Source organism: Chenopodium album, chromosome 7 (genome assembly GCF_948465745.1).
Source record: "Chenopodium album chromosome 7, dcCheAlbu1.1, whole genome shotgun sequence".
NCBI classification, from domain to species: domain Eukaryota; kingdom Viridiplantae; phylum Streptophyta; class Magnoliopsida; order Caryophyllales; family Amaranthaceae; genus Chenopodium; species Chenopodium album.
Window position 1 is genome coordinate 30423515 of NC_137840.1, and position 72089 is coordinate 30495603.

At 35.7% G+C, this 72089-nt stretch overlaps 2 protein-coding genes, 2 long non-coding RNA genes and 1 other non-coding gene across 6 annotated transcripts; 2 read left to right on the plus strand and 3 right to left on the minus strand.

Moving 5' to 3' along the window:
* Positions 1-8280: 8280 nt before the first annotated feature.
* On the minus strand, positions 8281-9657 carry LOC145640130 (uncharacterized). Its single transcript, XM_081691441.1, has one exon. It carries the CDS (start codon positions 9655-9657, stop codon positions 8281-8283), a length of 1377 nt encoding a protein of 458 aa, XP_081547567.1.
* Positions 9658-18441: 8784 nt separating this feature from the next.
* LOC145641017 (WUSCHEL-related homeobox 4-like) lies at positions 18442-21224 on the plus strand. 2 transcript variants are annotated; one of them, XM_081692219.1, is made up of 3 exons: positions 18442-18814; positions 19547-19849; positions 20623-21224. In XM_081692219.1, exons 1-3 carry the CDS (start codon positions 18584-18586, stop codon positions 20773-20775), a joined length of 687 nt encoding a protein of 228 aa, XP_081548345.1. In that variant the 5' UTR covers positions 18442-18583; the 3' UTR covers positions 20776-21224. The 2 variants fall into 2 exon arrangements, with proteins under 2 accessions (XP_081548345.1, XP_081548344.1); XM_081692218.1 differs by having other exon boundaries at positions 18444-18814; positions 20620-21224.
* Positions 21225-29591: 8367 nt separating this feature from the next.
* Positions 29592-30999, minus strand: LOC145641018 (uncharacterized). Its single transcript, XR_014115098.1, has 2 exons — positions 30467-30999; positions 29592-29852 (listed from the first exon to the last, which is right to left on the minus strand). It is a non-coding gene; the product is annotated as an uncharacterized LOC145641018 (long non-coding RNA).
* Positions 31000-38997: 7998 nt separating this feature from the next.
* On the plus strand, positions 38998-48392 carry LOC145638980 (uncharacterized). The gene is made up of 2 exons (XR_014114765.1): positions 38998-40671; positions 41494-48392. It is a non-coding gene; the product is annotated as an uncharacterized LOC145638980 (long non-coding RNA).
* Positions 40938-41044, minus strand: LOC145641403 (small nucleolar RNA R71). Its single transcript, XR_014115432.1, has one exon. It is a non-coding gene; the product is annotated as a small nucleolar RNA R71 (small nucleolar RNA).
* Positions 48393-72089: the final 23697 nt, after the last annotated feature.

Here is a 72089-nt window from a genome sequence, read left to right on the forward strand (position 1 = left end):
AGTCATGCATCTTTGAAAAGTAGAGGGAGCATTGCATAATCCGAATGGCATTCTTCGGTATGCAAATGTCCCATATGGACATGTTAAAGTAGTTTTCTCTTGATCACTTGGATGGATAGGGATTTGGAAAAATCCGGAATACCCATCCAAGAAACAAAAGAAAGCATGGTTAGAAAGCCTTTCAAGCATTTGGTTCTCTATTTTAAACATCATCACTCAAAGTGGTTCTCCTAACATTTTCTATTTTAAACACAAGCACCATAGAATCTGCATAAAAGCATTTTGCCACAATATCTTCTCTTAGGCCACCATAACCCGCACAACATGGACATTGATTGAACAACTTCCTAACTGAGTTACACCAGCTACTAACAAGTTGGAAAAAAAAATATAAACACATGACAACAAGTACATTAAAAAAAACAAAAAACAAACACACTTGTTTAGAGAAACGACTTACTTAAAAGAATGAAAAGCCCAATCTATAACAGATTGTACAGCTTTGCAAATAGCTAAAAAAGACTACATTCATCAGTAACGACCTTCCTGTTAGAAATCCCATTCTACATTGCACAAGTGGAAGTGCAAAAACTATATTCATCTTTGTTTCTTCAAAAAAATAAAAATTATTCATCTTGGTAAAAGACACTTATTTTCAAGAAGATTATAATAAAAATTACTCTCTGTCTTAGACCTAGGTTATTTATGGAGGATAGGAAGTATAAATGAATAAAAGTCAGTGATAGTGGGATCCAAGGCTGACAATTATTAAAAAGTAAAAGCTAATTGATATGACTGGTTTAGATGGGGTGATTCGTGACTCAGTGAGTGAGGTTATAGCCGCTACTTGCTGGTGCATTAAGGGCTGCTATGAGGTGGATGTTGGGGAAGCTTTGGCAGCAAGGCATGGTCTCTCTATTGCAACCTAGGCTGGCCTTAACAGGATCACCTTGGAGACTGACTCGATGAAGCTGTACAAACATTTGAAGCACTGATTTCTGTATTGTGGTTTTTGAAAGATAATATGAAAATTATGTGAGTAAAGGGATATGGTTTGAAGCACTGATTTCTTGATGTAAAAAATATTGTAATTGTGTTTTAATTTGAAAAACAAAAACAAAGATATTACTCTTGTGATATTTCAGTATTTTTTTAGTGTTACTGAAAAGTGTCCTTGGATACACAAATACATACTGGATTAAAAATATTTCCTTCAAATTTCAACTGGAATTCTATTTGAGCACCATGCTTCAACATCTTCAACAACAATAAGAGCGCGAACAATTGACTTCTGCTTGACTTTATTTACTAGTCTAATACACATTGAAGCCAATAGATAAGATGTGATATGAAAAGACAAATACCAAGTCATGTCTAGCACTAGAAAGAACAATATTGATTGATATTTGCAGGCTATAGTTTGAACAGATATTTTTCTGCTTGACAACTTGAAGACTATGACAATAATATAAGAAAGATAATCAAAGGAAGTGGAAAAGATCTACTTAAAAAATTCCAATGAAGACAATTCAGGACCAGGAAAGGAAAAGGCACAAGTAGGGGTGTAAACAGAAACTTCAGATACACATAATGAAAGTGTTACTTACTTAGTCATACCCAGTAACTGAAAGCAACTATATTGATTAAAATTGATACTTACATGTTAAATTTGCTCTTAAGAGTGTTAACTAATGTTGCAGCAGGGGAGCAGGGCAGACAAGTAGCAGGGGAGTAGGGCAGATAAGCAGAGAAACATAGAGCAGTAACACACACAAGCTCTGACTTTCACACAGACACAAGCTATGACTTTCATACACACACACACACAAGATATTTGAATTTCAGTTCTAATTTCAAATCTGATTTTCAGTTCTGAACTTTAGATCTGAATTCAGTTTTGGATTTCAGTTCTGATTTCAGTTATAAAGAGAAATATGACTTTGTTTCTTGATGCTTAGCCTTTCCTAAGAATTCAGATGCTTCATTTAAAAGATCCGAAGATGCATTCCCTTGATGAACTGCACCTACAATCTGAGAAAGTTGACCAACAAGCGCTTTCAGAAGAAGACTGTTGTGCCCGACCCGGTCTTTCAGCTTTTCATTTTCTTGAGATAATGTATTATTTTTTTTTTTTTTTGTGCAAAGCATTCACTTCTTATTTAACACTATCCATCACAATATTCCTCTTTTGAACTTTTCCATACCCTTCCTTCCTTAACACAGCACGTACTTCGAAAATGTCCCCCTTTAAACCCTAATCTGTAACCCACAGGACGATCGGGAATCTCATTGCCATACATAGTTCACTGAAATACTTCATCTTTGAGCTCTTATTCAGACATCTTAGGGTTCATCATCCTCAGCTCTTCAACCTTAGCTTTAATATCATCCTATACCAAATTATACCACAAAATTTGCACAAAATTATACCACAAAATTTGCACAAAATCATACCAAAAATCTGTCACAAAACCAGACCACAAAATCTTTAGTGACTGTGTTAGGAAGAAAGCTTTCGTCTTTACACGTACGGGTTTTAATCCACAGCTCTAACAAGCTCATTTTCTGTCAATGTTCATCTTCCTATAAATAATAAAGCAACAAGAGCTTTAATATGAAAAGTCAACAATATCAATCGCATATAAAAAGACATGCTCTAAATACAATCCTAGGTAATTATAAAACGACATATATATTCAATACATACATAATAAGATTGTCGGTTTGCAAAACTTTTAGAGCCAGATGTATGAAACTGATTTTGGGAGGCTCGTGCTTTTTTACCGCATTCTGACATATCCTGCACTCACATTCAAAGAGTATGTATTTATTATATAATTATGAATAAGATATTAAATATTGCTTCATGCACAGTAAGCTAAGTATTCAACATACTTTCCCTTTATCTGAATCCCAATATTTCACCAACTTTACTGAATTACTACTAGTAATTCCATGTGGCACATTATCGAAAATCTGATCTAATGTCTTCTTTTTTAGCTTGTAATATTGCTATTTCAGAGAGTATTTGTATTGCCTCCAACATTTATAGGCACGCTTGAGAGCCTGGTTGTCATATTTCGCATAAGGAGGAATCACAAAGTGTTCCTTCAGTAAATAAAATTTCTTATAAACATAAATCAATAAGTAATCTATAAATAATAAGAGACCAACTGATTATGTATGTTTTGACAATAAAAAGGGATGGCTTAGGAAAAAATATACTTACTCTTATATCTGTAATTATCTTCCCTTTGAAATGCTTGACGATTGCATGCCAATCTTTTTCCCCTACTGGGAAACGGCTTTCCATCTTTGCAATCATACTAATGAATTTAACCAAAATATGTCCACCTTTCCTTATTGGCTGGCATAGATCATTGAATTCAACATAGTATTAGACGCCATTATTACTCTAAACGTCAATTGGCAGAATTATGCCACTTACTAATGTAGTATTACCATTGGCATCTGATTTAAATACAAAAAGTAAGGTATTCGAGTTTCTAAGCTATACCCCTAAGGTATTTGAGTTTCTAAGGTGTACCATGCTTTTTCAAGTTTCTAAGTTGTGCCCCACAACTCACTACCATTAATGAATGGTACCCTCCTTGGGACTTCCACGTCACCTAAAGTTAACTATAAATTTAATCAAAGATGATAAAAGGTAAGAAAATGGTAGGAGAAAGAAATCTTAGCCACCGCAACCCAAATAATGAAAACTGAAGCCACGAAATCACACTCTCAAATAACTTTTAAACAACTAATAAGGGTACATTTTAGTATTGATAAGAAGTTGAAGGGCACAGCTTAGAAACTTGAAAAAGCATGGGTACACCTTAGAAACTCGAATACCTTAGGGGTATAGCTTTGAAAAATCAGTTAAAAAATTAAAGTACTAATTTAAATGGGAAATATTTACCTATGGTTAGAACCTCCTCCTTGTCGTCAAAATCTATGTCTAGAGGCCAATCCGGAAGTGCTTTTGGTCTTAAAGACTTAGATTGTTTCGGGATCTTTTCTAATTCTTTTCCACTTTTTTATCGTTCTTGATTAGTTTGTGGAGTTGTTGCTGAAGTTTTAACAGCACCAGTCTCAAGGTTCTGAATTCCTCGTCTGACAGGTTGCTCATGAGGTTTATGAGAAGTAGAAAAGGATTTCAATGATGAGTCTGGTCTACTTGATTATGGAATATTAGGTTGGATATTAGGTGAGACTTTTGCTGGATATTTTTCTGATAACCTGATGTAGCAGTTTCTTTGACTGAACTCGATGTTGAACCAGGAGGGTTTTTCCAAATGGATTCTAAACTATTAGGTGGTTGCTGGTCAGATTTTGTAGTGGTAATGGGTGGAGAAAAAGGTGCCCATTTGTCATCCTTAAGTACCTCAGTCTGTGGTGACTTAGTAGCTTGTTTTTTGGTGGGTTGTGAAACAACTTCAGTAGCAGATGAAGTATGTGCATTAGTTGTAATTGGTGACTGTGCTGACAGTGGATCATGTGACTTAGCTATGGCAGCAAGTATTTCCCTTGCTTTCTTGCTTCGATAAGTCATCTTTTACCTGATAAATCCATAAGATAAGCTACATTAGTATGTCAACACTGATATAAAGACAAGACATAAACTGAAATACAAAATAAACTGATATAAAGATCTAAACTATATATCTAAATTGTACAGTTCTGAACTATAATAACAATATCACAATTACAGTGGGTTCATTACAAACAGCAACAACACTTAGTTCAACAACACACACACACAATATTTACAGCAAATGAAGTTGAAAAAGACCATTAAACAACTGATAGAGAACCTAGCATAAGAGCAATTAGTAACATCATTGAACCATAAAATTGAAAGCATCTACTATCAATAGCCTATGCCTTGTGCGCGTCTTTTGTTAGGCACTTCTAGACAGTTCTGAACTATAATTACAATATCACAATTATAGCAAATTCCTAATAAGTCTATTTTAATCTTTCATTATTGATTCAACAAATTTCATTATACAAAAATTGAATCATTAATCAACTAACACCCCCATTATGAAACTCCCTTCCCCCTTTAAATCACTGAATAATTAGCCGTAATTGAGCACCCCCATTCATATAGAATTGAACTATTTCCCTAAATTGTAGCCTCTAACCCAAAAATCGGGAGCCACTATGACAAGTTATTATGATCAAATCTTAATTCAGTTGTAAAAATCAGCTCTAAACTTCAGATCTGAATTTGTGTCACTTCCTTTTTCCCATTTTCTTTCAAACAAACAGTTAGAGCATCCTACAAATTTTTTCCAAGGTTATCACTTTGACAATGTTACATGCAATTTTACTTAGAGTTTAACAAACACATAACAAGTAGCAATGTTCTAGCAAAAGTAGCATAGTAACAGCAGGAGGCAAAGTAGAAGTAGCATTGCAACAGCAGGCGGCTAAGTACAGTAACATAGCAGTAGGAAACAATTAGGTCTGAATTCAGTTCAAGATTTAAACTCCTAAAAAATTAGGTCTGAATTCAGTTCAAGATTCAATTCTTAATTCAAACAGCAACAACACTTAGTTCAATTACAGTTCTGAACTTCAGATCTGCAACTCAGCTCAGAATTAATTTTGGGCTCATTACAAATATCAACAACACTTATTGTGAAATAGAAGAGTCTTAAGATCGGTTAAGATGCAAAAGACTTAACCTTGACCGGTAAAAAAGCAGAAAGGCAGCTATAATCACAATATCACTGAAAAGTAAAGATAATATATAAAGACAAAACTTATATGAAGACAAGACAATATATGTACAGCTAAACTAAACATCTAAGTTGAAATACAAAATAAGAACAACAAAAATCAAAGCATTTGAGTTGAAATAACAAGAAATAAATTTGACCAAAAAGACAAAATCAGATGTTCTGAGCTGCAATTCAGAATTGAATTCAGTTCTGGATTCAGTTTGGAATTCAGTTCTAGAGTTTAGTTCTGAATTCAGTTCTGAAATTCAGCACTGAATTCAGTTCTAGATTTCAATTCTGATTTCGACTCTGAATTTAGATCTGGTATTCAGATCTGAATTAAATTCTGTATTTCAGCTTTGATTTCATTTTTTATTCGACCAATAAGAAACCAAGACAATAATACTACTTAGTACCACAAAAACAGAAATTAAGTTAAAAAAATTCAAACTTTAATGAATTAGAATAACTAAATGAAATATAAAAATACACACCCATCCAAATTTATGAACTCAAATCTGTAATAAATTATAAAAGTTGTAAACAAATTATTCAGGTATATCAGACAAGTCCCTATGCTTAGTTTTCATAACATGACACCAGCCTTTTTGTATATCATCATCAATATTAAAAACTTTCTTTGCTTGAGATGAGAAAACAAATGGATCATCATGCAAAAATCAACCAGTGTGCATCAACTTTGAGAAATTGATACGAACACTTCCATTCGGATTTGTTTTGATACCCCTACGGATATCGACGCAATCACAACAAAACAATACAACCTTATAAGAACCATAATAATCTAATTCCAAAATTTCTTAAAGATTTCCATAATATTCGTGATCCACTTCTTCCACTATGTTTCTTGAATTCAGAGTTATTCGAAATCGCTCACAATAAACAATATCAAATTTGTAACCATTGATATTAACACTTTTCATCCTTTTCCTGCAGTTACTCAAGCCACTGGCTAAGGCTTTTCTTAACTTTCCTTCTATCGTGCTATCATCTAAATTATGGACCTATAATTCGAGAATAATAAAGTTAGAATTAGAAAGTTGTATAATATGAAATAAAAAGATCCTACATGTAAAAGCATATGACTTGGCTTTGCAACCAATCTGCAAATTCATCAATTATCCACTGATTTTCAATAGATTTATTAGCTTGACTTCCTCCAACGTCATTCTCTTGCCTCTTTAGTTTTAGGAACTCACTATCGAGATTGTAAATCTTATGTTAGTAACAAGTATATATTGGACGCTTTAACTAAACACACAATGCTATTTACTTGAGCACCGGGGTCAGTTCATCAGAATGAAGTAAAACATAGTGATGAGCTTGCTTTAAACTTCAATCATCCAAATAGACATTTTTTTTTCTTTCCAACAACACGACCACCAAAGTTATACAAATAGTTGTTAATGTTTGATACACCATCCTCATTCTTTCTAGGTCCATTGAACATAATCTCAACACTTTCTAAATATCTCGAACAAAATGCAATTGTCTCCCACAAAAGGTAACCTTCCGCTATAGATCCTTCTTGTTGCGCTTTATTGCTTACATGAGATTTTAAAAAGGCCAAGTACCTTGAATTATAGTAACAATTTGGTATGTGAATGTGAAATAATAAGGAAAATTATTATTTAAAAATTAAATAATACTAATAAAATATTACTAATAATAATAATAATAATAATAATAATAATAATAATAATAATAATAATAATAATAATAATAATAATAATAATAATAATAATAATAATAAGTACCTTTCAACAGGATACATCCATCTATAATGAACCGATCCGCCTAGTCTGACCTCTTCCAATAAATGAATTAGTAGATGAACCATGATTATAAAAAATGTTGGTAAAAATTCTTTTTCAAACTTGTAAAGATTCAACACGAGCTTTGATTGAATGGTATCTAATTCTCTTGTATCTATAGCAGTTGAACATATCTTTTTGAAAAAGTCAGACAACTCCTCAAGCAAATCAATAACTTTTGTGGCATTCGACGCCCTTAAAGCAACCGAGAGGATATCTTGCTTGAGAATATGATGGTCGTGACTTTTAATATTAATAAGTTTTCGTTGCTTTAGATTCACACATATTTGCAAATTACATCCATATCCATCAGGAACTTTCATTTTTTTCAAGGCTTTCAAAAATCGTTATTTCTCCTCGTTAGACATGGTTTATGCAGCCGGCGGGATGTAACCTTGAGGGTTGATCCATAGATGAGGTTTTATATTCAAATCCTTTAGGGCTTCTCTACCACTCTCATCATCCCTACTATTATCCATATCTAAAAGAGTTCCTAATAAAATATCGGACACATTATTTTCAATGTGCATAGCATCTAAATTAAGTCTAAGAGGATTATGCTCCCAATACTCTAATTCAAAAAATGTACTTTTCTTTTTCCGAAGAACATCATCACTATCGGGATTGCAATCATCATCAAGTTCATTGGCAGCTTTTTTCCCTCTTTTTTTAGGAACTTTTTTTGTATTCCCATATACATACTTTACCCCTTCTTATTGCTTCAAAACTTCGGTCCCACTGGTACGAATCGGAGCAATACCATATTCTTCTTTCCCATCAAACAAATTAGCTTGTGAATGATATGGGTGATCAATAGGCAACCATTTTTGATACCCAGGGTAAATAATTTTTCCACCAAATCTATCTGAATAAAATTTCAATTCATGGATTAGTGGTTGCAAGTACACATCAATATCCATACCGGGACCAAATTTACCGGGAATAATTATAGAAAGAATAAAGGATGATGGTTTCATGCAAAGCCATGGTGGTAAATTATAAGGAATGAAGACCACCGGCCATGTACTATAATTTGTGTTCATAAGACAATATGGATTAAAACCATCACTCGCTAGACCTAATCTAACACTGCGAGGATCAACAGCAAACTCTGTATATTTTTCATCAATTTTTTTCCAGGCCTCACCATCAGCAGGGTGTCGTAGAGTCTTATCATCCTTACGATTAAAGTGCCATCTCATGTCCTCTACAGTTTTAGATGACATGTATAGCCTCTTTAATCTTGGGATAAGGGGAAAGTATCGCATTACTTTAGCTGCCTTGCCTTTTTTACATGCTTCTTTTCCTTTTTCATTTACATCACCCTCCTTTCCTTTCACACTTTTCCAACTTGATGTATGGCATATATGACACTCACTTTTATTTGCAAATTCTCCCCAATATAACATGCAGTTATTTGGACATGCATGGATTTTCTCATATCCTAACCCTAAATCATTTATTATCTTCATGCCTTCATAATAGGACGATGGAAACTCCTTAATAATGGGAAATGCGTCAATTAGAAGTTCAAGTAATTTATTAAATGACTCTGCAGACCAATGGAACATACACTTTAGGTGAAACAAATGCAATAGAAATGAAAGTTTTGAAAAAGTAGTACACCCCTCGTACAAGCCTTTTTCAGAAGATTCCATGAGATTTTTATACTTTGTCTGTTCTTCATTTGAGAAAGTTGATTGATACTCATCATCTACCTTGCAATAAATGGTAAACCCCTCATCCATGTCATATGAATTGTCATCTTCAATACTTCGTTCATTAAATGATGAATCTTGTGTTTTGTCGGTTTGTTGTGTATTAACTCTAAAAGCTGCTCTTAGTAACCTGTCCATATCATCTCGATCTACTGCATTTACTTGATCATCACTTAGATCATAAGTCTTACTCCCTTCATCTTTACAATGAAATATCCAATTTCTATAGTTTTTATAAAAACCATAAAATAAAATATGCCCTCCAACTTCTTCTACAGAATTCGTTTTATTTAACTTGCACTTATTACATAGGCATTTAGTTTCCCATGTATTTGGTAAAAGAGTCTCTTTAGCAAGTTTCAAGAATTCCATGCAACCTTTAAAATAACCAGGATCACCTCATGGTAAATCAATCCAACTAGTATCCATGTCTACAAAGAAGTATATAGTTAATTGCCAAATAAAAATAATGACGTTAAAAAAAAAAAAAAAAAAAAAAAAACATGTTACAAAGATCCTTAAACCAATATATAATTGGGACATCACTTTCACTAAGTAAATAAACATCCATCAAACTTATAATATCAAGAAGTTTATCCACTAAAAAATAATGTAAGTAAGCTTTCAGGATAAAATTAAGACTTTCAGGATGGTGTACAATTGCATTTTCACTGTTAATTACTCAATCATAACAAAATCATACAAGATTATGAATATATCCATGTTTGATGCAATGAAAAACGTACCTTAATAAACTTTGGCTTGTCTAAAACCACATGCGAAATGTAATCTCAACTAGAAATCTACAGCTGCAACAACATCAAACATCTATTCAGGGGAAAACTTGTTTATAAAGAAAAAAATTTAGCCTCATGCTTCCCTCCAAACATCATAGAGTTGTTTAAACATTATGCAAATCATTTACGACAAGTTATTTAACAGTGTTGTTCCACCTTAGAAGTAAGCTTTTTGCACTAATATGAATTTTCTTGTTTTTGATATGAATATTATAGGCTTTGAATTTTCTGGTTTTTTATATGAATTTTCTGGTTTTAGTTGAAATTGATAATTGTTGATTAAATGTTATCCCTTGCACGAATATTATTCTGGTTTTTTATATGAAATTGATAATTTTTTATTTCTTACATTTTCGTTTAGTTTAGATCATTATATTATTCTAATTTTTAGAATGCCACTATGCTCTTCCTATATTGCTCATATGATATTCCTTTGATGACATTATGACTTTTGAGGTCAAAACATTGGCTTGTGGGCATCTAGTATATCTGTAAAATAATTATTTAAGCTAATGAATAGTATCACTATAAAAGGCTAGAACCCTATTTCAGATTATGACCACCTATCTTCCTGTGTATTACACAAACAAGGTGGGATTATGCTACTAGTAAGATTCCTAGTTGAATTTGCCTTGTGTGATTACACTGTCCTTGAAATAAGCTTAGCTGATAGGTGTTTCCTATCACTGTTTTAATTAGCAGCTCTTGGATGTGAAACAATGTGTATGTAGAGGTAGATCACCTGAAAGCAGAAAGGAGGTTTTTTGTTCTGAAGGGTAAAAGAAATTCAACCTAGTATAAATTTTCTAGTTGGTATAAACTATTAATTTTGTTGATAAAATAGTAATTATGTTACTTTATATGTTGTAAATTGTTTTAGCAGGGTAAAAATAATTTCAAATAGTAGACACGTTGACAGATTGACATAATTGTATGAAATTTACATAATTGACAAAAATTTTAAAACAAGAAAATTCAAACCAATAATATTCATATAAAAAACCCATAAAATTCTAAACTAAAACCCTAAAAAACGCTATAAAAATCATAACAAAAACCAAAAAACTACTTTAAAAAATAAAAAAAAAAAAAACGTGAAAACTTGGATTTGAAAACAGAATTCGGGAAAAAAAAAACAACATAAAAAGAAATAAAATTATCTAATTAAGGGGAAAATTTTACCTTGCAATAAGATCGAGATCGATTCTTGTTCTACTCCAACTCAAAATCGAAGACACGCAAAGAAATAATTCCCAATTTTAATGAAAATTTAGAGAATTGTGATATGTTAAGGGCAAATTTGTCAAAAAAAAACCTTTTAAATGGATCATTTTGCGAAAAAAAACCTTTAAAAAACTTTTTGGCAAAAGAAAGCCCGAATTTTAACATTTTAGCAAAAGGAAACCCGATTATTAAATTTTTTTGTTGAAGACAACTTAATGCCACTAATTCACTTAGTTAAGATCTAATTTCTTCTAATTTTCCTATAACTCTCACTTAACTATTTATTAATTAACTTAATTAATAAATAAATAAACCCAAAAACCACCACTCCCACCACCAGCCACTCCCTCCTTTTTACCCCTACCTTTGGCAGCAAGCAGCAGCCCCCACCCCCCAACTGTACCGCCCCCTTAAACCCCCAACTTTCGGCGATCCACCTCGACCACCAGCCAACCATCCTAATTATCCCTCTCCCTAAACCCTAACTTCGAGTAGGTTCCCTCACGCTTCTTCCCCCTCTTTCTTGTTCTCCTTGACTCACTTTCTCTCTTTCCCTCTTTCTCGCCCTTGCCGCCACATCGCCGACCTCTCTAAGGATCCTCCGCCACTTGATGTTGATGCTCTCATTGCTGTCTCAATTGATTCTCTAATTGAAGAAGAAATTGTTGGTGTTAGGGTGGATGGTTGGGGTTAGGGTTTAGGGAAGGGGGAGGGTTGCAGCGGGGGTATGGTGAGGGGAAAAGGGAAAGGAAGAGGTCGGACGACGGTTTAGGGCGGCTCAGTTGGGGGGGAGGGAGGCTGCCGCCATGGGAGGGAGAAAAGGAGAGGGTTCTAGCTGGTGGAGTAGTGGTAGGGATGGTGGGTTGAGTTTTTATTTTTGTTTATAAATTAATTTAATTATTAAATGGCTAAGAGAAAGTTAATGGGTAATTAGGAAAAGATTAGAGCTTAATTAAGTGAATTAGAGGCACAAGGTGTCTTCAACAAAAAAAAAAATATCTTCGGGTTTGCTTTTGCCAAAAAAACTTTTAAAAGGTTTTTTTCGCAAAATGGTCCATTTAAAAGGTTTTTTTGACAAATTTGCCTATATTAGGTACCAAAAACGATAGATATATACCTAGAAACAATATTGTATAGCAAATTGTAAGTTAATACCTCAAATTTATGAAAGTGACAAGCCAAAAACCCCCAAATTCCTTGAAGTTTACCAAGCAACACCCAGAAATTAACCAAAAAGGAATTTTTTTTTTTTTTTTTTTTTTTTTTTTGTCGCTGATGATGGAGTCAAGGTTTACAGGAGAGCAGAATAGCTTTTAGTATGGATGGGTGGTTTAATTGGGAATTTGGGGGAATTTCCTGATTCGAGGGAGGGTGAAAATACGCTAAATTTTTCATTAAAAATTTTAAAATTGCGAGCAGCCATACTCACGTGCATTGCACGTGATTTTCCCGATGCTTTTAAGTGTCGAGACAATCTTCGACTAGAAAAGGCGTCGAGAAAAGAAGGTACCAAAATACATACGTTGACGCCACACCACCAGCGTCGAAACAAAAGCGTCCAAAAAGCACGCCTTTTGTAGTAGTGTCATGGCTGGCGAATAATAAGTGGTTACCGTAGTATGAGCAGCAAAGGCGTTCCAGGGAGCAGGAGGTTGTGCGTCACAGTAGGCAGAAGCATCGATAGAGTAGGCAAAAAGTTGTGTGGTAGTAGAGATATACGAGGTAGTGATAGTAGAGGAAGAAGAGCCCCCTTGGTTGCCGTATTTTTTTGAGCCACTAATCGGGGTATCCATGAACCAAAAAACAAGCATCATAATCATGACCCAATCGATTGCAGTTGGTGCAATATAAATTCGACATATCATGGTTCTTCGATAGAGAAGTAGCTTATGTTAGAGTACGATGTTGAATCTATAAGAAAGAAGAACAACCTTCATCTACCATTGTTGACAAGAAGTAGGGTAGAACAACCTTAATCTACCCAAATTGGCTTCTTACATGCCTCTTTTCTTCATTTCTCAACTTATAAACTTGTTATTTCTAAAATCATCTCATAATTACATATTTATATGTGATTGTGACTTGAAATGACATAAAAGAAGCTAAGTTCTAAGGTTTTGGGTCCATTTCATCAAAATAAAGTCATTTTGAGTCGAAATGGCTTCTCACTTTCCTATTTTCTTCATTTTTAAACTTATAAACTTATTCTTTCTCAAACCATCTCATAATTACATATTTATAAGTGATTGTGAGTTGAAATTACATAAAAGAAGCTAATTTCTAAGTTAATGGGTCCATTTTATCAAAATAAAACCATTTTAAGCCAAAATAACTTATAATATCCCTATTTTCTTCATTTCTCAACTTAAAAACTTATTCTTTCTCAAACTATTTCAGATTTCGCATGGAAGCAAAACTTCAAAGAGAAAGAGGGTGGAGAAGCCTAAAAGCATTGATCAACCTAAGAAGAAGCTAAGTGAACAAAGGTCCTAAAGTGAACAAGCGTCGAAGTTGCACTCTTCGAAAGGTTCACCCATGCAACCTACTCCACTAGTTGAAGACATTGTTCTTCAATCGCTCTCTGCTGACATGACCTTTCTTCACAACCGTGCTTGTCATTTGGTCGATCCCATGGAAGTTGCACTTCCTAAGGCAATGTTCCACTATGATGAGGATGCAGTTGCATGGATCAGCAAAGAAGATGTGAAGGAATTTCTACGAGGTGCAAAGCTTAACATTTTCCTCATTCAAACATTCATGAGGTACTTCAATGCCCACATAATCTACACTTTTTTCAAGTTATTCAAATTTATGGTGATTATCCTACATGTGATTAATTATTCAATGTTCATGCACGTAGAGCACTATAGGAGCACTTAACTGAAACTGATTCTCCTTGTAAAGTTGGGTGGTTATGCCATGAGCAGTTATCCACTACTAGAATCATAGGCAACCCCAATGACGTGTTGTACTATGTTGAGAAAAGTGTCAGGGAATCAGCGCGTGCGGGAGACAAGTTCATATTCGCCCCATGTTATAAAGAGTAAGTCTAACCATGTCAAATTCAATCGATTTGGCCTCATTATATGTTGACTCCTAAATATTAATTTGCTTGTCTATTGTGAAATTATGTAGGGAGCATTGGATCCTCATGGTAATTTGTAATTCCAATAACACAATTTATCACCTTGATTTAGCTCGATCATCGGAGAAGTTGCTCGTGAAGTTTATATTGCAAAAGTAAATTTATAAAGCTACCTAGTGATGATTATTGCTAATAATAACTAATTTAGTAGTCATACGACTAATCAAATTTGAATGTACTTTATTTACCTGAGTGTTATGAAGAAGCAACATTGTCGTGCTCCAAAGGGTCCAACATGGAAGTCACCGTTGGTAATTTACATGATATTGTGATTATCTTCAAAATCTATGTTAGTAAATATTTTCTAATTTCCTTTGCATGTTTCACTGAAGTGATTTGTTTGTCATATGCTAGTGCGCACAACAAGAAAATGGACTTGATTGTGCTTTGTATGTGATGAGATTCATGCTTGACATTGTGACTCATTGTACGGACACTCAACAACTTGATGAGGTAAGTCCTAAAACTTAATGAAATGCTATATTGATGTGATTTATAGCCTTAGACACCTAATATTACCCAATATTGACATGTTATGAGAAATAAAAAAGTCATTTGACAAGAAAGGTAGAAAATGGGCTGAATAGAAGTCATATGGGTCATATTTAGGCCATTTTGTGTTAATATGCTCTTTTGATGTGATTTATTTTCTTATAAACCTATAACTAGATAATATTGACATGTTATGAGATAAATAAAGTTCATTTAATAAGAAATGTAGGAAATGGGCAAAGTAAAGTCATATAGGTCATATTCGGGCCATTTTGAGTAAAAAAGTGTCTTAAACCTTAATAAAATGCTCTTTTAATTCAATTTTAGGGCTTAGACACATAAAACTAGGTGACATTGACATGTTATGAGAAAGAAATAGTTCATTTGATAAGTAATGTAGGAAATGGGCTACATAGAAGTCATATAGGCCATATTTGGGCCATTTTTGAGTAAAATGCATTGTTAAACTTAATGAAATGCTATGCTGATGTGATTTCTAGCCTTAGACACCTAATATTACCCAACATTGACATGTTATGAGAAATAAAAGGTCATTTGACAAGAAAGGTAAAAAATGGGCTTAATAGAAGTCATATGGGCCATATTTGGGCCATTTTGTATTAATATGCTCTTTTGATGTGATTTCTTTCCTTATACACCTATAACTAGATAATATTAACATGTTTTGAGATAAATAAAGTTCATTTAATAAGAAATGTAGGAAATGGGCAAAGTAAAGTCATATAGGCCATATTTGGGCCATTTTGAGTAAAAAAGCGTCTTAAACCTTAATAAAATGCTCTTTTGATTCAATTTTAGGGCTTAGACACATAAAACTAGATGACATTGACATGTTATGAGAAATAAATGGTACATTTGATAAGAAATGTAGGAAATGGGCTAAATAGAAATCATATAGGTCATATTTGATAAAATACATATTATTTTGCCTAATTAATTAATTCTAACATAATTTTTTTGTATTTTAAGTTTTGCAAGGTCCAAAAGGATGGTCCGTTAACAATCAAGAAGCTTAATGAAGTTCGTGACATGTTGGTGTCTTTTATCACCTTCAACATGTAAATGTCATTTTAATTGTAAATTTATGTTAACTTTTGAACTATATTATTATTCATAATTTACTTACTATCATTTGTATATATATATATAACACTTTTTTTATTGTATTGCGTTTGGGAATATTTATATCTATATATATATATATATATATATATATGAATTCTTGTTTTTAATATTATTTGTATCTTATTATATTATTTAATAATATTAATATTATTATTAATTATAATAATAATAATATTAATTATTTTATTTTATATTATTGCTGGAATAACAGGTTATTATTATGGCTGAAAACAGGGTGTTTTTTTTTTAAATATTATTGCACGAAAAATGGAAAAAGAAATGTTGAGTGAAAAGGCACCGGTTAACTAGTGCCAAAACTAGCTGCCACCAAAAAAATTTACGCGGGAGACTATTTTAGGCACTGGTTAACTGGTGGCCAAAATAATTAAAGGCACCGGTTAACCGGTGCCAAAACTGGTTTAGGGCACCGGTTTTGAACCGGTGCTAAAAAGGGGGGTAATTAACACCCCACATAGAAAGCGGTTCAAACCGGTGCCTTAGACCGGGTTTGAACCAATGCTAATTGCTCTTTTTCTACTAGTGACAGAAAAAAAAAAAAAAAAAAAAAAATAGAGTTTAATACGTTAGAGGCTCCGATATCATGTCAGGAATTGCTTTGTATTTTTGGATGACAAGGTTTATATACAACCTAAAACATATTAGGGCTTAAACATAGGCCCAAAAGCTAAATACAATATTAAGGCTTAACAGAATAGATTAATTTTTAATACCACATATATTTATAGCAAACAAAAATATAAAATATTACGGAATAAATTAATATATACTTTGCATAAATTAGCATGCATCTAGAAAAGGAACATGAGCAAGTTTCAAATCGTATACGGTGAAAGAGGACCATACATGGACTAATTACAATTAAATCATATAAAGTATTAACACTTGTTTTTTTTTTTTTTTTTTTTGTTTTTTTTTTTTTTTGTTTTTTTTTGTGGTATTAACACTTGTTCCTAACTGTACTGATTAGTGTAGCCAAATCTAGTATTTCAAACGCAAGATTTTGACACATAAATATGACTAAATTAGTAGTTATCTCTAATTAATAGTAGCGGGTACTAAAGTCAATTTATAATACTATACAAAAGAAAAGTGTGATTGTGGATTTACACTATTTGGGAAATTGGGACTACAGTTCCCAAAGAAGAGGAATGTAGATCATATTGCCTTTCAGGTGGATTTGGTTTTGTTTTTTCAACAATTTCTACCACTAAAAGACGGCCTTCACTACTTTATTTCTTATTTTATAAACCCAAATTCATATATCAATCCGTATCTTAAAAAGCTAAAAATGCTCCATTTTCGTGTTTTAGGATTGGTGGAGGTATCTTTTCATTTTCCCTTGCCTCATTCATTCCCTCTTAAACGTTACTTTTCCTTATGTGTTTATCATCCGATGATCTAAAATCTAATAGTATACTCCAATACATCATAATTCGAGTTGATTTGCACCTAACTACAGAACGCCAATTATTATTTGATGCGCTTAAAACTTTACTCGTTGTTACTTTATTCATTTGTTCAATTTAATTAACTTTTACACAATTCTTATGGAATTCTTTTACAATTCTATATGATTCATACAAAAAAAAAAATAAAAAAAATAAAAAAAATAAAAAAATAAAAAAATAAAAAAATAATAATAATAAAAAATAATAAAATAAATAATAAAATAAAAAATGAATACAATTATGAGAGACATTTTACTTATGTCCCACATATTATCATTCAAAGATATTAATAATTATTACGGGAATGATCATACTGAATTAGTACTTCTCAAAAAAAAAAAAAAAAAAAAAAAAAAAAACTATTTACAAAGATTAACCTTTAAGAGTATATAAAAAAGATAAAATAATCATTTACAACTACAATACATGTAAAGACGCATCGTAGTGGAAATACGGAAGAAGTATATATATCTAGCTAGACATAATAATAAAGTTTAAATTGCTAAGCCCTACTGATATGAGAGCCAAACAAAGGCCACCGAAAAGCACATACACAATGTAATGATGAAAGCAAGAAAAACACGTCCCCTCCTCCTTTGATTAGACTCCTCAACAACACACGCATACATTTTACCCACACGCTCATTACCCATCTAATTACCATCATTCTCATTCATTCATTCACTCACTTTTTTTTTTCTTTTTCCAACTTTTATTCAATTCTTTTTGGTATTAGAAATCATAAGTCAACCTCACCTCATCATTTGGTCTTGGTTCTTCCAAACACCACCTCATTTCCCACTTTCTTTTCTCACCTTTACTATTATCATCAATCTTCTTTCATTCTCTACTTGTCCTTCATTCTTTTCTACTTATATCTTTCTCTTTATATTTCTACTATTATTATTATTATTCATTATCATCATCATTATTACCATTATATCTCTATATAATTAGAGACTAACTACGTTGGCGCTCTCCATCGTTCATTCATTCTATTTTTCGACGTCAAGGGTAGTAGTAGCATGAAGGTGCACCCGTTTGCACGTGGCTTTTGGGATAATCATCAATCTCATGACTCCCAAGCTGCCCTTTCTCTCGGGTGCAAACGGTTTCGGCCTCTTGCTCCTAAGGTTGCCACCAACAATGTTGTTAATCACCCTAGTTTTGATCTCAAGAGCTTCATAAAACCCGAGAGCGGTCCAAGAAAGGTTGTTTCCCCTTCTGATCATAAGAAAGATTCAGCCACTCAACAGGTAATTCATAATCCGAGTTTAATTACTACTGCCTTGATCATTGTTACGTTTTTTTTTAAAAAACAAGAAACATTGCTTCTTTGTAAAGGAAATTAGTTTAGCAAAGTGTATAGTAATAAGAATGAGAGGACAACCATATATATTAGGCAACTATATGTTCTCAGCTTGAACATTATGTATGCTAATATTTACTTTTTTGGTTAGACTTGGTACATAAAGTTCCGGGCTGCTGAAGTATTATATAATGTTAAACGTACTTCCTTTGTTCTCTTTTACTTGCAACAATTTTATTTTTATGTTTACTAATGAGTACTTTCATTAATAAATATTTGTAAGTACATTAAAAAAGAATATATAAACAATAATTATAATTTGAAATATAATATGTAGTATATCATTAAGATGTAAAAATGATGCAACTAAAGGAGAATAGGTGAGGAAATATGTTTGCTAATGTAATCAATGTTATTTGAACAAGATTGAACTGATATTAACTTATCTGAATTTATCGAAACTTATTTTTTTTATAATTTGTACATGAATACCCTCATGAGAACATATTTTTCTTGAAGTGATCTTATATGAACTTACTGATCATATTAGACCCTAAATAAGTGAAAATAAGGTAAACAAAACAGACTCTTACTTAAACATATACTTGCACATAGCTACTGTGTGCTACATGCTGTATATATTTATACTAATCACATGAAGATGGATCTTATTTGGTAGGTGGAATCGCATCCGGGTGGAACGAGATGGAACCCTACGCAAGAGCAGATAGGGATCTTAGAGATGTTGTACAGAGGAGGAATGCGGACGCCGAATGCGCAACAAATAGAGCAGATAACGGAGCAGCTAAGTAAGTACGGCAAGATCGAAGGAAAGAATGTATTTTACTGGTTTCAAAATCATAAAGCTCGCGAAAGACAAAAGCAAAAACGCAGTATCCTTGGCCTTAGTCACAACCCCAGGACACCTACTGCTGCTCCTACTCAAATTGACACTTCCATTTCATTAAATCTAGACACAAGGGTATGCATATATACGTATAATTATGTATACCATTTATTACGCATTACATTTTGTCAATTTGTCATATATATTATTAAAGGTGTGTTTTATTCACCTGATTTTCACTATCTTAACTTAAGTGAATTTATCTAAACTTATTTTTTTAAAATTAAACTTATCTGATGTGAAATCTAAATTTATTTTAAATGAACTTTTCTAAACTTATTAAACCTAAAATAAATGATGATTGGAAAACTAATTATTTTTCATGATGGTATTAAAAGATACATCACTAGTTACTTTAGTCAAAGGTTTAATTTTATTGAGAATCATGTCACATTTTTAATCATGATGGAATTGGTACATAATAAAACTTAAAGAAGAATTACAATAGAAAATCAGTAAAAATAATTTCAGTTCATCAAAAATAATTTAAGTGCAGTAAAATTAATTTAAGTTCAGTAAAAATAATTTAATTTTAGTAAATATAATTTTGTTTCAATAAAAATAATTTTAATTCATCAAAAATAATGCGGATTGAATGAGACCTAAGTCTTTATTTTTTTCAAATACATAGTAGTTGTCTGTAAAAAAAATCACATTACTTTATAACCAAAGTGGGGTTCACATTATTTCTTCTAGATTTCATTATAAATGCAAATGACTAGGTTACTTCAAGTATAATATGACAATAATAGTTAAATATTTTAACCTACTAATGTAATTAAAAAGTTACGTTGTTTACCAATACGTCTTACTTAAAATATTAATTATTCTTGTTATGCTCATAGCAGGCAGACATAGAACAGCAACAGATAAGTCCATACAAGAGGAAGTATAGGAGCTGGCTTACATTCGAATGCTCGGACACGAACCCGAAGAAGGATCATATGAATGAGGAAGACAAAACCCTTGAGTTATTCCCATTGCACCCGGAAAGCCGATGAATAATGAAGGAGGATTTATCATATGTAACTTGCATTATAATTGTGTAGTAATTTCTAAACTAGTACTCCCTCGGTCCCTTTTTGTTTACTCCATGGACCAATTATTTGTGAGAGCTTTACGAGTTATATGGGGCAAAAATTAAGGGACAGATGGAGTACCATTATTAAAGTTAGTATTAGTATTATTCATCTTAATTATGTTTATGATGATGATGGAGATGCGCTTTTCTTTCTTCTTTTCCCTTTTTTCTCATATAGGAAAAGAAGAAAGACAAGATGATCTATCTTTGTAGTAACAGTTAGGTATGTTATTATGCTCCTTCTTATTAATGCCAGATTTTCTGACTTTTTAACGCTCAAAGTGCATTGCAACTATCTTTTTCTTTTATCAAATATTTATTTTTAATTGTAAGTGGTGGGGTGATCCTTTTGACTATAAGAATTAAGTTGATGAATAAAAAGGATTTCAGATTTATTGCTTTCAGCTAAAGGACACTGAAGTCTATGTACCAATATATTTTTACTCTTCTTCAATTTGTCTATACTAGCATTATTATGATATATAATTAGTTCTTTAAGTTACTTTATTGAAAAACTCTTCAAAAATTACAAATCTACAATGAAAATGATGAAAGGTCTGTTTTAAATTTAAAATCAAATGCACCCCCTCCATTTTTTAATATTTTTTTTTATTGAGATCATATATATATTTCCAATGTCATTGGAAAAAAAAATATCCATTAAACTTTGTAAAATATAATAATAGTAATATAAAAATTTGTCAAACATCTCTATTTTGCCTTGTAATATTCATTTCAAATAATTAGTAAGGAGTTTTATATTGGGTATGAATAAGTATTTAATTGTGATTAGTGAGTGATATAAAGTTGAGAAATTATCCAAGGAAAATTTTGCTAATAAGTTTTAATTAGCTAGCTTATTAAGTTAATGTATTGCATTATTAAAAGATCGAAAGGTAGAGTAAATGAAATACACTATAATGACCATAATTTTATTTTATTGGAAAAATGGAATCTAAAAATCCAACCTTTGGCCAGTCTGACAATAAAAATCCAACCTTTCATAATCTCACAAAAATCCAACCTTTGCCCCCCACCTTCTTTGACAGGTCCATTTGACCTTGAACCTGTTAAACAGGTTAATTTTTTTTTTTTTTTTTAATTCTCTTAATTTTCCTTCTCACTCCTCCTCCTCTTTCTCTCTCCTCTCCTAATAAACAACCCACCAATCCACCAATTCTGCCACCCCAACAACCCACCAAAAAAACCAGAAACAACCCCAACAACCCACCACAAAACGGAAACAACCCACCACCTGCCGCCCCGAAACCCGCAAAACCCCAGCCCTAACACCAACCACCCACAAAATCCCGGCCCTAACACCAACCACCCCAAAATCCCAACCACCTGAGCCACCAACAAAACTCGACCCCTAAACTCGCCCCCTATTTCTTCTTCAATCTGAATTAGCTGCTCCAACTTGGGTTTTGATTCCCTTTTTCAAACACCATCAAAATACATCATCAACCTTCATCATTGAATGAATAACCACCGCTCATCATCACCGAAAATCGAAATTATCAAATAACCACCGTTCGATCTTAATTAATGATATTAATTTTTTTTAATTTGGCTATTGTTGGGCGGCAATTGTGATTTTGTGATGAGGGTAAAGGGGTGATTGGTGTTGTTGATTGGTGTAGATGGTGACTACATTGTTGTTGCAGACTGGTCAGGTGGTTGGTGTGGGATGTGTGAAAAGAAAGTAATCAGAGATAATTTTATCAGCAAAACTTGTTTTCTTTTGATTCAGGTTTTTTTAAGTGTACACTACTTTTGTGAGTATACAATTACTCTCGGGTTTCTCTTCCTTGGCTGCGCAGCCTTACAAGGATATTTATATCAGTGCTCCTTACAATCCCTAGATCCATTCTAACCTAGGAATACAGATCATTCTAGAGAAAAATACGCCAAGCTAACAACTGTCACCAATGAAATAGAGCCACTGCAAATAAGACAAAATAGTCACATGTCTACCATGTGACATACAACCATTCTACAATTCTACATCCCCCCCCTCAAGTTGGAGCTTGGGGTGAGAAACAAGACCCAACTTGAAAGAAAGAAAATTATGTTGTTGCTGAGTGAGGGATTTGGTCAAGATGTCAGCCAATTGATGAGCTGACTGAACATGGACAGTTGTGAGGAATCCTTCTTCAATGTGATCTCTCACATAGTGACAATCAATGTTGAGGTGTTTAGTCCTCTCATGAAAGATTGGATTTTGAGCTATATGCTCAGCTGACTTGTTGTCACAATGTAGCGGAATAGGCTTCTCGACCTGCACCTTCAAATTCTGAAGAATATCATCAACCCATACCAATTCGCTAGTGGTATGTGACATACTCCTATATTCAGCCTCTGTGGATGACTTAGAAACAGTCTTTTGCTTCTTAGTTTTCCAGGATACTAGACATTTCCCAATAAAAATGCAGTATCCTGTCAAGGATCTAGCGCTGAAAGCACATCTTCCCCAATCAGCATCAGAGTATCCCTGAATTTTCAATTCAGATTCACTGGGATAAAACAATCCCCAGTCCATTGTTCCTTTCAAATATCTCATGACATGAATAGCAGCTTGAAGATGAGGTTTTCTAGGACATTGCATAAATTGAGACAGTTGCTGCATTGAGTATGAAATGTCGGGTCTTGTGATATTCAGATACAACAGTTGTCCAATGATTCGTCTGTAAATTTCAGGTTCTTGAAGAACTTCTCCACTGTCAGTTGATAGTTTCATCCCCTTAGGGAAAGGGAATTTAGCAACTTTACAGTCTTGAATACCATTATTCTTCAAGATATCGAGAATATATTTTCTCTGGTTCAAGATAATTCCATTTTCATTCCTATCAATCTCAATCCCGACAAAGAATCTCAGCTCACCAAGATCCTTAATGATGAATTCTTTGTCCAAATTCTGCTTCACCCTTTCTATTTCTTCCAAGTTATCACCTGTTATTAGCAAATCATCTACATAAGCTAGAATGATTGCTTGCTTTCCATTCTCTTCTTTTGTAAAAAGGGAATAATCTTTCTTGGACTGAATGTATCCAAGCTGTATCAAAAATCCCTTTAAAGCACAATTCCAAGCTCTTGAAGCCTGTTTCAGACCATAAATGATTCTCTTCAATCTGCAAACCTTTCCTTCATCAGCTTTCTTATATCCTTTTGGAGGCTTCATGTATATTTCTTCCTCAAGATACCCGTGCAAAAAGGCATTATTTACATCCAGGTGCTGCAACTTCCATCCTTTGATAGTAGCAAGAGCTATAAAAATCCTTACTGTACTCAATTTTGTTGTTGGGGAAAATGTATGTTTATAATCCTTTCCCTTTATCTGCTTGTCACCTCTAGCTACTATTCTTGCCTTTAATCTAACAACATTTCCTTCTCTATCATACTTCACCTTATACACCCATTTACAATCAATGGCTCTTTTACCCTCGGGAAGAGTCACCATTTCCCAGGTTCCATTTTTCTCCATTGCCTGGAACTCCTCTTGCATTGCTGCTTCCCATCCAGGATGCCCTTCAGCTTGTTCATATCTGTCTGGCTCAGTCACTTTGATTATTTTGCTCATACAAGCAATATAATCAGGAGAGTGATTTTTCATTCCTTTTACAATATGGACTGTAAAAGCTGCAGATTCATCCGATTGACCTGTCATACCAGGAATCTTATAGATGTAATCCTTGAGCTTCTTGGAGACAGTTCTTTCTCTTTCTGATCTTCTTGTCTCCTTAGGTTCTGCATTTTCTTCCTGAATAGGCATACTTTGTGTTGCAACTTCTTGTTCAACTGCTGCACTTTCATCATTGTGAAATATTTGTTCAGAAGTTTCAGAATCCATATGCACAGATTCACTAGCATCAAACAACTCCAGAGTTTCTAAACTTTCTTCAATAAGAGAGTTATCTCCACGACCTTCATCATTTCTTTCTTGATCTTCTGAATTGATATCTGGAAGAAACACCTGTTTATACAAATTTTGCAAAACAGGTTCTTTTTTATTGAGAAAAGGAAATATTCTTTCCTCAAATTTTACATCCCTGCACATATAAATCTTTCTTTTTTCTAAGTCAAAGAGTTTATAACCCTTTTGACCATATGGATACCCTATTAACACAGATCTTATTCCTTTTTCACCAAATTTATCACTCTTTTTCACAGTAGGTAAACCATAACATAAACACCCTATGATTCTTAGGTGATCATATTCTGGTTTCCTTTTATTCAATCTCTCAAAAGGTGTCTTCCACCCTAAGACTGAACTTGGTAACAAATTAATCAAATAAGTTGCAGATAGTATACATTCACCCCAGAAATATCTAGGTAACCCTGCATGCAACCTAATTGCTCTTGCGGTTTCAAGGAGGAATCTGTGTTTTCTTTCCACTCTTCCGTTTTGCTGAGGCACTCCTGGTATACTTCTCTAATGTAAAATTCCTCTTTCTGCTAGAACTTTACCACATTCTGACTGAAAAATTTCAGTCCCATTATCACTTCTCAAGGTTTTCACCTTGCACTCATATTGGTTCTCAACAAAATGCAAGAAATTGTTGAGAATTCCTTTCACCTGTTCTTTATTGGACAACAACTGTGTCCATGTTGCTCTACTATAGTCATCGACTATAGTTAAGAAATAGCTTGCACCTGTAACATTTTTGACCTTATAAGGTCCCCATAAATCGATATGGATTAACTCAAAAATTCTGCTAGCAATAGTATTGCTTGGTTTTAAAGGCATTCTATGATGCTTTGTCACACAACAAGTATCACAAAAATATTCACTTAAATTCTTACAACCACAAAAGCTCAAATGTTTCGTTTTTGATAAAGACACATGTCCCAATCTAGCATGTAAAATGCTCAAATTTTCTTTCCTACTTACATTATTCACAGAACATTTCCCATTAGATCTACTCTTCTCTTCATTCTGTCCAAAATTCAGCCTATAGATTCCTTCTTCACTTCTTCCTTCAGCAATCACTCTCTTACTGGTAGGGTCCTGTATCAAGCACCCATTTTTATCAAAATTCACCATATATATTCCATCTTCTATTAACTTGCTAACTGACATTAAATTATGCTTGAAATCAGGCAGTAACAGAACATTTTTCAGCATAATATTATCTGTCAACTTTACTGATCCTATCTCCTTCACATTCTTGACTTGCCCATCGGGAAGTCCTACTTTTTATAGGAAATTTCAAACTTCTTATTTCAGCAAACAAACCTCTATTTCCGACCATGTGGTCAGAAGCACCAGAATCGACTATCCAGCTACCAGGATCAAAAACTTGAAAGTAATGTCCTACATTAGTGGCTAAGAGATTACCTGCAAAGTTAGCCAAATGTTGCTTCTCACTCATTGCCTTCATGACTTCCTGCACCACGGTTGATATCAGGCTGGGATCTGGTTTTGTTCCACTGCATTCACCATGTTCAAAATTCTTGTCGAGAGGGGTTTCACTTGCAGGCTCAGCATTCTGTTTGTTGACATTTGCATCCACCTTTTTGCTCTTTCCTTTTAGTGGGTTCTTGAACCAATCTGGATACCCTAGGAGCTCAAAGAATTCTTCCTTCGTGTGACCTTTCATCAAGCAATGGTCACATTTCTTCTTCATTTTGGCTTCCTTGGATTCTCTTCTCTGCCAATTGTTTGTTGGTTGTCTTTTCACATTCATTGCACTGACTTCAGTATTTGTGCTCATGTTTCCAGTGATTTCTTTCTGTTTTTCTTGTTGTTGAACAAGATGAAAGGCTCTGTTCACAGGTGGTAATGGCTCCATTGCAAGAATGTTTCCTCTTATGTTCTCGAAGCCTTCATTCAATGCCATCAAGAACTGAATGAGTTTGTTCAGTGACTCTGCATCAGCCAACTTCTTCATCATGTTACATGTGCATTTGCTCATTGCTCCACATGTACACTCTGGTATTCCTTCAATAGAAGAAATATGATCCCATAAATTCTTGAGCTTGCAATAAAAATTGCCAACTGCTTGATTCTCTTGCTTCAAGTCACTCAGCTCTTTCTTAAGTTGATAGAGCAGTGGTGCATTAGTCTGGCCATATCTCTCCTTGACTTCATCCCATAACTCCTTGGAAGTTTCCAAGTAAATGAGACTTTCAGCCAAGTTTGTAGTCATTGAAGCTAAGATCCATCCTCTTACTGCATTATCGTTCCTGTACCACTTCCCATAATCTGCATCACCTGGGTTTGGCCTCCTCAACTTACCATCAATGTATCCAAGCTTGTGACTCGAACCCAAAGCCATTCTTATGCTTCTGGTCCAGTTTAGGTAGTTCTCACCATTAAAAATGATGATTCCCAATTGCTGATTAGAACTATTATGGTCAGAGTTGGCCATATAGTAGGGATCTGCGTAAGCATTTCCAGTCTGATTTGCACCAGATTCATTTGTTTCTGGCATCTTTGAACTTCAAAGATTGAAACTTTCGGATTGTTATGATGATTTTACTTGATTTTGGGCGTTTTCTGCTCTGATACCATGAAAAGAAAGTAATCAGAGATAACTTTATCAGCAAAACTTGTTGTTTTCTTTTGATTCAGGTTTTTTTAAGTGTACACTACTTTTGTGAGTATACAATTACTCTCGGGTTTCTCTTCCTTGGCTGCGCAACCTTACAAGGATATTTATATCAGTGCTCCTTACAATCCCTAGATCCATTCTAACCTAGGAATACATATCATTCTAGAGAAAAATACGCCAAGCTAACAACTGTCACCAATGAAATAGAGCCACTGCAAATAAGACAAAATAGTCACATGTCTACCATGTGACATACAACCATTCTACAATTCTACAATGTGCGTGAGCTGATTGGTGTTGTGGTGCTGAGTGGTGGCAATGTGGTGAGCTGGTCAGGTGGTCAATGAAGATTCCGGGATGCAGTGTTCGGTGATTGTGGGGATGTTGTTGTGCGTGAGTTCATCGGAGTGGTGTGGTTGTTCATCGGGTGATTGGTGTTGTTGATTGGTGTAGCTGGTGAGCTGATTGGTGTTGTGGGCACGTAGGGGAGGGAGGGAGGGAGGGAGGGGAAGGTGGTGGTGGTGGAAAGGGTTTCTGTTTTTTTTTTCTTTTAATTAATTTTGTTTTTTAATAATTAAAAAGTTAACTGACCTATTATTGGCTGACACGTGGTATATAACTTACAAATACCGGTTCTCAACAGGTAATGGATCTTTAGATGAAGGTAAGGTGTATAGGTTGAATTTTTTTGAGATTAATGAAAGGTTGGATTTTTATTGTCAGATCGTGCAAAGGTTGGATTTTTAGATTCCTTTATTTCCTATTTTATTTTATTTATTTATTTTTTTATAGAAAGTAAGATAAAAACTTTAGAATGTCCTCGTCATGAGGGGTATATAATGATAGTATGTATATTTTTACAGCTGTTTGATTGTTAAATTATTTTTGTATACTATAGTCTGATGAATACAAGTCCTCTAATCAAGCCTATACTAGTTTGATGAATACAAGTGCTCTAATCAAGCCTAAACTAAAATAATGATATTCCCCATAAGTGTTAATTACTACCTCCGGATCGTATTATATGCAACTTTGAAATTTTTTATATCTCACAAATAATACCCCAAAGTTGCATATAATATGATCCGGAGGTAGTAAATAACATTGAAATTTTTCACTACTAAAGCACCTTATTGCATAGGTGTTGCTTTAAAAACTTTTTAGGTAAGAGGAATATCACTTATTATATACTACGTCCTAGAGGTGACAATAATTAGGTCGTGTAACTAATTTTGAGTTTGATTGTTTTATGGTGGATTCATCAATCAATTGAGTTTGAAGCTTCAGATATTTTTATCAATCAATTTAATTAATACGGAGAAAGAGAAATAAATCAATCTCAAATATATATAGTAGGTTAATTTTCAATCAACTCATGTTTAATTACATTACGAGTTGTATAAAATTGGGTTGATTGTTACTATAACAGTACATGGTATATACAATTTGACAAATAAAAGGTCTATATTATGCTATATTGAAAGTTGGCAAGCATACATTAGGCTATAAATGGAGACAACTTACAGCCAAACATATCACGAATAAATCTACAAGTGGCTAATTTTTGATGTGGGACCATTAAAAGATTTACGTCAAGGGAGAAAACTAGAAAAGTAAAAACATGGTTGAATTTCAAAAATATTTGGCATTGCTTTTATCATTAACAAACTCGAAATTATGCCATGCACTATGGCAGATTGGACATTGTCATCACAATTCGCGCTAAACTCTACTAGTGTTCATGGATTAGGTGGTGCGTCATTTCAAAATTACAATAGTGTATTTATTCGGCCTGATTTAGGGATACATAAGTGCTTAATTGCTTCGTAATGAGAACGTATTGTGACAATCTGGATTCACGAAATGTTTACAAAATGTTTCATCAATGCTGACTGATAAAATGTAGATTTTTAATGTTGGCGAGATGATATCATTACTATAAAATTAGCCAAAGAGACCCGTTCAAATAGGCTAAAGAGACTTTTTTAGAGGCTGTCTCTAGCTAAGCGGTCTCTTTGGCAAAGAGACTGTTTTATTAAAGGCAGTCTCTAGAATGAAAAAAACTGAGACCGCCTATCTAATATATGCAGTCTCTTTTTTAGTAGTAGAAAAATGAGACTGCTTATTTAAGCGAACGGGTCTAGCCTCATTTAAAAATAAAAAAAAATATTTAACTCGATCATCAATATAACTCAATTGCATTTAATTTTCATTTTTACATTAATAAATACTACGTATTGAGTACAAAATAATTCTTAAATTCCGTATACCTCAAAATTACAAACATCAGTGAAAATTGAATACAAAAAAGCTAATAAAAAAACAGTAAATTGCAGCTCCTTTAAGATTCAGAGAAATGCTACGAGTAAACCATCCCAGAAACTTCAAGCTTTAAAGATCTTTAATTACAAATTTATCCACTTCCAAACTTGTAGATCTTCACCTACAACCTCAGATACAAACACATAAAAAAGAATTAAAAAAAATTTATCTCCAAAAATATAAATCAAAACCATATAAAAAACAACGAAAATCTAAAAAAACAAATTAAAATATCAGAATTTATTCTCCATAAAATATAAATCAAAACAATTATAAAGAAAACGAATAACAAAATTTCAAATTTAAAAAAGAAAAAGAATTAAACTATATGAAAAACCGAAAAAAAAAGTTCTAGAAATTATAACATACAAAATACGAGATCTAAAATAAAATTCGTTTTAAATGATATACTCACAAATCACAATCTTAATTCAAAGAACCCTAACACCAAACAATTTTTTGTTTTTTTTTTTTTTTAAAGAAATCCAAAAAAAAAATAAAAAAAGAGCAGAAACGAAATCCAATTATCAACTAATGAAGTAAAATCTAGAAGAAAAAAATATAAAACAAATATTAAAAATCATAGAATTTGAATTAAAAAAAGAATAATTGAGAAAAAAGGAAAATGTTAGTCAATTTATAGATCTTTAAAATAGCATAATTGAAGAACACTCTTAAAGACGAAATTTACAAAAAAAAAATAAAAAATAAAAAAAAAAAAAAAATCAAACCAACCTTCTCCGTGCCCTTGCATGCTCGATCTAATCGAGAAATGAAATTCACAATATAGTTAAAAAAGAGAGAACAAAATCAAACCAAATCAAAGAAATCAAGTTTCCAAACAAAATCACATTGAAGCGAGTAGCTTATTTTCGAAAAAAAAGGAATCGACGAATTGAGTTTTTAAACATTAATCAACTGATTTGAACAAACTCAAACCAAATCATAGTAGATATTGGGAGACAATTGAATTATTGGGTTGACAAATATATATATATATATATATATATATATATATATATATATATATATATATATATATATATATAGAATAGAACAGTTGTGAATGTGCTCTGAGTTTAGGGGTTAGAGACTTAAAGAAGAAACAAGCGAGGAGAGAGAGGGAGGGAGGAAGAATGGAGGAGAGGGAGGGAGAAGAGGAAGAGGGGTTTCTTTTTTATATTAAGTAAATATAAGGGAGACCTGTTTAATGGATAACCAATCTCTCCTACTAATTTTCAAAATTTTTTTTAAAAAAAGAGAGACATGTTTTCTTAATAACTGGTATCCAACTATTTTTATATAAAAAAAGCGAGAGAGATCGATCATCTTAGATAACTGATCTTTTGTATATTTTTACCTTCAAACAAATGAAGTTTGAGACCTGTTATTATTAATAAATGGTCTCTTGGATCAAAGAGATCCATAATAGGTCAATTATATCTGGTCTCTTTGGCAAATTTTATAGTAGTGTATCCTTTATTGGCTGGATAATACCCTCTATTGGTTGGATGATATCCTCTACTAACTAGATGGTATCCTTTATTGGCTATATGATATCCTTTATTGGTCAGATGATATTTCTACTTGCTGGATGAATACTCTATTACATGGATAATATCCTCTATTGGCTGGATGATACCCTCTACTAAATGGATGATATTCTTTATTGATTATATGATTTCCTTTTATTGGTTGGATGATATCCTCTATTGACTGGATGATATCCTCAATTGGTTGGATGATATCTGTTTTGGGTAATTTTATCCATGCCGCATGGCCCAATCAGCCCTTGACACCTGTCATACCCTGGTTTGTCCGAATTGGGCCAATCTCCTTCTGACACGTGTCTCTCCTAGAACTTGGTAGCAAAAGGCAGCCTTCAACGGCCCAAATCCCGAGAAAGTCGCAATGCGGTGCAGCCCAGAATTATTAGGTCAAAATGACCTAATTAGGGCCACATTTCCCAATGACCCTATAAATAGGGAGATTTCCCCCAATTTTGGGACATCTACAGTTATTACAGCATACCCTACATTCTCTTACATCAGAGAATCACCTGATCTCGGAATCCGAGAAGATCTCTCCTCGTTTTCCGCACTTTCTCCCATTATTCTTCAAGTACTAACTTGATGGTTGGAGGCGGAGCTCTAACCACCCGGAGTCTCCGTTGTTTTGCAGGTACAGGCCGCGCGCAACAATTCTCTGAGCTGTAACTCTCCCTAGGCACAAAAACACCCAAAACATTTGGCGCCGTTTGTGGGGAGAGTACCTCAAGGATGGTTCAACAGTCTGTACCACCTCCTGACCAGCCGGTTAATTAGCCGGAGGTCTTTACTGACCAAGAGGATGATGATCCTCAGGTCGAAACTTACATAGCCAAAGATGACTCTCTAATCACTTAACGCATCCGTCCCATAGACACTCTAGAACGGAGCGAGAGCCAGGAGGGTACAAGCCGACCCCCTGGTCATCCGGAAGGGGAAATCCATATGGCAGGCGGATCCGCCCCTATCACCCGGGACGAACTCATGAAATTCATGTTTAGTTTCAAGGGTGAAATTAAGGATCTGATCACCAAGATTAAGGCTGACCCAAGCAAGGGTCAGTCGGCAAGAAGGACTCCTCAAGGGAGGAAAAAACTAGTCAAGGACTGGCAACCGACTCCGCATCCAAAGGACAAGGCAGCCGGGACCCTTGACTGGTCAAAGAGTCTTTTGCCCTAGAAGAACACAAGAAATCCCCGCCGGGTTGAATAGCCAAAGGGAAACAAAAAATCAACTCCTGACGCTCGGGATATCATCACCCGCAGAAGAGGTCAGCAGCTGTCTGAGTCAGCCTCTACTTCGAGCTTTCCAGACGACTTTACGAATACATCAGCAGGGAATACTCAATCCTTGCATGAGAGCCATACAGGCGGTAATACCGTCCACTCTGGCCCTCAGATGATTGGGAATGCACCGTATGTACCTTCTATGGTCTACGGTCCGTATTCCCCTCACTTCATGCAACCGGCCCTCTTTGTGGGTCAGGCGGCATATAACGTCAAACCTTTGGACTGGCAGCTCAGATTGCTCAAACTTGGTAAACAAACTTCTGCGTTCACCAAGGAAATAACTGAGGCGGCACAGCCGGCCAAGGTTAAGAATGTGTTGGTAGGTACTTATGATGGTACCACCAACCCGGAGGACCACCTCATGGCTTACTCCAACCTCATTTACATGCAGAGGCTAGAGGACGTTATGTGGTGCCGGTACTTCCCGACTACATTTAAGGGCGTTGCCTAACAATGGTTTGGCAACCTGCCAGCCGGGTGCATCGACAGTTTTAGGAAGCTTGCCTTCCTGTTTGCCTCCAACTTCTCGATAAACATCCCTGCCATAAAGACAAGTCTCGACTTAAGCACCATCTGGCAGGGAGATAGGGAAGGGCTCTGCTCCTATGTTAGGCGGTTCAACCTGGTGAGAATTCAAATCCAGGGGTTGTCTGACGAGGTTTCCTATACAAACTTCTTCAAGGATCTAAAGGACAAATCAACCTTTAAGTTCGACCTTGTCCGTAAGAGGGTTTTCACCCTTTAAAAGGCGTTGATAGAGGCGGAGAGCTTTATTCAAGCTATCGACCTATGCTCGTCCAGCCATCAATCGGACTCAAAGAAGTCTAACAAACAAAAGGAGAGTCGGTCTACTCAGCCGGCTTAGATTGCTTAAGAGAGAAAAAAGAGAAAAGAAGTTTGGGCGGTTGTGGAACCCGATCAAATGTCAAAAAGAAAAAGAAAGAATTCAAACCGTATGTCTCGCGGTATGAATTTAATAAATACTGCTACACCATCTTTACAGAGGTGAATGACCGGCTGACTATTGAGAAGCCGAATCCTATGAAGAGTTTCGTTCAGTCGCGGAACAAAAATAAATTCTGCCACTTCCATCAGGAAGTGGGCCATGACTCCAACGACTGCTACAGTCTCAAGCGGACGTTGGACTGTCTGACTTACAAGGGCTTGCTGAAGTCATATGTTTTGAAGTCCAAAGCGGCTTCTAAGACGAATCCGGGGCAGTCATCAAAAAATGTCTAGCCTACTAGCGGTTCGGATACTGATAAGGATCCGGTCTACACCAGAGCAAGCGGATTCGCAAGCGCTGGCCCGACCATCCGGGGCACAAAGGATTATCTGAAGAGGATGATCCATTCAGTTGATGATGGACAATCGTCCTCAAGTGGGGCATTCCCATACGTCCTCATCACTGAGAAGGATCGGGGCAAGGTTCACCGATCGCCTGACGACCCAGTCGTCATTGAATGCAAAGTCGTCATCCAGCTAGTTGGCCGGATCCTCATAGACACGGGTAGCTCTTTTGACCTCATCAGCTACAAGTGTATGTCCTGGCTTAATTACAATAGGAATAATCTGCGCGATGTCCCCCACCCATTAGTCGTGGGGGAGGAGTCGTGCACTCAGTCGGGCAAATTGACATTCCTATCCGGCTAGGGGAAAAAGGAGAAGGGCGACACATGGTCATCTGATTTTTAGTGGTCAAGGAATTGACCGCCTACAACATCATTCTTGGCCGACCCACTCTAAACGAGTGCAAGGCCGTCATCATCCCAGTTCTCATGCTTCTCAAATATGAAAGGGATGATGGCACTGTTGTTTCCCTCAACGGAGATCAGAAGACGACAAGAGAGTGCTATCTCTCAGACGTCAAGCCGACTGCTTCTGCAACTGGTCAGCTAAAGGAGCCAATCGACCTTGACAATGTCAAGGACTCTTACTCATCCCCTCCAGCAGCCGCACGAAAAAGAAAAACTGAAAGGTGGTGGAGGTAAAGAAGAAGAAGAAATGGCAATCACTTACCGGGGAATGGTCAGATGATCTCCGTCCCCAACCGACTTGTGAGCACATTGATATCCCTCTGGACGATAATCTAGAGCGGACGATTAAGGTGAGGACGACTGCATTTGAAAGGCTTGGTGCAAATCTGCACCTTCTTCTGAAAGAATTCAAAGACATCTTTGCCTTTAAAGTGAAAGAGATGCCAGGCATCAGCCCGGATCTTGCTGTCCACAAACTCGCCGTGGATTCTAAAAAGATGCCCATCCGACAAAAGAAAAGAAATCATGGCGAGGAGAGAAGTCAAGCGGCAGCTGCCAAAGTAAAAAAAAAAGCTGCTGGATGCTGGGTTCATTCGACAATGTAACTTCCCCGAATGGGTTGCGAATGTTCTGATGGTAAGAAATCCAAATGGTACCTGGCGTATGTGTGTTGATTACACAGACCTCAACAAGGCATGTCTAAAGGACAGTTATCAGCTTCCAAAGATTGACAGTTTAGACAATTCTACAACCGATAATGCTTTGATGAGTTTTATAGATGCCTACTCCGGCTTCCATCAGACACCCCATTGGAAAAATGATCAAGAGAAGACGGCCTTCGTCACTGATCAGGGTTTAGTCTGTTATACTCTGATGTCGTTTGGCTTGAAGAATGCGCCGGCTACTTTACAATGGATGATTAATACGGTCTTCATTAATCAGATTGGGAGGAATGTATAGGCGTACATTAATGACATGATAGTAAAATCCAAGCTATAGACAGATCATCTTGCCGACCTCCAAGAAACCTTCACCACACTCAGGCGGCATAAGGTCATGTTAAATCCCAAAAAGTTTGTTTTTGGTGTTGAGTCTGGGAATTTTCTCGGATTCCTAATTGATCAAAGGGGGATAGAGGCTAACCCCGAGAAGATACATGCGGTGATTGACACGAAGTCACCCCGCACTATTAAGGAAGCTCAGAGGCTTACCGGTTGCCTGGCTGTGCTTGGGGGATATCTCAGCCGGTCAGGTGACAAGTGCCTTTATTTCTTCTAGGCAACCAGGAAGAAGACTAGATTTGAATGGGGAGATGATGCTAAGGCGACCTTTCAGAAATTGAAAGAACATTTGCACTCCTTGCTAAGTCTTTTTATCCCTCTGCCAAAGGAGACACTTTTCATGTACCTAGCCGTCTCAGATCATGCCCTCAGTGCTGTTCTCCTTGCTGAGAGAGACAACAATAAGCTCCTGGTCTATTTTATTAGCCATGTGCTCAGAAATGCTGAACTCCACTACCCCATGGTTGAAAATTTTGGCCTCGCACTTTACATGGCTATTAAGAAGTTCAAACCATAATTCTTGGCACATCTGGTGGTGATCTATACAGATCAGCCCCTCAAGCGGCCAATGACAACCCTGGACTCATCCGAAAGAATGCTTAAATGGGCTATTTAAATGCGGTATCTTGAAATCTCCTACAAACCAAGAAAGGCAGTGAAGGGTCAGGCGTTTGCGGACTTCATTGTCAAAATGACAAGGCTGGCTGCTCCGGATAACCTTGATCAGGTTTGGAAGGTGCATGTAGACGGGAGTTTTACTATGAACGGTTGTGGTGTAGGCATAATCTGTGAATACCTGGAAGGGGACAAATATGAGTATGCACTACGGTTCAAGTTCTAGGCCTCATATAATGAGGGGGAATATGAGGCCCTGCTAGCCGGTATCCGCATGTGTAAGGCGGCAGGGGCAACAAAAATTGACGCATGCTAAGATTTTGAGTTGGTCGTTAGCCAATACCATGGTGAGTTCGAAGCCACCCATCCGACTATGATCAAGTATTTACAGGCGGTCAAAGCAGAAGCGGGGACACTTGAAGAATTTCATATAAGTCAAGTGCCCCGGACCGAATTATACTTGGATGGATGGCATCCGGGCGTATCTCATAAACGACACGCTCCCTGATTCACCCCAGGAGGCAGCCGTGCTGAAAAAGCGTGCGGCAAACTTCAAGATCAGAGAAGGAGAGCTCTTCAAGGCGGGTTTTCTGAAGCCCTTACTAAAGTGCGTAACCCCAGAAAAGGGGAGAGAAGTTCTCGAAGAGCCGTATGCGGGATACTGCGCCTCTCATTCATGCGACAGATAGCTAGCCGTCAGATCCAGACGTCATTATTCCTGGCCCACTCTAGAGTCAGATGCCATGGAATTTGTTAGAAAATGTGACAAGTGCCAACAATTTGGCAAGTCTATCCATCGCCTGGCTACTGATCTGACGACAATCCACTGCCCGGTCTCGTTTGCTAAATGGGGCATGGACATTCTAGGTCCGTATACGCCTGCACTAGGCGGAAAACGTTGTATTCTTGTGGCTGTGGACTATTTCACCAAGTGGGTGGAAGCAGAGGCGGTAAAAGGCATCAAGACGAAAGATGTCATCTCCTTCATATTGAAGAACATTATCACCCTGTTTGGGGTGCCTATGTCTATGGTATTTGATAATGGACCACAATTTGAGAAGCCTCAGCTAAAAACTTTGTTAGGAGATCAAGGGATCTCACACTGTTATGCATTAGTCGGCCGACCCCAAGTAAATGGCCAGGTTAAACCCTTCAACAAACTTAACTCAGACTATATAAAGAAGAAAGTTGAAAGAGTCGGTGGTTTATGGGCCAAAGAATTAATTCATATCCCGTGGGCCATCCGGACCACAGAAAAAGGGGCACCTGACGAGACCCCATTTCTCATGGTTTACGGTGCTGAAGCCGTTGCCCATTGAGCATTATGAACCGACTCTTCAAGTCATGTTATATGATGAAGAGGCAAACTGGGAGGCCATGCGGCTGACATTGGACTCCCTCTTGGAGCGTAGAGGCAATGCCACCTTGCAACATGAGATTTATCGTCTGAGGATGACTCGTGCTTACAACAAGAGAGTGCATAAACGACCCTTGAAAGTTGGGGACTTTGTGTTACGAAATATGGACGCAACCGGTAGGGCCAATGATCAAGGAAAGCTACCTCCCAATTGGGAAGGCCCCTACCGGATTTATGAGGAAGTAAGAAACGACACCTACCGCTTGAAAACTCCAGACGGCAGGCGGCTGTCTAGAACTTGGAATGTAGATAACTTGAAACAGTACTACTTCTGAGGCCTATAAATTTTTGTAAATAAAAAGCCTATCAATGAAAAGCTGCTTTTTGTTTTCAATATCAATTTAATTGCTTTGTATGTATGCATGCGCAATCCAAGTTACCGTTTGTGGAAAACACAGATGGACAACAAATCAAATAAGCTAGGTTAAAACATAGCGGCTAACATAATGCTTACATAAGAACCTCCGTCTAGGCCATGCACAGGTGGACATTCAAATAAAAAATTAAACTAAGTCAAAAGACCTAGTGGCTAAAATTAAGAGTAAAATCGAGGCCAATGGCAGAATTCAACATTGTTTTTTATAAATTCGTCTGCTTCGATTTGCATAAGGCGTCCGGCGACACCCCTCCGGGTGTTATCGTCGCATAGGCCATTCTATCGTCTGCTCTAACAGCATATGCAGACAGCAAAGATTGAACGACCAAATTGGTCAACTCATAGCTGTATGACAAAAATAGTCTAAAAGAATGATCAAGTTTAAAACCGAATGTCAAGACACATCAGCCGGCAAATTACCAAAGTTCTCTATTAGACTATTGAGCAAAGTTGTACCAGTTGCTCCAGTGGGGCAGGCGATTAAGGTGCAATGGATTGAAAATGTTCCAGACGGCCTCTATGTTGTCTGAGATTCATCAAACAGGCGAAAAGCGTCTCATGTTACATTGATGGTCAGGCGGTAAAATTCTGCTTGGCTAGCAACGAAATAACAGTTGTCCCACTGGGGCAGTTGATTTAAGGAACCCCAGATGGCCTTTTAGCCGTCTAAAGGCCACAAGATAGGCGGACAATGTCCCCTGTTTTATTGACTAACAAATGGTAGTCGCCCGTTGTAGACACCCAAATGTATCCCCCCAAAACCAAACCCAGTGATGAATAACTTTCACGTCATTTGATTATCAAACAAAGCAAAAGCGTGAAAAGTCTAGTGAAGAGGATGTTTTTATAAAAATATCTCTTCTTTCTGTTTTTGAAAATATTTCTTTTCTTACCCTATTTATGAAAAACGTGCATTCCATTTTTGTTTGGTCCATGATATGGGTCCAATAATAATGTAGTTGCATGGGGCTTGAAAAGAACTTTCCAGTGATATATTATAAGCCCAATTTCGATGAATAATGAGGAAGTTATGACCAAAATACTAAACTGGGCCCAAACCGGTTTTTACTTAAGGCCTGATAAATACATAATTTTATATATTTTAATACTCTCATATCTATTTGTTAACTCTATTATGATATTAGTGGATAATAATATTCACATTTCTAATATTTTATCAAAAATTGTTATTTTATGAATTATGGGCCATTTAATAGTTAATATGTGAGTTCGGTTGATTATTGTTATGTAATGTGACAGGTTAACAAAATGATGGAAGAATGTTACATTAACTAGGATGGGAGCCACGTGCTTGAGAAGCATTAAGGTTTATTGCAAGTTGGATTTAAAGGAAAAAGAGCAAAGAAAGCCCATATTCTCACAACTCAGGTGCAACATATTAAGAAAAGTTAGTGGGTTTTAATGATTTGCAACCCACTAACTCAAGACTCCTAAAAGACAGTAGCAGCGGCAGCAAGAGGCAAAAAAAAAAAAAAAAACCCACGATGAAACCCTCACTGCACACAACTACTACGGTATAAATCACACAGAGACGCAACAAGAAGGAGGAAGAAAAGCACGAACACACACACGCACAAGACGGAGGAGGAGAGCGAAGAACCAACTACGAAGTACGGCAGCGGTTCGGTGTCCAAATCGTTGATATCTCCCATGGTTTATCATAATTGGGTGATGTTCTCTTCAATTATGAGTAGCTAATCTCTCTATTCTAGGGATTAGATGAAATCCTATTATTATGATTTGATAATTTAATTATTTGAGAAGTATTATTGGTTTTATGATTGCATGACTTTATAAGATAATTTGGATGATTATTGTTTTCCGATTGACGTTAATTATAATTTTTGTAGAACTATCTTTTAACTTGATTGGTTATCTAATTTACATACTTTGTTCTTATAGTCCAGAGTGTGATGTTATGCAATGGTGTTTCGTGTTTGTGATTGAGTAGTTGAATAGTTTATGCTTGTGTAGATAAATTACGTCACCTATTTAATCACAATTATCTTTATTTATGAGTTTGTCCCGGCTTGTAGTTTAGGGTGCTCGATATAACAAATTAAAATTCTCTCTAGTTAAATTGTTAGTCATATTAATAGAGGTGGATTCGATCGTCCTAGAGTCCCTCTTATTTGTTTGCTCTCTGATTTTATTGTTCTCTGTTATTTTATTACTTCCATCAATCTTATTGTCTAATATAATTTATGTTTTCAGTTTATCAAAACCACTCAATATATTTCTCTTTAATATGAAATTAGTACACTATAGACCGTAGTATTATTCAACGTTCCCTGTGGATACGATACCCTATTATTTATCATTTACTACTAGAACTTGTACACTTGCAAGAATAGGGTTTTATAACTTGTTTAAAATCGCTACCAAGTTTTTGGCGCCGTTGCCGGGGAACGGTGTTAGAATAAATTAGTCTATTTGTCTTCCATAGTTTAACTCTTAGGTTTATTCTATTTCTATTCCTATTTTCTTTGTTTTTGTGTTTAGTTTTCTTTATCCATCGGGTGTTTTATTTTCTGTCATAGTAAGTTTTAAAGTGTTCTGATTTCTGGTTTGCTTTGCAAAGAGTTTACTGAAATTTGATTTTCTAGGTGCTTTCCACCAAATCTCTTATTTTGTGTTTAGTTTATGTTTGGTCGTAGATCTTTGCCCTGTGATTTAAGTCCATACGATTCTGAAATTGAACGCACACTTAGAAAGTTGAGAGCTTTGAATAAAAGTAATTCTATTGATCTTGGTTGTTATAAAGAAATAATCATGGCAAATGAAATTAAGCTTAGTGAATTTTTCAGGCCTGGAACTTACACTTCTTTTGTTGGTAATAGGATGCCTAATGTTGAAGGTAATTTTGAAATTAAACCCAAATTATTCAAATGCTTCCTACGTTTTATGGTCTTGAATATGAAAATCCTTACAAGCATATTGATGCATTTTTAGAGGTTTGCTCTGCTTTTAGTATATCTGATGCTGCTGCTGATGCTATTCGTATGCGTTTATTTAATTTTTCCTTGAAAGAAAAGGCTAAAGAATAATAACAAAAATGTTACAACTTGGGCTCAATTGCAAAAAGATTTTCTCAAGAAATTTTATTCAATAGGTAAATTGAGTGCTATGAGACGTGCTATAACTACTTTTTCTCAAAAGCCTAATGAATTATTTTATGAAGCATGGGAACGTTTTTGTAGTTTGTTACGTGAATGTCCACATCATGAAGTTCCTAAATGGAAACTAATACATAGTTTTTATTATGGATTAAGTGAACATAATCAACAAATGGTAGATGCTTCTTGTGGGGGAAATTTTATGCAGAAAAATTCTGATGAAGCATAGCAATTATTTGAAGATTTAAGTGAAAATTCACAACAGCATGCTACTTCCTCTCATACTAACGCATCTAATGCATCGAGAACTCTATGGAGTAAAGGGGGTATTTATGAAGTATCTCATACTCATGATCTTGCATATAAAGTAGATGCTCTGACTAAGAAAATGGACCAAGTGGATATTTTGAACAAAAAGATTGATCAACTTGTGAATACAAATAATTTGCATGTTAATTCCATCAATGCTAATGAAGGGTGTGCGACATGTGGTGATTTTAATCACTTATCCTATAATTGTCCAAATAACTATTCTGAAGTGTCACAAGAACATGTAAATGCAGCTCAAGGGTATCCTCCACACAACAACCCATATTCAAACACATATAATCCGGGGTGGAGGAATCATCCTAATTTTTCGTGGAAACAACAAAGTGGAGAAGCACAACAAGGAGAAAGAATCACCCACATAGGTCAATCTGGTATGAATAATTCTTCTGGTTTTCAAGCTCAAAGGTATGTTTCTCAACCTTCACAACCTGCTAGTAGTAATCCTGACCTAGAAAAAATTATTTCTTCTCTAGGGGCAGTCACTACTTCTGTTCAGAATATTGAAAATAAGATGCATGTTGTTGATTCTCACACATAATCCATAGCTAATTTGGAAACTCAAATTGGTCAGTTAGCTAATGCAATTGGTAAAAGAGATGATGGAAAATTGCCTAGTACTTCTATTGCAAATCCTAAAGGCTTAAATCATGAACACACTCAAGCGATAATGACTCTAAGGAATGGAAAAGAGTTAGATAACAAAATTTCTAACAAGAAAGGCGATAATGACAATGGTGAATCAATTAATGCAGAGTCTGAAATTGCTGAAAATAAAGAAAAATCCCCTTCCCCTAAAAATGATGAATCTGTGATTACAATTCCATATGAGCCTAGGATTCCTTATCCTCAAGCTTTAGATGCACCTTCACTTTATGGAAAGAATAAGCAGAAAGAAGACATTTTAGAGATCTTTAAACACGTTCAAATTAATTTACCTCTTCTGGATGCTATTAAACAAATCCCTGCCTATGCTAAATTTCTTAAAGACATGTGCACGTATAAAAGGAAATCAAAAGCCCACTGTTCTAAGAAAGTTGTCTTAAGTGAACAGATAAGTTCTATTTTGCAATTTGACAAGACACCTAAATTTAAAGATCCTGGAGTTCCGACTATTTCTTGTCATATTGGTGATTGTAAAGTTGAAAAAGCTCTCTTAGATTTAGGTTCAAGTGTTAATTTGATTCCTTATTCGGTGTATGAGCAATTAGGCTTAGGTGAGTTACAACCTTCTAATTGCACTCTACAGTTAGGTCTGTTAGAGTTCCTAGAGGTAGGATTGATGATGTTCTAATTAAAACTGATAAAGGTTTCTTTCCTGTGGATTTTGTAATACTAGATATGGAACCTGGTAATCCGTCCAAGAATATTCCAGTCATCTTAGGGCGTCCTTTCTTCGCAACTACTAATGCTACTATTAATTGTAGGTCAGGAGAGATGAATGTTTCTGTTTTAAATATGAGAATTAAGCTTAATATTTTTAAAGCATCCACCCACCCCACTATAGAAAATGAATCTGAATGTTTCCTTGTTGAATTAATTGATGAACTAGTTTAAGAATCTTTACCTGCACTCATTTCTAAGGATGCTTTAGAGACTAGTATTTCACATGAGAACTTAAAATATATGGATCTAGGGGATGTGTTAGAAGAGTCAATTTCCATTCTTGATGAAGCACCTTTACTTGAAACTTCTTCTTGGGTGGCTAAACATGAACCTTTACCACCTCTTTCCGAGTCTCCACCTGTACCATCCCTTATTTCCCCACCTCAACTTGAGCTAAAAGCCCTTCCATCTACACTCAAGTATGCATTTTTAGGACCCAATGAAACTTTACCTGTTATTATTTCTTCTCAATTGTCTAATGAACAGGAGTCAAAACTTATCAAAGTTTTATCTGATCATAAGAAAGCTATAGGGTGGTCAGTATCTAATTTGAAAGGGATTAGCCCATCTATTTGTATGCACAAAATATTTTTAGAAGAAAATGCTAAACCTACTAGGGAAATGCAACGTAGGCTGAACCCACACATGAAAGAAGTGGTTAAATTGTTAGATGCAGGTATCATATACCCAATTTCTGATAGCCAATGGGTCAGTCCTGTACAAGTTGTGCCAAAAAAATTAGGAATCACAGTTGTGGAAAATAGTCAAGGTGAACTTGTTCCTACTAGACAAACTACAGGTTGGAGAGTTTGCATTGATTACCGCAAATTAAATGCTGCAACTAGGAAAGACCATTTCCCTTTACCTTTTATTAATCAAATCTTAGAAAAACTAGCTGGTCAAAGTTATTATTGCTTTCTTGATGGATATTCTGGTTAAAATCAATTGGCTATTTATCCTGAAGATCAGGAGAAAACCACATTTACATGTCCTGCGGGTACTTTTGCTTTTAGACGTATGCCTTTTGGTTTATGTAATGCACCTTCGACATTTCAACGATGTATGATGTCTATTTTCTGTGATATGATTGATAAGTTTTTAGAGGTATTTATGGATGATTTTTCTGTGTTTGGACCTTCATTTGATGATTGTTTAAATAACTTGACTGCTGTTTTAAAAAGGTGTGAAGAGGTAAATCTAATTCTAAGTTGGGAAAAGAGTCATTTCATGGTTAACAAAGGCATTGTTTTAGGTCACAAAATTTCAAAAGAAGGTATTGAGGTAGATAAAGCCAAAATTGATCTTATTGCTAATCTTCCAATTCCTACTTCTGTCATGCATGTTAGATCGTTTCTAGGGCACGCTGGTTTTTATAGGAGATTCATTAAAGATTTCAGTAAGCTTGCTAGACCTCTTACTAATCTCCTTGCTAAGGATGCTACTTTTGCTTTTGATGAAACTTGTGTTGAGTCTTTTGAGAAAATAAAATCCTTCCTTGTTTCAGCACCTATAGTACAACCTCTTGATTTCTCTTTGCCTTTTGAAATCATATGTCACGCATCTGACTATGCTATTGGTGCAGTCCTTGGCCAAAAAGTGAATAAGGTTCCTCATGTAATCTATTATGCTAGTCGAACTCTAACTGATGCACAGAAAAATTATACTACTACCGAAAAAGAGATGCTTGCTATTGTGTTTGCCTTGGACAAATTTCGCTCCTATATTTTATGTTCAAAGGTTATAATATATTCTGATCATGCAGCTTTAAGGTACTTGTTGTCTAAGACGTTGTCAAAACCGAGACTAATTAGGTGGATTTTATTAATTTAGGAATTTAATCTTGAAATTAGAGATAAAAAAGGGTCTGAAAATTCAGTGGCCGATCACTTATCTAGGATAATTCTTGAGCAGAATACTGACCATTCCTTGCAGGATAGTTTTCCAGATGAACAATTGTTCGCTGTTTCACAGACGCGCCTTCCATGGTTCGTACATATTGTCAACTACCTTGCGTCTAGTAAGATACCCTCCCAATGGACAAAACAAGAAAAGGACAGGTTCTTTTCTCAGGTTAAGTATTATTTTTGGGAAGATCCCTATTTTTTTAAGTATTGTTTTGATCAAGTGATTCGTAGGTGTGTACCAGAAAGTGAATATCATGCTATCTTAACTTTCTGTCATTCATATGCATGTGGTGGGCATTTTGGGGGTCGTAGAACTGCTGCTAAAATTCTTCAAAGTGGTTTTTATTGGCCCACCATATTTAAAGATGCACATCAATTTTGTCTTGCTTGTGATAGATGTCAGAACACAGGAGCTATATCGCGTCGTAACATGATGCCCCTCACCCCTATTTTAATTATTGAAATTTTTGATGTGTGGGGTATCGATTTTATGGGTCCCTTTCCGTCTTCTTTTGGCTTTACTTTTATACTAGTTGCAGTAGACTATGTGTCTAAATGGGTTGAAGCTAAATCCATAAGGACTAATGATCACAAAGTTGTAATGGAATTTGTCAAAGATAACATATTTTGTCGGTTTGGTGTTCCTAGAGCACTTATTAGTGATGGGGGTAGTCATTTTCTTCATCGTTCTTTTGGGTCATTGCTTAAAAAGTATAGTGTGACACACAAGGTAGCAACTCCTTATCACCCTCAAACTAGGGGTCAGGTAGAAGTTTCAAATCGTGAAATAAAATCTATTCTTGAAAAGACAGTAAAACCTGACAGGATGGATTGGTCTTTAAGGTTAAATGATGCACTTTGGGCTTATTGTACTGCATTTAAAACCCCGATAGGAATGTCACCTTATAGACTAGTCTTTGGGAAGGCGTGTCATCTACCTGTTGAATTAGAACATAGAGCTTTTTGGGCTACTAAAGCATTTAATTTTGATATGAAACAAGCTGGTTCTAATCGTCGCCTTCAGTTAAATGAATTAAATGAATTGCGTAATGATGCTTATGAAAATGCTAAGATTTATAAGGCTAAAACCAAGGCATTTCATGATAAACACATTTCTAGAAAATCTTTTGAACCTAATCAGCAGGTTTAGCTTTATAACTCTAAACTCAAGTTCTTTCCAGGTAAACTAAGATCCAGGTGGGACGGTCCTTTTGTTGTTCAACAGGTTTTTCCTTCAGGTGCTATAGAGATCTCAGACCCACGAGATGGTCGTGTTCTGATGGTTAATGGTCAGCGATTGAAACATGTTGTTTCTAATGACATTCAAGAAGGTCTGATTGAGTCTGTCAATCTGGTAGACCCTATATATATTGACTGAGTTAGGTGTCTAAGTCTGGCTGAAGACTTTTAAACTTAGCGCTCACTGGGAGGCAACCTAGCATCATCTTTATTTCTTTCTTCTGTTTCTGTTTTTACTATCTTTGTTTATTTAGGATTAAGTCTACTAATTGTGTTTTCTAGTCTGGCTGTTACTCCTTTGTTACAGATGTGAAGCTGAAATTACAAGCGGAGGCGAGATGCTGACAATTCTGCCAGAATGCTACCAAACTTTCAGAATTTTCAATGCTGATATCTACCTCTTGAATAACCTTTCAGACCTCCTGCCAGGTTGTGTTGCTCTATCTTTCCTCCTATTGTTATTTTCTTGTTCTTTGCATCGAGGACCATGCATGATTTAAGTGTGGGGGGGAGTACAAACTGGTATAGTTGGCTGAGATATTTGTGTGCCATGTATGAATCATGGCTGGTTTATGTCGGTGGTTATTTGAGTTAAAAAAAATGATTTTGTGCCTAATACAAAGGAAATGCTGTTGAATTTTCTACAGGTTAAAAAAAAATCGTTTTGGTTGTCACAATTTGACTTGCTTTGGATCTAGAAAAATAAAAATGGTCTATAAAGATAACATTAGTCCTTCATTAACATTGTTGTGGTAAGATGGATTGCTTTTTCCTTATGCGATGAAACCCGAAAAGAAGGCCATGAACCTCGTAAGACTCAATTATCTACATATTTGTACTCCTCCTTGATCGCTCAAATTGGGACTTGCATTTTAGCTTCCTGAGATCATTGATCAAAGTGTATGAGAAATGATAAGGGCATACTTTCTTTCTTTCATGGTCTTTAGGGCCTTCAGAACTTAAGTGCACAAATTTTTTTTATTTTTATTTTCTTTACAGTATTCCCTTTTGCTTAGCCCTGTTGTGCCTTAATATCCTTCTTTTGGATACCTTACATTACAAGCTTATGACCTTCCACCTTTGCCTTGCTAATAGGAGTATAGTTGTTACTAGAGTTGGCTTGTAAGTCTACAATGTCTGAAAAAATAAAATAAAATAAAATAAAAAAATGTGAATGAAAAATATGCAGAATATTCCGTGTAGGAAATTAAAAAAAAAATTTATTATCAAAAGAAAAGAAAGTGAAAGAAAAGGAATAAAGAGAGGGTATAATTAAATATTTGAGTATGGATGGTGTTGTATTATGAGTAGGAGTTGCATATGATCACCTTTACTTTGAAAGGTTGTGTGATATCATTGTTTATTTGCTCCTATAGCTTGGCATTATTTATACCACCACATTCCTAAATATTTTCACACCCTTAACGCTAGCCTCGTTACAACCCTATAAAAGTCCTTTTGATCTTATGCTCCATTGGTCCCTACAAAATGGTGGAGGGTTAGATTTTGTGCTAGTCCTGACGAGGGTCATCAAACCGAAGTGAGCATGAGCTAATACGGTTGAGCATCCTTAGGGTGGATTCAAATTTGGGGAAAAGAAGCGGCAAGATTGATTGGTTAATGAGGGTGCTAATTCTTGTTTTGTGTCATACTCGATCCATTCCTGTTGATTGTGACAATAGAATATAATTTTGAAATTTGAAGTTTGTGATATAATTTTATTATATGCTCGAGGACTAGCAAAGTTGAAGTGTGGGGGAGTTGATAAATACATAATTTTATATATTTTAATACTCTTATATCTATTTGTTAACTCCATTATGATATTAGTGGATAATAATATTCACATTTCTAATATTTTATCGAAAATTGTTATTTTATGAATTATGGGCCATTTAATAGTTAATATGTGAGTTCGGTTGATTATTGTTATGTAATGTGACAGGTTAACAAAATGATGGAAGAATGTTACATCAACTAGGATGGGAGCCACGTGCTTGAGAAGCATTAAGGTTTATTGCAAGTTGGATTTAAAGGAAAAAGAGCAAAGAAAGCCCATATTCTCACAACTCAGGTGCAACATATTAAGAAAAGTTAGTGGGTTTTAATGATTTGCAACCCACTAACTCAAGACTCCTAAAAGACACTAGCAGAGGCAGCGAGAGGCAAAAAAAAAAAAAAAAACCACGATGAAACCCTCACAGCACACAACTACTACGGTATAAATCACACAGAGACGCAACAAGAAGGAGGAAGAAAAGCACGAACACACACACGCACAAGACGGAGGAGGAGAGCGAAGAACCAACTACGAAGTACGGCAGCGGTTCGGTGTCCAAATTGTTGATATCTCCCATGGTTTATCATAATTGGGTGATGTTCTCTTCAATTATGAGTAGCTAATCTCTCTATTCTAGGGATTAGATGAAATCCTATTATTATGATTTGATAATTTAATTATTTGAGAAGTATTATTGGTTTTATGATTGCATGACTTTATAAGATAATTTGGGTGATTATTGTTTTCCGATTGACGTTAATTATAATTCTTGTAGAACTATCTTTTAACTTGATTGGTTATCTAATTTACATACTTTGTTCTTATAGTCCAGAGTGTGATGTTATGCAATGGTGTTTCGTGTTTCTGATTGAGTAGTTGAATAGTTTATGCTTGTGCTAGATAAATTACGTTACCTATTTAATCACAATTATCTTTATTTATGAGTTTGACCCGGCTTGTAGTTTAGGGTGCTCGATATAACCAATTAAAATTCTCTCTAGTTAAATTGTTAGTCATATTAATAGAGGTGGATTCGATCGTCCTAGAGTCCCTCTTATTTGTTTGCGCTCTGATTTTATTGTTCTCTGTTATTTTATTACTTCCATCAATCTTATTGTCTTATTTAATTTATGTTTTCAGTTTATCAAAACCACTCAATATATTTCTCTTTAATATGAAATTAGTAGACTATAGACCATAGTATTTTTAACGTTCCCTGTGGATACGATACCCAATTATTTATCATTTACTACTAGAACTTGTACACTTGCAAGAATAGGGTTTTATAACTTGTTTAAAATCGCTACCAAGGCCCAATGATCATGTGGAGGGTCCGAAGGTTTAATCCTATTCCTAAACTAATTGGGATTAATTAGAAGCTTATATAAGTTTTTAAAAGATCTTAATTGTCCTTTTAAAAAGATAAGATTAAAGAATTTGAGTTAAATAAAAACTTTCCTTTTATAAAACTTTCCTTTTTCTTAAATCCTAATTCTATTCGAATTTAAAGATGTTTATAGATAGTAAGATATTATTTTTGTGCCTCATAATATTTATCCAAATCTTATATGGTTGGATAGACCTTGATATTATATTTCCAATGATATATTATAATATTAATTCCGTGATATAACGAAAAAGATATGAATGGAATACAAAACTCTATCCAAAACTGACACCATCCTACTATTTCAATCATATCTTTTTATCTACAAAATATTTTATTATGATTCTAATTGAATTGGAAATAATACTTCAAGAGATTTCCAACGACATATTATATGACTTATTTGGACTTCTAGATCAAAAGATATGATAAAAACAAAATCCGCAAAAACTGCACCAAGTTTTATTTCGATTCGAATTCGGATTCTTTTCGTATTCCTCGACCCTTTTTTTTTACTATAAATAGAGGTCATATCTCCCCTTTTTCAAATAATCAACTCTCATCAATAATTTCTTCATTCTCTCCCTCTTTCTAGCCTAACCTTTTACAAACACAATTCCTCATATATTAGCACTAGACACACCTAGCCAAGTTCGAAGTTGCCTTCGCCCTAGACATGAAAGGTAATTTATGAGGGTTTGGTCCCAAATCAAGTTTAAACTTTTTAACTCTTTCTTTCAATTCTTTATTTATTTATTTAATTTTATATTTTCCTTGATGTTACTAACGTGTGTATTTTGTTATTAGAAAGAGGTACAAGGCATCCAAGTAAGTGCTTTAATTGTTTTATTGATATTTTTGATATAGAAATCATGTTTAGGATGTTTTCCCTAGTATCATGTTAGGATGTTTTTCTTAGTATGATGTTTAGGGTAAAGGATAAGTTTCTTAATTATATCAATTATGATTTCTGTGATGCCTCCTATTTCTTTCCTAATAGCATGTTAGTATCATGTTAGGGCTAAAGCGTTGATCTTTATTGTTTAGTGCATGCTAGGGTTTGTCATTAATCTTGTTAGTATCATGCCTAGGATCTTCTATTATTTTGCTTTAACATGAACATGATTATTTTTATGATTATTATTATTTTGATGTTTATTATCATGGTGCTTGATTATATTTATTGTTATTGCTTGATCACGCCTTTTATGCATGTTTATAGGGAATTAGTACTTGTAATCAAGCTTAATAAGATAATTAATAATCTTGTTTAGGTTAATTTGATTATAATTCAACTAATCGCCAATAATAGTTTTATTTGTGCATTAATATTCAACCAACATAGATAAACAAGTTTAGGGTTAACCTATGGATTGCATGTTAGTCAGAAAGCGCACATGAATACGAGAACAATAAAGTAGAGGCCTATTATTACGATAGGTTCTTTCTCTTTTAGATTGGATTTGTACCTTCATCCCCGAACTTCCAGTCTTGGTTCCATACCTATTGGAGTTAACGATCTCTTGGATCGTTGAGGGGTGTAACCTTCACCATGTGAACGGTTTACAAGTTCCTAAAACTTGTTGGCGACTATTTTGCTCTAGCTTCCTTCCCTTTGGACGCCACCATGATTAAGTGTATGATCACAGCGGGGTTCAAGTTTGGGGTAATGCTTGAAATATTCCCTACACCCGTTTGGCTAGAAAAGAATCCTATGTGGATACTCAGATTGGGTATAATGGCTACTGGTTGACGACTGTGCATTTGGTTTGGGGCAATCACTACTGTGATTGATTGATCTTGGAACATTCCATACTCTTCAAAGTATCAAACATTCCGAATTCAACCAATCATACAAGTACCGAAACCAATCCCACAGTCGTCAGGGGCAAGAATAGTCGGTATACTGTTTGACTTTGTCGCATGCTTTAAAAAGATAAGCAAAAATTTCAATTTGCAGAAAATAAATGCAAAAATTAAAACAATAAAATTTCACAAAGTCGACCTAGTCAGCATATTTTCATTCAAAACCGGCAAAATGCCGGTTAAATAATTGTTAACCGGATAATATCCGGGAGAAGAGAAAAATTGTTATTGTTACCCGACTCCACAGTCGGTAAAGAAAACACAAATACTCGACACGCAGGCCAGAAAGATAAAAAAGCATAAAATATGGCATACTGCCGGTGAAATCATGGCTAAGGTTGGTCCGTCTGGTTCTCCGGATGCTGGATCCCCTCATCGGTAGCCGCCTGGTCCTCTTTGGGGTTCTCCCCATCAGAAGTGTCATCAATGGCTTCCCCTTCCCCAGGGAATTCTTTGGGAGGCTCGGAGAACTCTTTGTTCATCCAGGCGGCAAAGGACTCGGGCTCCGGCTCACCCTTCTCCCTTAAATAGACTACAATCTCGGCATATTGGAAAGCAAGAGACCACAGGTGGTAGTCTTTATAGAGATAAAGGGCAGCCCAGGACATATTCATCCGGGTGTCAGCATCCTCCTCATTATCGGCGATCACTCGCTCCTCAGCCGCCTCGATGGTTGCCTTGAGGTTTTTCTAGACCAGCTCCGCGTCCTGCTTCAACTTCTCAACCTCCGCCTTGAGGTAAGCATTCTCTTGTGAGACACCCTGTCAGGTCTGGAGGTCTTCCTTTGCCTTCTTTAGTTTGGACTCAGGCGTGGTGGCTTTCTCCTTAGCCTCCTCCTGAGCCAGCTTGAGACCCTTAACCTCCTCCGCCTATTGCATCAAGATTGCTTTAGTTTCAAGTTCACTAATTTTACACTCATATTCAGCAACATCTTGAGAATCCCTAGCCAATTTAATGGCTCTTTTTACCTTCTCCCTCTTCCGGGCATAAGGCCGCTTGAGTCCCTCAACCCTGAGCATGGTCTGTAAACAAAAACGGTGTCAATCATGTGGGATACTTTACGCTAAATTGCAAAAAAAATTAATTAAGTGTACCTCATACATTAGTGCCAAGATCCGTTCAACATTGAACGTCTCAATGCTAGGAATATCATCCTTCTCCCTCTTGTGCACAGCCGCCAGCATGGCCCGGGCATGCGCCTAGACATCTGGCCATCGAGGGGGATTTATATGCACCATATGTTAAAGGTGAGTTAGCCATATAGGCGGCACCAGTTTAATACCGGCTGTTTGACGAAGAAGTTTGTTGCGAGTGTGATTTCACTCGCAACGGCCAGCCAAACTCAGGGGGGGATTCGAAGGGATTGAATTTACCTTCAACAGTTGTAGGATTGCTCCACCCACAGGCGCAGAAAGTCCGGATGGGACCAAGTCAAAGCCCACTCTGAAGCCTCCTACAACGGTGTTCCTCCCCACGATCCGGAGGCGGTTCTTCCAAACGACCCATCCGGGCCTGTCTTACCTGAAGTCGCTTTCGCAGATTTATCAAGTTTGATTGGATTGGAGGCGTCCTCCAGGCCCTGTTTGAAGAGATTCTTGGTGAAGGATTTGAGAGGTTCTCCACGCTAAAACATAATAAAGTTTAGCATCTAGTTGCGCTTGATAAAATGAGGCTAAGAAAAGGGAATCTACCTCTGCCCTCAGCTTGGCAGCCTTGGACTTTACCAGGTCCCTTCTTATTTGTGTGGAGGACTATTTGGGGGTCTTTTCTTCAGCCACCATGTTTAGAGCTTCTTCTGTAAAAGATAACAAAAACATTAAACAAATTATGATTAAGTAGCAGAAGTACAAGCGGCATTAAATTGGATGTCGGTCAAACATACGTTTTGGAAACATGGTGTTGAGCTCGCAGGCGGATAAGAACACTTGGTCCTTGAACCATGCGCACATGGGAATCCAATTATTAGGGACTTTGATTACGTCCTCGGTTAAGAGAGTCTCCGGATGGAGCTCAAAAAACTTGGTTTCCATGATTGCATCATAGTCATCTCCCGGTATTTTGGGAAGAGCGCACTTGCGACCCAGAAGGTCAAGTTTCTTATTATACCGGCGCATCTCCCGGTTCTCTCAATGGGTTGGGGCATACAACAAATAAAACCGTGTCTACCAACCGTCGTACTTGGACACCTTGTCTAATGTCATATGATACTTTGGAAGGGTGGTTAGAGTGTACTACGCCCTCCAGCTGCCTGGGTTGCGACTCAAGTAATGCATATGGGTAACCGCCTGCCATTTGGGGTTCAAGTTCTGTATCTCACAGGCGGCAACATACCCTAGAATGTTGGCCCATGTGTTTGGTGAAAGCTGTCAGACTCCTAGTCCATAAGCCCTAAGAATGGCTCTTACCGCATGGTGAAGTGGGAAGCGAAGGCCTGCCAAAAAAGTCGCCTCGTAGCATCCAAAGTAGGAGTCAGCGTTTGGTTGGTCATCCTCCCATGCGATATTGCCTAGCATAGGCGGCACCCGGATGGTATAACCTTTACCCAAGGGCCGCTTCTTTACAAAGCCCTCAATACCGTTTGACATAATTACTCTATCCTTAGCGGAAACATGAATGATGAAAGGATCGTCCTTATCCTCCCACTTTTTTCTCTCCTCAACCTCGCTATCCTCAAGCAGGGGGAAGGGATCGTCACTATCGTCCTCAGAGCTAGACCCCGAGGCGGAGTCCTTGCCGTCTCCTTGGTCACCGACTGACCCTAACGTGGATTCTTCCCCGCTTCAGTGTGTAGGGTCAGCTTAATCGATTTCCATTTGGAAGACGGTCTCTTCACCGCCTCTACCCCATGCAAAATTGTATTGCTGGGGGTTCTTGGGATGCCAGATGGGGAATACTCCTCAGAACTTTCGTTACCCTGAGACCCCTCAACCGGGGTTACCTCTCTAGACGGCACTTCCAAAGTATCGTCTCCTCGACGCCGTCTGGTGGCTGTCTGTTTGGTCCTAGCCATCTTTTCATGCACATACACATAGATGGTCGGTTGAGGAGTATAATATTGCTCCATGCACCTAAAGCCGACACTCCCAGTCCTAGACTCAGCCGTCCCAGGTAACCAGCTGACTATTTACCTAGGCTATGCCGTGTTTGTTGGTGATGAGTCCATTTATTAAATGAATTAAAATTAATGAAATGAGTTGAGAGGGGTAAAGGCGGTACCTTACGTTTGTCTATGAAAAGGGGGCAAATGGCGAGGTCTGATTGAGTTGCTGCAAAAGAAGATCCTGCTTGCTTGAGGCACAAGCGATTGATAACTGGCTGACGCAGGTGGGAGAAATAGAAGATTTATGTTCACACACACAGACGGAAGGCAAACTCTCTCTCTCTCTAAAAACCCTTTGACTTTATCTCTCTAGAATGTTTTGGAAACGTCCAAAACTAGGGGGGTAAAGTTAGTATTTATATTGAGGGCAATTTCATAATTTCCCCGGAATGTGAAAAGTTAAAATTTTCACAGTAATAAAAAAATTTAAAAAACCCTTTTTTATTCGCCACCTATGGAAGAGTGACATGTGTCGCAGATTCCACGTGGCGCGCCACGTCACATCTGTGAGGGGCAAATGTTTTGGGTAATTTTACACATGCCACGTGGCCCAATCAGGCCTTCACACATGTCATACCCTGGTTTGTCTGAATTGGGCCAATCTCCTTCTGACATGTGTCTCTCCTAGAACTTGGGTGCAAAAGGCGGCCTTCAACGGCCCAAATCCCGAGAAAGCCACAATGCGGCGCAACCTAGAATAATTAGGTCAAAATGACCTAATTAGGGGCACATTTCTCAATGACCCTATAAATAGGGAGATTTCCCCCAATTTTGGGACATCTACAATTATTACATCATACCCTACATTCTCTTACACGGAGAATCACATGATCTCGGAATCCGAAGATATCTAACCTCGTTTTCTGCACTTTCTCCCATTATTCTTCAAGTACTAACTTGATCGTCGGAGGCGGAGCTCCAACCACCCGGAGTCTCTGTTGTTTTACAAGTACAGGCCGCACGCAACTAGTCTTTGAGCTGTAACTCTCCCGAGGGACAAAAACACCCAAAATAATATCCTTCTAGGGGCTATATAATATCCTTTATTGGTTTGATGATATTTCTACTAGATAGATGATATCCTTTATTGGCCGGATGATATACTCTATTGGTTATATGATATCATGGCTGATGATATCATATAACCAATAGAGGATATCATCATGCCAATAAAGGATATTATAGACACAATCATAAATGATATCATAAAGCTAATAGAGGCTATAATCCAACCATGATATCATATAGCCAATATAGAATATCATCCAGCCAATGGAGGATATTTATAACTTGTTTGAGAATATGTATAATTTGTTTGATAATATGTATAATAGTGGTGGAACCTCCATTGTAGTGCTCGTACTAAAGGTCTTGGACATAACATCACTTGCTTATTTCTCAACAAAAATACATGCATATGTTATCAAAATGCTCACAATTCAACATACAATCATATGAGACAATCAATTTCAACAATTATACAGCACATAAGAAAGACCCAATTTGATATTTGGGCATTTTTCAAAAAATCCGAGAATCTCAACCTTTCTCTCTCTTCCGCCATGGATGACCTCGCTCCTCTCCTTCACTATAACCACCACCAACTTTTCATCTGGTGGAAACTTGTTCTTCATCGCAAGAAGATGACGATGATTTGATACTTTCTTGAGTCTTGACTTACAAAACATTTGGTGCGGCTTGTCGCACCCAATACTTTGTGTAAAAAAATACTCCCTCTAGTTTTCTTAAGTGCCCTATCGGGAGTTTTAGTACTATTTATTAGACGTATTTTGACCAATGTTTGTGCAGTAGTTATGATGTGAAATACTTGGTAAAAAATAATTGAACACTTTATAAAAAATGAACATTTAGTAAATAAATATGAACAAGCCATAAAAAATGAACATAAACCTGCAACTTTATATATACATATTTATAAAGATATGTTCATTTTATATGCTGTAAATGTTCAATTTAAATTACAAAACTATTGATTTTTTTTTTTTTTTGGTAAATTAGGAATTTTATTACCAAAAGGAGCAAAGAATACAAGAAACAACTTAAAAAAGCTAAGTTGTACTCCAAACTACACAAGCCTTACAAAAGCCCAACAACCCCCAAACAGTTCTTAAACTCGATAATGCCAACTTCTAGGAAGGGTTCACCATAGAGAGAAAGAACGGCCTTGTTCCCAGCCTTAAGCCACCTTCTAGGAAGGGTGACAAAGACAGGAAACAAGAAACAAAGACTCAAAAGGTCACCCCTACTCAACTGCAAGAAAACAAGTAGAAGGGCTAGACAGTAGGACAATACACCAAAACAGCCAGAAAAACAACTACAAACTCAGAAAACAGCAAAACTGCCAAAACAGAAAAACCTGTCAAAGCACAGGCAGAACTGCAGAACACAAAGCAAACCAACAGAAAGCTACATAATCAAATACTTGTTTCAAGCAGGGCATCTGCAAGCAGTATGGAAGATAATATCCCTGACTAAAACTTCAACAGATTTACAGTAACCAGTAAACAAAACTACATTTCTCTGAATCCAAATGCCATAAAGTGTTTCAGTGAAGGCAACTTGGATTACTTTGTTTTTCACTCTAGAGCTTCTACAGCTTTTCTTCAACCATTCAATCTCATCTTCAAATTGCTGAACAGGTTTAGTTACATGCAACATACTTAGAATTTTGCTCCAAACCTGCCTAGAGCATTCACATTCAAAGAATAAATGCTTCACACTCTCATTAATTTTCAAACAGAGAAAACACTTGGGATCTTAGGAGATGTGCCATTGTAGCAGCCTATCCTTAGTGACAAGTCTGTTCCCTAAAGCTAACCACAAGATAAAAACACTCTTAGGGGTTGCCAGTTTGTGACAAACAACCCTTTTCCATGGAACCTTAGGAACTTGAGGTCTAATAGCAGCATTAAGCCATCCCATCCCCCTTGATCATTCACCATATCTCTACAACTAAAAATATTCTTCAAAAACCAAGAGCATTTAGCAGGGATAGGGGCAGTCCAACAATCTCTATGCTTAAAATAGTAGATATGGACCCATTTAACCCAAAGATTATCAGCCTTGTGAGCAATATCCCAAAGCAACTTAGTGACTGGTGCTTTGTTCCACTTAGGGAGAGAGAGCAAACTTCAGCCACCACAGACTTTAGGAAGACATACATAGTTCAAAGCAACAAAAGATTTCCTAGCAGGAGCAGAGGAACCAGTCCAAAGGAAGCACCTGAATCTAGCTTCAATCTCTTTCAGAATTTTCTTTGGCAAGATAAAGATTTGAGCCAAATATGTCTGAATACCAGACAACACACTTTTGACGAATTGGAGTCTTCCAGCATAAGACAAGTGTTTAGTCATCCACCCTTGAATTCTTGTAGTCACTTTCTCCATAAGAGGCCTACAATGAGCAATTGTAAGCTTCTTAGAAGAGAGGGGGACCCCAAGATATCTAAAAGGAATAGAACCTTGAGAAACACCAAGAAGCCCTCTAAGTTATGTCTGAACTTCAATAGGAACTCCACCAAAGTAGACTTCCCTTTATCAAGGTTAGCAAAAAGACCTGAAGCATCAGAAAATTTGGAAAAAGCTTGGAAAAGAATCTTGACAAAAACTCTAGAGAACATCAACAAGTCATCAGCAAACATCATATGAGTTAGGCATAACTTTTCACATCTAGGATGAAAATTGAAATCAGGAGTTAACCTAAGCTCATAAAGGCATCTGGATAGGTATTCCATGCCTATATCAAAGAGAAAAGGAGACATATGATCACCTTGTCTCAGACCTTTTTTAGCTTCAAAGGGAAGAGCAGGAAAACCATTAATAAGGATAGAATAAGAGACATAAGTAAGACAGATCCAGATCCAGATCCAATTGATAAACCCTTGAGGGAAACCAAGCTCCTACATAACAGCAATCAAGAACCCCCATTGAACTGAGTCATAGGCTTTCTTCAAGTCCACCTTAACCATGCATCCAGGGGAGATAAATTTGTGATCATAGCCCTTGATCAACTCATTTGCAAGAAGGATATTATCTCCCATGTGCTTACCTGGAATAAAACCTGCTTGAGCATCATTAATGACCTCACCAATGACAGCAGCAAGTCTAGCAGAGATAATCTTAGACAGAAGTTTATAAACCACATTACAACAAGCGATGGGCCTAAAATCCTTAACATGAGAAGCGTTAGGGATTTTAGGAACAAGAGAGATAGTTGTGCAATTCCATTGCTTAGGCAAAATCCCCTTAATAAAGAAATCAATAACACTAGCATATATATCATCTTTCACAATATGCCAGGCTCTCTTAAAGAAGAAAGAGTTAAAGCCATCAATACAAGGAGCCTTAGTGTTATCAATTACTTTAAGACCATCATCAATTTCAGCATGAGAAACAGGCTGAATAAGGTAGCTCTGAGCAACAGAGCTAAGATGTTTACCTCTACTCATAGTAACAAGATCAACAACAGGCAGCCAAGGAGCTTTAGTCCCTAAAAGAGACTTATAAAAAGAAATCATCTCATGAGAAATAGAATCAGGATCCTTAAGCAAAACCTGATTAAAATCAAAGATAGAATCAATTCTATTCCTTGCTTTCCTAGTCTTCATCATTGAGAAAAAAAGTGATAATTGCCATCTCCAAGCTTAATCTAGTTGATCCTGGACTCTTGCTTGAAGATACTCTCTTGGATATCAGTCCAGTGCTTAACAATCTTAATAGCATCAGATTCTTTAGCATACAAGTCCAAATCATCAGTATTCTGAGCCATTAAGTGCTAAATCTCAACAAGCTCAGCATGAGCTTGATTAATTTTTTCACCAATATTACCAAAATGCTTGTTATGTAGAGACTTGATACTAGATTTCACATATTTTAGCTTCTGCCAGAAAGAACCACCAGAACACCAAGCCTGAGAAACAATATCAAGAAAATCAGGATGCTCAGCAATACAGTTTAGGAGTCTGAAGGGTCTACCCTTCCCAGCAGGAGAAGGACAAATGTCCAAAAGAACTGGGCTATGATCAGATAAAGAAGGAGCCATGTAGACAGTTTCAGCATGGGCATGAGAATCCAACCAAGCTTGGTTACCAAAGACTCTATCAATCCTAGAAAGAGTTTTAGGACCAGTATGGGCCTTATTTGACCAAGAATAGAAAGCTCCCTTGCTCTTGACCTCAGTAAGATCCAAATCATCAACAAAACTCTGAAAATCTCTAGTCTCATAGTCAGTAACATCATTACCATGGAGCCTGACTGAAGAGTTAAGCACATAGTTAAAATCACCAGCACATAACCAAGGTGAATGCTAAATAGAGAGATTCCTAATACCCTCCCACATGGGAAACCTGTCATGATTAGAGTGAAGCCTATAGGTAACAGTGAGCTGAATCTGAATGGAGAGGTCCTTAGTAAGGACAATGCAATGTATAAATTGCTCATGAACCTGTAAAATATTGACAGTAACTCTGTCTGCATTCCAGCCAATCCAAATCCTCCCTTTTGGAGAATAATCATAATTGCAAACCCAAGTCCAGGAGGGGTCGAATTTCTTCTGAACACCAATGCTATTTTTAGCTTTCACATTTGTCTCAATAATACCAAGAACATCAACTGAATGAGAGTGAAGAAGCTTCTTTACAGAAGAAACTTTTCCAAGGTCATTCAAGCCCCTGACATTCCATACAGAGAAAATCATGAGACCAAAGGGGGATTAACCTCACCCCCGATTGGATTAATAGTAAAACCACCAGCACCTTCTATTTCATCTTCAATTAAAGCCATAAGAGCATTTGAGGTAACAGCTGGCTGATTAACTCTAGTATGTTGGCCTTTTGTTTTCCTCCCAACTATTCTCCAACATGCATTTGAGTTATTTTGAGCTGTAGAAACATCTGGAGTGATGAGAGACTGCCCATGAACAGTTGAATCAGCAGTAGCAACAGCAACAAGGGCAACAAGAGCAGCAGGGTTTGGCTTTAGCAACCCAGACTTGCTGCTTGGGAGCTGTAGTTACTGACTGCTTGGGAGCTGCAGTCACTAATTGCTTAGAAACTACAGGAGTTTTGGCAGAGCAATCATGGCCAACTTTATTGCATTTAAAGCAAAAAGGTGGGGTACATTCATAAACTACCTTAAGCTCCAGAATTTCCTTTGAGGGACTTTCCACAAATACAGATTTAGGCAAAGGCTTGGTAACATCAATCTCTATTAGAACTCTAGCAAAAGAAACTCTTAGCTGTCTAGTAGTGCATTCATCAGCACAAATTGGAACACCAAGAAACTACCAATACGACTAAGAGTGTCAGAACCCCAGCAATTTAGAGGTAAGTTTGGGAACTTGACCCATAAAGGAATAGTTCTCAGAATTTCAGCACCAAAATCAAATTTAGGGCTCCAAGGCTTAATGATTGCTGGTTTCCCAAGGAACATATGTGGACCAGAACAAAGAATAGTGTCCTAATCACTAATTGAACATAAATTAATGATAAAATACCCATCATCAGGCCAAAATATATCTGGTTTTTTCACATTGTTCCATTATTGAGATATAAAACGATGAACAACAACAATAGTAGGATAATAACCAACCATATAGAAAACTAAGGCATTAGACCATTTCTTATTACCTTCCATAAGTTAAGAGTCCTGCAGCTGAGCTATTTGCTTCCCATCTTGAACCATCAGGGCAACATAGGACAGATGAGCTCCCTTAGCAGTCAACTTCCCAGCAAAAGAACTAGGCCGATCTTCACCATCTTTGTGTGCATTCTGCTCCGGGGGAGGTATAGAATGAGAATCAGGAACAGTTGGTTCAGATCGTTTATCATTAACTCCAGCATCCAATGGAATAGTAAACCCAGAAACCCTAGGTACTATTCTATTGGAAATCGAGGATGCTGGTCTAGAAATGGCTTCAGCAAATAGTGCAATAGTCTCACCATCACTACGGGGAATAGAACAACAAGTTTGATTGACCAGTGTCGGCGCCGGAGTAACCAACTCATCTACCTCCTAAATCGGGCTTGGAACAAAAGTAGAGCCAGAGTTTCGCAAATTATGCAAAATTGTATCTAAAACTAGATCATGAGAATTCCTATGTTGTGCTAATTGGGGTGTAGAGTTGTTTAGCTTCTTCTTCTTAGCCATCGGAAATCAAGATTGATGAAGAAACCGATCAAAATCAAAGAACCATGGAGAAGAGAGAGAAGAGAGAAAGTCAACGAAAGTCAAACCCCGGTTTCGATTCAAAAAGCTTTTTTTTTTAAAAAAAATACCTTTGTTTGAATGTGTTTGACTTTCATTTTATTTAATTAGCTTCGTTAAATGGATTTGACTTTCATTCTATTCAAAAACCTTTATTTGAATGTGTTTGACTTTTTTTTTTTTTTTTTTTTTTTTTGGTAAATTAGGGATGTAATTGACAAAACTATTGATTTATTACAAGTTACACAAACTTCTTTCAAAAATTTGATATTTATTATATGGTGTTGTATTTAATGTACTATAGGTTATACATATGTGATTGTTCAAATTTTTTTTAACTAAATTTTCAAAATTTACAATTCTTCATTTTATTTTTAAATTTTTTACACTATATGTTCAAAAGTATAAGTAAGGTGTATTGCGAATGTTCAGATTTTTTTACTAAGTAAATGTTCAAAATTCACAATGTAAATATTTTTAACTTAAAAATGTTCAAATTTTGCAACTATTCAGATTGTTTTTTACTAAGGGTCTATTCTGATTTACTGAAGTGAGTTTAAATGAATTGAACTGATTGGAGTTGAACTGAACTAAACTGAACTAAATAGAGCTAAAATGAATTGTTTATGAGAGAAGCTAGTAAATTAGGAACTAAATTGAGCTGAACTGAACTAAATTGAACTGAAATTAAGCTGAAGAGTACAGGCCCAAAATGTTCAAAAGTATAGGCGTGGTGCATTGCGATTTTTCATATTTCTTTACTAAACGTTCAAAAACTTGTGATGTTTAGATTTTTTTACTAAAAGATCAAAACTTAAAATTTTTCATATTTTATTACTAAATGTTCAAAAGTATTGGCGTGCTTGGTGCACCTATTCTGAGATGTTTGTGAACTATACAAAAGAAAAAAAAATATTGGTGAATTATACAAAAGAAAAAAAAAAAATAGATTTTGGGTACTTGTTGGAATCATCTATCACAATGAGTAGATTGTTAATATTTATTAATTGTTATTGGTACTACAAGGAGTTTTTCTTTACTAAAGATATTATTGGTTAATGTTTTGCATTGGCGTATGTGTCATACCACTATAGGGTACTTGAAAACAACAAATAAGGGAGTATTTGACCCAATATAAATAGGTAAACATGACAACTCAAGATCGGAAACAAAACTCAGAATTTTACTTTTGCTGTCCAACTAATACTTTAAATATTTATATTAAAAATTCTATCATGGTCATTCTTAAAATGATCACCCGTACCCCTATTCTTAAATCTGATTGGTTAATTTTTCCTTTTATTTTTAGCACTTGTTCAACTTCTTTTTTTTCTGAAAAAATAATTTCTAATTTTTCAAAAACTTATTTTATTTTTCATAATAATTTATTTAAATCACTTTTTAATAAAATAAAAAAATAAGATAAATTAAAAATATTGTTCTTCAATATTTTACAAGGTTATTAACCACCAACTCATGATCTTTATCCCATAAATTCACTCACACATCGATAGAGAATGAACATATGCCTTGATCACACACCATTTGCGAATTTTTTTTGTTTTCAAAAATTGGGTTTGTGTGAATTTGTGTTCTTTTTCCATCCTAGAATAATACATTTTAACTTGACATTTTCAATTAAGGGATGCAAAATTAGCAATTATATGTAATTAAAAATCTTTAATTTTCATTTTTTCGATAATCTGGGTACATCGTGCAAATATGGGAAGAAACCATCTTCAAAAACCCTTTTTATTCAAAAAAACTACATAAAATTTTAAATCTTATTTTATAATAATGTAATAACCTAAATACAAATAGGACATTATATTTGACACACAACTAATATATACTTCCTCCGTTTCTATTTAGTTGACGCGTTTGATTTAGGCACATATATTAAGGAGATGAGAGAGAGTGAAACAGAATGAAAAAGCAAGTGGGGTCAAATATAATGTCCTCTCCTTAATATATGTGATTGTCGATTAACAATCCTTAATATACCGTTTGCAAAAAAGAGTCGATCGACAAGCAGGAGAGTCAATCCTTGTCGATCGACATGAGTCAATCCTTGTCGATCGAGCACACGTCTTGGAACATTTGCAAAAAAGAGTCGATTGACAAGCAGGATAGTCTATCAACGGTGCAAGATACATGATTCTTAACTCTCTTATCTGTTTTAACTAATGCTAATTTGCTGATATCGACATTACAAGAATGATTTAGAATCGCATAATGTTCTGAATCATTTTTCGTCCGTATCACTACTTTGACTTTTGTTTCGAAACATAAGTTTGTCCAAAGTCAGTCAAAGTGGGGGCTTCTATAGACACCCAAATGTGTCTCCCCAAAACAAAACCCAGTGATAAATACCTTTCATGTCGTTTGATTATCGAAAAAAGTGAAAGTGAGGAAAGTCTAGTGATGAGGATGATTTTATTAAAATATTTCGCTTTCTGTCTTCAAAAATATTTCTTTTCTTACCTTATTTATAAAAAAAATAGCCGGTCCAATTTAATTTGGTTCATGATAAGGGTCCAATAATAGTGTAGTTGGATTGGGCTCGAAAAGAGCTTTCCATTGATATATTATAAACCCAATTTTGACGAATAATGAGAAAGTTATGGATTAAATTAAATTAGGCCCAATAATTTTAAATGTGGCCCAATGATCTAGAAGAGGGTCAAATAATTATTATTGCTAAAGTGATTAGGATTGATTTAATCTTCTAGGAATATCTAGAAGGTTATCTTAGGATTGATAATTATATTTTTAAGGATGTTTTATTTGAATAAAATATATAAATCTGATTTTAAAACTGCTTGTACGCAAAATTACCTGTAACCGGTTTAAAAGGTGATTCCGCATGCAAAAGCACGTTGTACTTTTGAATCAGCGCGAGACGACAGACTCGTCGCCTGGCGTTGCAGTTGTCGTCTGGCCCTGACTCCAGTCGTTGGCAACAGGAGTTATTTTAATCCGAATATGATTTTCTTTGATCCCGTGCTATTTTTTCTATAAATAGGGGTTGTATTTCCCTGTTTCCAAATCATCTACAATCTACAATCATTGACAACCATCATCTCTCTCTAGTTCTCTCTCTTGAGCAATATAGCATTCTCTTCCCTATCTCAAAATTCCTCATTCATTAGTCCTAGAAACACCTAGCCAAGTTCGAAATTGTCTTCGCCCTAGACGTGAAAGGTTTGATAATTTCTGAGGGTTTGGTCCTAAAACGCTATTTCAATTATTTAATATAATTATTCTGTTTAATATTTTTCTTGAAGTTATTAACGTGTATTTTGTTATTAGAAAGAGGTAGGAGGCATCGAAATAAGTAATTTAATTGTTTTATTGATCTTTTGATATAGAAATCATGCTTAGATTATTTTATTGATTCCTAATATCATGCTTATTAGGATGTTTTTATTGCTTCATAGTATCATGTTTAGGGTAATAACAAAATTTTTTAATATCAAGTATGATTACTGTGATGCTTCCTACTTCTTTCTTAATATCATGTTAGTATCATGCTAGGGCTTTAATCTTTATTATTTAGTGACGTGCTAAAGTTTGTTATTAATCATGTTAGTATCATGCCTAGATCTTGCTATTAATATTATGCTCTATTGAAATTATGATGATGATAATTGTTGTGTCAAATTATATATTTCACGTAATTTGTTAATTTACAAATTATTTAATATAATTTGTTAATTTACGAATATATTCCAAAATTTGTTAATTTACAAATTATTTCATGTTATTTGTTAATTAATGAACAATTTACATAAAATTTGTTGGTATTATGTTGCTTGATATGATATATTATTGTTATTTCTTGATCACGCCTCTTCAGAAAGTTTAAAGGGAATTTGTACTTGAAATCACGCCTTATAAGATAATTAATAATTTAGTTTAGGCTAATTTGATTATAATTCAAGTGATTGTCAATAATAGATTTATTGTGCATTAATATTCAACCAACATAGATTAAACATGTTTAGGGTAAATCTATTGATTGTATGTTAGTCAGAAAGCACACATGACTACAAGAAGAATAAAGTAGAGGCCTATTTTTGAGCAGATTCAATCTCTTTTAGGTTGGATTTGTACCTTCATCCCCGAACTTCCAGTCATGGTTCCAGACCTATTGGAGTTTACAAGTTCCTAAAACTTGTTGGTGACTCTTTTACTCTAGCTTCCTTCCCTTTGGACGCCACCATGCTTAATTGTATGATCACAATGGGGCTCAAGTGTGGGATGGCTTGAAATATTCCCTACATGTAGCTTGTAAATGCAAAGTAAAAAATTTACTCCAAAAGAAAACTTGTCCACTTAAAAAAAAAAAACTTCCTAAAAAGAAATACGTGTCAACTAAAAGAAACGGAGGTATATATATATATATATATATATATATATATATATATATATATATATATATATATATATATATATATAATGTTGCTATTCATTGAACTAAATTATTTTGCTTTATAGAAATTATATTTACTTAATATTATATTTTTGTGGTGAAGTGAAGAAAGCCTAACTATATATCAACTATTATGGTTTGATAACTGTATGCATATATTTTAATATTATATTAACTATATTAAACATCAACCTTCACAGAAATTATTCCATTGGTAACCTAATTGTCAAATTAGTTATATATGTCACATATGATTTTATTCTGATTATGTGTATATTTATCGTGTGACCCAATGGTTGGATATTATTTTGTTATTAAAATGAATCATCTTTATTTTATTATATATAAGTTAAAAATTAAGGCAATTGAGATAAGTTAAAAATATAAAAGTAAAGTCATACACTTTTATTAGACGTATCTGAATAAATAACTAGTGAATAGCCCGGGTGTTGTCCCGGTTTGTTACTGTTTTGGGTATTTTTACCCCACCATGTGAAGAAGCCAAACACATGTCACCCTAGGAAGGGCCCAAAGTGGACCAGTCAAGGATCGCCACATGACAAGCATATACCCTAAGGGAATTGGCGGCCTTTAAAGCCCAAATCCCTAAAAAGTTGTAAAACGGCGCAGCCCAATCAGTCCCATATTTCCATGACCTAGATAGGGCCACAAATCCTAAGGACCCTATAAATAGGGAGATTTCCACCATAATTAGGGCACGTTCATTTGTTACAATACAATCAATTCTCTCATATAAGAGAAAACACCTAATCTCAAAATACGTGAAGATCTCACTTTACCTTTTTCCCACCTTTTTACATTCCCCGAACACAAATTAACTTGATTGTTGGTACATGCTTTGGAATCCAGTCTTGGTGACGTAACTCTCCCGAGGCATGTGGGGATAGTACTTCAAAGATGGTTTTTTAAGACTATTTATCGCCTCCTTTAGGGAATATTTCAAGCCATCCCACATTTGAGCCCCACTGTGATCACACATTTGCATCTAATCCATCAATTATCAACCATAAGCACATGTAAGTCATGAATGGGCATCTAAGCTTATGAAATTTTTACCAAACATAACATCAATTTCCAAGAAGCGTGCATATCATAGATACATAAAACATTGGCCTTGCAAGAAGCATATAATAGAAAAAATAGCAGTCCTAGATTCAGTCATACAAGAAGGCCGACAGAACACTAACCTAGCTCATGTCATATGTGTTTGCGAAATCATTTTTTGAAAACAAAAAAGCAAACATAAGTGGTAAACAAAACAAGAAGAAGAAGCATAAGAGAGAAAGACAATTACCTCAAAAAAGAACGTAAATGTTGAAATATTGAGCTTATGAGACAGCTATTACACAAATAGACTGAACATAGGCGACAACAATAACTTTCTCTCTTTAAATAATCTTAGACTTTCTCTCTCTTTAAATGATTGAAAGCATAAAAATTAGGGAGGTGTAAAATCTCTACTTATAAAGGGGTAAATTTAGGGGCAATCATGTAACTTCTCACAGAATATGAATAGTTAAAATAACCGTCACTCCTTATACGCCTTACGTGTGTCAAAGGCGCCATGTGGCATTTCATGTCACCCTTATGAGGGGTAAATTTTTAGGGTAAAAATACCCTAGGCGCGTGGACCAATGAGGAAGTGATACGTGTCACTCTAGAAAGCGTTCTGAGATAACAAACTAGGATTGGATACGTGGAACCCCTCATCGTTGTGAGAAATAGCGGCCTTCAACAATTAAAATTCTTATGCGCTGTAAAAACTCTGCAACCCAATTACTTAGGAAAAATGACCTAAAGAAGGGCATGCACTCACTCTCATACCCTATAAATAAGGACATTTATTATCTTGGGAAGGACGCACAATTTTTATATTGTTTTCAGACACTATGCATCTACTAATACAATAACAATCTTACCTAGATCTCAGGATCCGAGAAGAGTAACTTTTACTTTTCACACTTAACCTACTCCATTCGTTTCTAACATGATCGTCATAGGTGAAATTCTGAACCACAAGAGGAATTCCTTTTTTTCAGGTACATGCGCAAGTTGACCCAGCCTTGGAGCTGTAACTCTCCCGAAGAACATATAAAAAAAAACTCCCAAAACAGTTGGTGTTTGTGATGACAAATTCAATCATCGCTTTTAATCTCTATCTTGAAGAAGGCTTCATAGCTTCAATGTTTGGGGTAAATAATGTCCCCAAATGTCTGGCACCCTCCTTTTGTGGAGTTGCAAGAAGAGAACCTGAATATTCGTGTAAGGTTTCTCATGGAACTATTAGTAAGAAATGAGAATTACTCAGTTTTGTTTTTCAATCCCTTAAAGTGGAGTGGTCTCATTTTAGTCAACATGGTGCCATGCATTCATCTTTCGTTATTTTCAACTCTAAACATTTGCCTTCTTGAATTTGCTTATTTTCTTGCTCGGATCCAAAAACTTGTATTTGAGATCCGTGAAGACCCTATCGTCTAGCTAAACAACTACACAGGAAATGAGGATTAGCTAACCCTGGGGTGAATCCGGGGATAACCACGACAAAGTCATAAAGTGTTTAAGAGAAAGAAGAGATGATATGAAGAGAGAGATAGATATAGAGAGAGAGAGAGATCAGAGAGACCAATAAATGATACCTTTTAATTAAGATAATCCCACCTTTTTATAGATACCTCCATTGCCAAGTGGTTGCATTCCATGCAAACCACTTTTATGCCAAGTGTTGGTTGGTCCATGCCACGTGCTGTTTGGAGACCTGCCATTATCAACACCGTTATGCATAAATGCTGATATGATTATTATTATAATATTTAATTTAGACCCATGCAATCTGTATAAGGTTTAATATTGGCATACAACTAAGTGATATCGGTATCTTCCCATACAGCTTCAATCCTTTTACAAGGTTCAATTCCCATCACATGTATTAATCATTTAACAAAGTACCTTCCAAGGTTTACAAAAATGTGGCAAGTATGGGTGTATAATAAAGAACTTGGTGGTCATTGACAAAGGGGAAAACTAGGTCGTTATCTAATCTTCCCTCGGTCAAACTAAATTTATAAACACTTAACAAACCTAAATATGAGTATAGAGGCAAGTCCAGGATCAAACCTAAAGGAACGAAAATGTTCAAATGCTTTCGATTTGGGTGCCTAAGCTAGGTCGAAGCCAAAGATAAAGAGTGAATACTAACAACTAACAAAACAAGTAACCAAGGAAATAAAATACTAGGAACGAGGATCAACTAGTAATCATGACAATAGTAAAAACTTGGGAAAAGCATGCCAATCAAAGGTTGTGAAGACTAATGATAAGAGCAATCAATTGGAATCAAGAGCTATCTCTTAATTGTTATGCTAGGGTTCACTATGAATAACAAACTAAGAGAATCACAATTCAAACCAATCAATTATTGCAATTCCTAAATCAATTTATCGTGTCATTAGCAATTTCAATGCAATCCAGCATAATTCTCAAGGCCTAATCAAATTACACACATGCAAACTTTCATTAATCACTTTAATCTCAACAATAAATCAACACAATTCCCAAATTAATCACAATCAATCTATCATACAAGTTTCTCCCAATTCCTAGTCAAACAACTACTTAAGAATCATCATCTATCAACAAACAACTAAAGAAATCAAGAATCAACAAAATATCAAGAACAATTACACTATGAAAAATCAAACATTAAAATTAAACCAAATAAACATGAAATTGAACAAAGCAATAAAGATGAGATAGAGTGAGAAATGCTCATTGATTGATTAAGAAGATCTTCAATACAATTATAACCATTGGATCTTCAATCTCTTAAACCACCATTGAAATCCCTCACTTTCTCTCTCTAAAACTACTCCTAAACTATCTCTAAAACTAAAGAGAGAAGCTCTCAACCGAACCTAAGATATGAAAGAGAAAGTCTTCAAGCTAATCTAAAAATCGTCCTCTAAAATTGAAATGACAAGGCTAATTTATAATAAAACGAGTGAGGGGAAACAGGGCAAACCATGCGCACGCACCACCTCTCTGTGCACACGCACAACAGACCACAGAAGATTTGTGCGCGCGTACACCTGGGTATGTGCGCACGCACCACCTATGCCGCGCGCACACCCTAACTTGGTGCTCGTGGCCTTGCTTCTTTCGCTTGCTCGATCGATCTCCGCGCTCACGAGCATCTATATCATTGGTGCACTCCAGGCGATGCTCGTGAGAAGGGCATCTCCTTTATCTTCCAAGAACTTGAACATTCCTAGCTAAAGCATTGCTTCTAAGGTCCTTGTGCTTGCAGAGCTAGCTTGAATTGCATGTTTGGATTCCTAAAATTTGCTCCATCAACCTCCTTGAATGCGCTTGAGCTTCCTCCTTGATAATTAAATCCCGGCAAACTCAACACACCTACAAAAAAAGTCAAAGAAATTAAGAAGCGAGAGAAATAGTTGAGAAATGAATAAAATAACAAGAAAACCATTAAAAGCACGCATTTCTCTAAACTAACACACAAGCATGAAAATCAAGCATTATTTCCTAAAAACACGACATAAAAGACTAAAAGCGATCATAAATAAAGAAGAAAACCCAGCCTAAGAGTGTCATAAATGACACTCATCAGTCATTGGGTGTCTTCGTTCTTTTGGTTAAATGGCAAGACTTGACATCGGGATTATTTTGGCATGTTATTATTTTGAAGCTTAAAGGTTTTAATGATGATAGACTTAAACTCAAGCAAACTCGACTAATAAAGGTTTCTTTAAGTGTATGATTAGAATAGGTGAAAATGGCCTTGGTGGTGGTAGAGTAACCTTGTCTAAGAGGACATGAAGAGGATACCTTAAGAAGGTTGAACAAGATAAAAGAAGAGTTCCCTAACAATAATTTAGTTCTCTAACAAGAAATATCTAAGTTCTTGTAGGCGTTGTTTTAAGTGCGCCTACGTTAAAGCATGTGTGAATATGCTTGGCACTCATAGGAAGTGTGAATTGACATAATAGGATCAGGCAAAAGGAAAGTAGGGAGCCGCCAACAAATTTTTAAGGAACTTGTAAACCGTTCACGATCATAAAAGGCAACCACGATAAAGGGACAACGAAGGCAACAACGATTGACCCGTGAAGGTTACACCCCATTCATAATCCATGAGATTACTAACTTCATATGGTTTGGAACCACGAAAGGAGGATCGGGGATGATGGTACGAAGTGAGTCATGGAGTCACATTCGCCCGTATTGGTCTCTACTCGATTCTTTTAGTGAAAAGTGATTCCTACTATCTCAAAGGCATACAAACAGAGATTCAATTTGCTCAAAACTATTATTATTCTAAATTGGTTGAATATTAATGCAACATATAATTCTAAAATATCGTGATCACTTAAATTAATAACAAGATTAAAAAGGATCCTAAACCGGTTGTCAAAATTATCTTATTAGGCGTGATTTTCAATTACATATTCCCTTTAAACATGCAACATGGTGATCAATAAATATAATAGAATAAACATTAATATTGAAAGCAATTTGACAATAATTCCAATAATATAAAATCGTTAGAAAAATAATAGAAATAAAAGGAACATAATTCTTACTTTGATTCTGTTTGATTGCAACTATAAAATAATAAACAAGTTAGTAACTTCAAGGAAATAATAATAAAACAATAATTAAATTAAATTAAATTAAATAGAGTTGATTTGGGTCCAAACCCTCAAACAGTTCTACCATTCACACCTTGGCTTAAGGACAGAACCACGAGTAAAGTATAAACTCCTTGGAGTGCTTGAAGAAGGAATTTTAAAAGAAGAAGGGTAAGCTAGTGTTAGGCTAGATCATAGAAGATAGAAAAAATAGAGAATTAATTGATGCCCGTACATCAGAAATGAGAGGGTATTTATAGAAAAAATGTGATGAGGGAACACACGGAACCCTAAAAAGATAAAACCCTAAAAAAGTATACCGCGACACAGCAATGTGTATTGTGACAGGGGAAATCCCACCGTCAGACGGGAAACATTCCCATGACACGGTGTACAACTGTGTGACGCGGGAAATATTTAGTGAACGGGGGAGAAAACGCATAAAGGGTGGACAAATGCCGTGACACGAGAGTCCTGGTCCGTTTTTCCTTCTAAATTCATTTTTTTAACCCTAATTTCGCTCAACATTTTAAGTGTCGATTGATAATTTCGGGCCATTTCTGATTTATTATTATTATTTGGGTTAAAATAAGTAAATAAAATAAATGAAAGGTTAATAAAATAGAAAGGGTTTGGGCTGAAATTAAAAACTATGCTTTGACTAAACATCAAGACTGATCCATGGACTATTCAAAAATTAAATTTAATTAAATACGATTTTTTAAGCACTCTTGGGATTAAATACTGAACCCGACCAATAGTGGCGGTGAAAGGTTGTTCATCATCGGGTTTGGTTTTGGGGAGACATTTTTAGGTGTCTACAGAAGCCCCCACTTTGACTGAGTT

Coding starts and splice junctions, on each gene's coding strand:
- LOC145641017 (XM_081692218.1), top strand. CDS start 18,584: ATGAAGGTGCACCCGTTTGCACGTGGCTTTTGGGATAATCATCAATCT. Junction 18,815..19,546: donor AAGATTCAGCCACTCAACAG/GTAATTCATAAT, acceptor CTTATTTGGTAG/GTGGAATCGCATCCGGGTGG. Junction 19,850..20,619: donor CATTAAATCTAGACACAAGG/GTATGCATATAT, acceptor TTATGCTCATAG/CAGGCAGACATAGAACAGCA.
- LOC145640130 (XM_081691441.1), bottom strand. CDS start 9,657: ATGGAATTCTTGAAACTTGCTAAAGAGACTCTTTTACCAAATACATGG.